This window comes from Physella acuta, unplaced genomic scaffold (assembly GCF_028476545.2).
Source record: "Physella acuta isolate Inbredline_101_S28 unplaced genomic scaffold, ASM2847654v3 ptg002394l, whole genome shotgun sequence".
Lineage (NCBI taxonomy): Eukaryota > Metazoa > Mollusca > Gastropoda > Physidae > Physella > Physella acuta.
Window position 1 is genome coordinate 1 of NW_026733883.1, and position 60,233 is coordinate 60,233.

General features: G+C 36.2%; 4 protein-coding genes across 7 annotated transcripts; 2 read left to right on the forward strand and 2 right to left on the reverse strand.

Moving 5' to 3' along the window:
• Positions 1 to 1,617: 1,617 nt before the first annotated feature.
• Positions 1,618 to 23,871, forward strand: LOC131933191 (microtubule-actin cross-linking factor 1, isoforms 6/7). Of its 4 annotated transcripts, XM_059289985.1 has the most exons (16): positions 1,618 to 1,819; positions 8,119 to 8,291; positions 14,494 to 14,653; positions 15,123 to 15,284; positions 15,679 to 15,804; positions 16,177 to 16,320; positions 16,738 to 16,926; positions 17,060 to 17,163; positions 17,407 to 17,539; positions 17,905 to 18,067; positions 18,404 to 18,513; positions 18,624 to 18,761; positions 19,053 to 19,170; positions 19,621 to 19,986; positions 20,929 to 21,051; positions 21,514 to 23,871. In XM_059289985.1, exons 2-16 carry the CDS (start codon positions 8,236 to 8,238, stop codon positions 21,861 to 21,863), a joined length of 2,442 nt encoding a protein of 813 aa, XP_059145968.1. In that variant the 5' UTR covers positions 1,618 to 1,819; positions 8,119 to 8,235; the 3' UTR covers positions 21,864 to 23,871. The 4 variants fall into 4 exon arrangements, with proteins under 4 accessions (XP_059145968.1, XP_059145967.1, XP_059145971.1 ...); XM_059289984.1 differs by lacking the exons at positions 1,618 to 1,819; positions 8,119 to 8,291 and adding an exon at positions 12,758 to 12,886; XM_059289987.1 differs by lacking the exons at positions 1,618 to 1,819; positions 8,119 to 8,291 and adding an exon at positions 12,759 to 12,886 and having other exon boundaries at positions 19,621 to 19,764.
• A 1,111-nt stretch (positions 23,872 to 24,982) lies between these two features.
• On the reverse strand, positions 24,983 to 31,549 carry LOC131933194 (deoxyuridine 5'-triphosphate nucleotidohydrolase). Its single transcript, XM_059289991.1, has 2 exons — positions 31,321 to 31,549; positions 24,983 to 25,386 (listed from the first exon to the last, which is right to left on the reverse strand). The coding sequence occupies exons 1-2, from the start codon at positions 31,506 to 31,508 to the stop codon at positions 25,047 to 25,049; spliced, it is 528 nt and encodes a 175-aa protein (XP_059145974.1). The 5' UTR covers positions 31,509 to 31,549; the 3' UTR covers positions 24,983 to 25,046.
• Positions 27,264 to 29,496, reverse strand: LOC131933192 (uncharacterized). The gene is made up of 3 exons (XM_059289989.1): positions 28,740 to 29,496; positions 28,331 to 28,658; positions 27,264 to 28,244 (listed from the first exon to the last, which is right to left on the reverse strand). The coding sequence occupies exons 1-3, from the start codon at positions 29,381 to 29,383 to the stop codon at positions 27,324 to 27,326; spliced, it is 1,893 nt and encodes a 630-aa protein (XP_059145972.1). The 5' UTR covers positions 29,384 to 29,496; the 3' UTR covers positions 27,264 to 27,323.
• A 1,397-nt stretch (positions 31,550 to 32,946) lies between the features above and the next one.
• LOC131933193 (uncharacterized) lies at positions 32,947 to 47,746 on the forward strand. The gene is made up of 16 exons (XM_059289990.1): positions 32,947 to 32,964; positions 34,023 to 34,160; positions 40,394 to 40,489; positions 41,075 to 41,183; positions 41,584 to 41,696; positions 42,004 to 42,027; positions 42,466 to 42,559; positions 42,766 to 42,827; positions 43,344 to 43,441; positions 43,605 to 43,757; positions 44,354 to 44,457; positions 44,996 to 45,067; positions 45,386 to 45,475; positions 46,028 to 46,137; positions 46,569 to 46,668; positions 47,307 to 47,746. The coding sequence occupies exons 2-16, from the start codon at positions 34,033 to 34,035 to the stop codon at positions 47,550 to 47,552; spliced, it is 1,599 nt and encodes a 532-aa protein (XP_059145973.1). The 5' UTR covers positions 32,947 to 32,964; positions 34,023 to 34,032; the 3' UTR covers positions 47,553 to 47,746.
• The last annotated feature ends 12,487 nt before the right edge of the window (positions 47,747 to 60,233 follow it).

A 60,233-nucleotide genomic window follows, 5' to 3' on the forward strand; every position in this document is an offset into this window, starting at 1 on the left:
GGTCCCTTACTCTAAGACCGGTCCCCTGACTCTTACACCGGTCCCCTGACTCTTACACCGGTCCCCTGACTCTTACACCGGTCCCCTGACTCTCACCCCAGTCCCCTGACTTACCGTGTGAGAACCATTGAAAGAATGCGACCATGTTTCCTTCCAGGACTACGCTCAGAATGCTAATCACAGAGGTGCGGGCTCGAAGCTTATGTTGACTCGTGTACGTACAAATTACTGGGTTTTTTAAAGGTAACCCAACTTTACCCAGAGATAGTCAGGCAAGTCCAATGACAGGTGATGTTAAAAATAAAGTTACCATTAGATATACCCTAACCGTTTAGTTGGTATCGCTCGTAATCATTCATCCATACATCCTTGTACGGGTGAGTATTGAAAATATAAGCATTTTGTTCTAGTTAAAAGACAGTATCGTATCGAAGTTGAATATGATCAGCAGAGGCGTAGCGACCCTTCCCGGCGCCCGGGGACATACTTCAAATTTGGCGCCCCCTCGAGAGAAAATTTTCGATTTGCACCCCCCCCCCCCCTCGAACTTTTCATTTGCACCCCCCCCCCCCTCAAACTTTCAATTTGGCGCCCCCCTAAGGTCGGCGCCCGGGGACATATGTCCCCCCCCCCCCCCCCGCCCCCCCCCCCTCGCTACGCTACTGATGATCAGGGTTATTGTGTGAGTTGTGTTTAGGATTAGGGCTAGGGGAATAATAGCTCTACTAGCAAAAATGAAGTTACGGAAAACGGCTGCTGGGCATCGTGCTGACCACACCATCCCTGAAATGAACTCCACCTCATCTGTCCCATTTGTCTTGGGTATGAACGGGAAATGATGATCACTTGTGAATTATATAGGTGGGGTATTTGGTGTTATGTCTTCATGTTTAGGTTTGGTGTTAGAAGTATTGTTACCAGTGTTTCTTCCAGACTTTTTTCTCTGGGGTGCACCTGAAATTTTTCTGGGGGGGGGGGGGGGGCGCACAGTGTTAAAAGTATATTTTATTATTTAAACTTTCTTCGGGGGGGGGGGGGGGGCTCTGCCGAAGAGATGCCTCTGTTACTACATGTTACTGACGTTACCAGCTAAAGCACTTGGCACGTAGCTGGCAAATGAGTACCGGTTAAAAACAACCACTGATAGACCTAATTAACTCGTGTATCAGCCAGTACGATCTACCTGAGGATGTGCCGCCCAGGTGAACTGAGGCTGTCAAGGTGTTGTGGGGGCCGACACTACACCGCCCTCATCACGACACTAACCGTGGCAACACAATACGTCGTCTGTCGGCTGGTCGTCTGGCCCCCCTAACGGCCAGGTTGTGAATAAAAAAAAAAACACGCTCAGGCGTAGACTCAACTACTTTGGTATCGATACGTGATATTCACTCAGACTGAACACATGTTGTGTGTCATGCGTAAAATTACCACAAATCGTGATATGAAATCGCAGATAATGCGTAGAGACCCGGTGATGACTGGCAAACGTTAGCAGAAATCAACTACTGCTGCGTCATCAGGATTTCCCGCCAGCGGATTCGCAGACGTCCTGGATCGATACCTCCCCCCTCACCACACTAACGATATTCCGTCTCATCATCAGTTTGACATCCAGGTAACCTGGCCAGGTAAATGCGACACACCTGGACGACACACCGAATTTTAAGTGCGGATTTTGTGTGTTGCTTCCTAGCGTACCTATAGTCGACTCAGAAACAACGGTGTAGTGTAGGTGTAGGAATCTTTCAACATCTTAACAGGACGTGTTTTTAGTTGAACTAATTATTAATTAAGTCTCGGATCCATCATTCACAAGGTTTGTTGGTGCTTAATTAGTTTTAATTACTAGACTTTCTAGACTCGTTATTGTGCGGTTTAAATAATAGTTACTATTAAACTACGAAAAGTACTATACATACATCATATAGATCTAGATCTAGTCAGTACAGTTACTGTTTAACTATAGATCTAATTATAGTTAGGCAATAATGACTGGTTTAATCTTTAGAATTAAAGAATCTGTTTGACAATAAAATATCTTTGTAGCTAAGCCAAGTAGGCTTAAATAAAATATACTGTAGACCTATAGGCCCTAACTGTTTTTACAATTAATATTACGCTATAATTTTTTTTTCTTAAGTCCGGTAATGGATTCTTCCAAAAAAAAGGGGTGTTGTTTGGTGTGAAATATATGGTTAGTTATTGTTGAAAAAAATGTCATAGCAAGTGTGTTGTTTTACTTCACACTTACTTAACGCACCAGTTAATTTTTGTTTTTAAATGTAGGACAATAGTATTCACGCTGGCAATACAACCAATGCAGAAATTTAAAATGTGTTTGAAGTTAATTTTTAAAATAATAATAAAGTGTCCATCATATTATTTTTATAAAACCTGCCTTGGGTGAGTTGGGTTCTAGAGTAAATTACAGTCAGCTGTTGTTATTATTGACGGTATTGTGTGCAGGTGTGGCGTCAGGTAGACACATACTCTCGTGGCGTGCTGACAGAGGATGGACCTTGAGTGCTGACGGTCGCCCGAGGAGGAAGCGATGTGTTGTTTACACTTGAGTTAACGGGGGATTTAACACAGGATGGTGGTCTTGTTAGGATAGTGGTGGTTCCGTTATAGTGGTGGTCTTGTTAGAATAAGTGGTTCCGTTGCGGTAGTGGTTCTGTTATGGTGGTGGTCTTGTTAGGATGGTGATGGTTCCGTTATGATGGTGGTCTTGTTAGAATAAGTCAGTGGTGGTCCTGTAAAAATAGTGAGGGCCCTGTTAGGATAATGGTGGGGTCGTGGTGGTCTTGTTATGATAGTGGTGCACCTATTAGGATAGTGATGGGCCCGTGATCCTGTTAGGATAATGGCGGTCCTGTTAGGGTAGTTGCGGGCCCGTGTTTGTGGTGGTCTTGTTATGATGGTGGTCCCACTGGTCAGTACTGATGATGCTGGACTAATGATCCTTGTCCCAAAAGTGCCCGTGCGGTTCTATAAATAGACTGAGGTCGGTGCTATTACCCTATAAGTCCGTGGCCTCTAAATTACAAATACTGCTGTTATCGTTGTCCCTTTCCTCCTAAGGATAAATAGGCTACTGTTATAATAACGTGGCTTTTCTTACCAATGAGCGAGTAGTGTTATTATAGCCGTCCTAATACTTTCAATGGCCTTGACTTGTTGCTATAGTGGACCCAGTAACTAACATTCAGCATTATACTTAGATCATGTTTGATAAGAGATTATAAAAACATACACACACGTGTGTTCTCAGATTATCTTAACTAGGTCAGAACACACCTAACTGTAATTCCGAACACCGTAAATCTGTTATTTTAATTGACCTGCCGTCATCTGTCGACCATGAACAAGTTGGTCCACGTTACAGATGGTGGCTAACCTCCTACTTATGTTTTTTTTTCTTTATGTTTGTGTCATGTTCACTCTGTTGGCTTAGTCATACTACACACATGTTTAGGTTCGGATTATCTTGATGTGTTTTTAACTTTTATACATAAACAATGCAGTGCAGTGGTTCTTAACCTGGGTAAGATCGAACCCCGGGGGTTCGGTGAGTGTCTCAATGGTTCGGCGCAGGTCAAGACATACACCCAACTCATGTGATTCACGATAGGATTATATCAGAACTGTAAGAAGGGTTCGGTGAATGCATATGAAAGTGATTGTGTTCGGTACCGCAAAAAGGTCAAGAAAGAACCACTGATGCATTGTTGCAATCAAAGTTTGTTTTGCCGGTATCGAAGTTATAGCTGGGGGTCGTGTTTCTTTCAGACATTTTTTGTCCGGAGTCTGTACACTATTTTAAGTGTATATTTTCTTTATAAATTATATTATTTTCTATTTCGCCATGGTGGAGGGGTGGAGTGATACCATATAAAACAGCTTCGACGCGACCTGTAGGCATTAAGACTTAAGACATGCATCATTGTTTACTGGAAGGCTAGGAGACAGTGTGACTAAGCCCACTTATACTAAGCCGACAGTACCCATACAACCAGTTTGTCGTTTGTCCGCAAAATATTAGCCACGGGTTTATTTATCACAAGAAGGTCATCATAGAAGTATAATACGTTTTATTGTTATATTATACAAAGGGGAAATAACTCTTCAAAATATAAAGTACTTTTTTTTCTTAACAAGGGAGGTAATGCGAGATATCTATGTTAAATCCTCTAAGCTTTAATTTGTCACTAGATAGGAACCAACTAATTTAAAGTCCTTTAGAAATGGAATGTTCATTTAAAGATATGATTTGGTCTGATAAACTTGATTGGTTTCAATCTGTTGGAAGTTAGCGGCATGTTAGTCTTTCACAGCACTAAGGCTAAAAAAATAAACTAGACGGTGATAAATTGTCGCCACGTCCTGATAACTTTTAATAAGGACTAATAGGTTGTTTATTATGTTGGGTTTTTTTTTTTTTTGCATTTTTTCTAAATGCTTGATAATTACCGCCATCCGCTCCTTTATCTTTACTAGGATAATCTTTCGTTTTAACCATTCCTGATTATATTCATGTCCATGTATTTACACAATAAATTAAACCGAATACACACGGGTAATTGGATTGATGAAATATAAAACCCGCATACTTTTCATTTCACTCAAAGACCTCGTACTTTTTCACACTAGGCCGTAGTTTGAGCGTGCATTTAAATAATCCATTGGGCCTGGAAGGTATCTATGTCCCCCCTTACCTCTCCCCCACCGTTCCCTTACACTACATAGTTAATACCTTCCCCCCCCCCCCCCACACACACACACACATATCATTACAGTAGAAGCAACAAAAGCTTGACACTGACTCTACGGCTCATTAGGTTACTTCTAAAGAGATAGATCTGACAGGAATGTGTTTAATAGACTGCGGTATGAACCGCCGCTACAATAGACACAAAAGACTACCCAAGCCCTCGCTACTTGGTCCCATTAGATAGAATTTCATTATGGTATTTGTAAGATTCGCTGGCTTGTGGTTTCTGTGCTATGCGATAGTTGCTATTAATTTTATTGAGTTTGTGAGATTCACTGCCTTGCGGAGTCCTTATGGGGTTTAGTTTCGTATCAATGTGGTCTTAGTCCGGGGCGTAGAAAGTAGTAGCTCGCGTTTTATTATTATTGAGCTTGCTTTAAATCGCGATTTTTTTTATTGCTTAGTAAGTTGATTTAAAAGTTGTTTTTTTTTTAATGACGATTCTAAAATTAAATGTACAGTCTCCTATGGACCATTCAGTGTCACATAGTATTATAATTTATATCTGGGTTATTTTCCCTAGCGTTATAGCGATTAGGATTAGGGTTTACATTTTCTGAGAATGTTGTTTGGTGAGCTGTGGATGTTAGAATACACGGAGATGAGATATGGAGGTTGGGCAATGGATGCTGGATACGCAGATGATTTGTGGAATTTGGGGAGTGGTCGCCTGGTACGGATGAGTACCAAAATGTATCAAATATCTATATGACCTACAAGAATCGTCAAATTGACAACGTGTACAGTATCAAATTGAGGTGTTTTTTCAGTCGGTATCTCGTAGGTTAAAACTAGTGTCAATGTTATACGTAACACTAACATAAAGTTAATACGTCAATCGATCGTATTAGTTTTTTAACCACCCACCAGTGCATTGAATAATGAACAAGTCTGAACGGTGAGCTAACACCTGAGCTATGTTTACTGGATTATCACACCGTGCGTGGTGGGCTGAGTGGAATTTCTGATGGTTTTCCCGTGGTCTCACCTAGGCATCTATTTTTAGAAATGCTTGTCTCAGAGATCGATTTCCTGAAGCATCGATCTGAAATCAAAGATGGTCACTTTAGTTCACCGGTGGTTCAATGTGTCGGTAATGGACTAGAGGGGAGGGGGGGGGGGCTACCCCCGGGCTTAAATCCGGGTGATCATGTTGGGCTTTGATTGTAGGGGATACAAATTACGGTCATGTCGTTGTACCAAAGGGGATGGGTGTGAGTTAACTAATCGGCAGGTGAAACATTATCCAGGTGTGACTAGATTACCACCCGATTTAGTTGGGGTTTCACATTACAGGCGTAGTTGTCTTTCAGAGGTGTAGCGACGGTGGGGGGGGGGGGTACATATGTCCCCGAGCGCCAAAGTAAGCTCGTTTCAGCTGCTATTTTGAATTATAAATATTTAAAAAATATATAGGGGGGGGGGCGCCAAATTGAAAGTTTGTCCCCGGGCGCCGGGAGGGGTCGCTACGCCTCTTCTTACTTTATATAACACCATAACACTTACCCCGTGTATTATAAGATGGCAATGTTGGTAGATATCGTCTGCTTCGTGTTGTAATGACGTCAGTGTGGAACATAGCAGGGACAAAATCAGTCTCCTCTCCCTTAACCTGAAGCTACATTTACTTTTGGTGATTTTGTTGTAATCGACTCTTCTGTCATACATACGTAAATATGGTATCGCCATAACGATACTTTAAACCATGTGTTTATGATTGACAATTGGTTATCCTGGTAACTAATTATAGGCTAATTATATGCGGGTATGGTAGATTTATTTGTATCGTTTATTTATGAAAACACTAAAAACTCTAAAAATGTAAAATGACATTAGTTTGAGTTTTCAGATTTTAATAACTTGAGTCGCAGATTTTTTTTGTAAAATAACACAAACAAAAACTGTAAAAGTTCTATATGAATAGTATGATGCATTGTTGGCTTTTAAAATATCGCTGTTCATTTTACTGCACTGGGAATTCCCAGTCTCTAAAAATATGTTCAGTGAGTCGCTCAAATTTTCCACATTCGCACTCTAATTGTTTGTGTTCAGTGTTGTATGGTCAACAAACCAAGCTACCGTCTCCCTGGGGAAGAAGAGGGTGGGGGGGGGGGATATATTTTAGGATTGTTTCCTTACCTTGTATAAACTTCACGCGACCTTCACCTACTACACAGATGGACCGTCACCTTGACGCCATCAAAGGTGTGTCGGGAAGGGGGGGGGGGGGGGGTATACAATCCTTTGATTACAGTTTACAAAGTGACCCAGTTGTTACAAGTTATTTTTCCATCGTTTTGAATTACGTCAGTACGCACGTAGATTATAGTGTTGTTGCCTATGGCGTTTGTTGATTTAATTTAAAACGTGATGCGTGTAAGCGAGTAATTGTCCAAACATGTAAAAAAAAAATCATTTGATTCATTTATTTTAATATTTTACTTCCATTTTTAAAATTGGACAATTTTAGCTATTTTAAAAAATATTTAAAGCATCACATTCTAATTGATAAGTTATGTAATATACAGAAAGAGGTGGGTGGAGGAATTGTTGGTGAATATGAGTTGACAATGAGTCATTCAGCTTGACCATGGGTCATTCAGTCTAACCATGGGTCATTCTGACAGGGTTTATTCCATCGTACTTGAGAATTTAATGTTTGCTGTCCATTTTTGATAAGGGGGGGGGGGGGGGGAATCGGTTGACCACATGCCAATTTATCTGACCACCGAGTACGGTCATGTATTTGTCAGTTTTAAACATTGGTCGGTCATTAAGCTGAAGCTGACCTTAGGTACACGAGATTGTATCATATACATCGGCTTCTGTTTTACACCGCGCCTTTCTTCTCCAGCGGGAAACACGCCCACAAAAAACTTCAAACAATCACAGAGCCACAGCAGCTGACGTTAATTAAAGACCTCTAGCTTTACTATACAAGACCCCACTCTATACATACTGCGAATATATTAAGTTTTAAAGGTTTTAAATTATACTGGGTTTATTACGGGTTGTAAAACTGACAACCAAATCCCTTCAAATGCTGTGGTCACTGAATATGGTTAACACGGTCATCTGTCCTTAAGACCATTAGATCCGCCTATGCACTACATTTTTAAAATTTATTTTTATTTTTAATTGAATGCCGTGTCTAACGCAGTTTCTTGGTTTCAGTACTATTTATTTCACAGTATTTCCATAGCATGTTTAAATTTACTTCAAATTTCTATTTTCTTTTTGCCTATGTACCTTCTTTAAACGTGTATGAAATAGTTATGATGACTTAAACAAAAGCTAAACCACTCCAGATGATTATCTAAGAAAATGTTTTAACTTTCTTGTAGAAGTTCAACCATCAGCTGACGGCCAAACACCCAACGTTTTTCTCAACGACCAGGCTTGGCAGGAACCTGAAGGACAGGTGCACCAAGTCAGATCCAGAGAGGGATGTGCTCAATCAGATGCTAGAGGACCTCAAGAACAAATGGAACGCTGTCCGGTCGGTGGTCTCTAAAAGGTCAGTCGGTCAGTAGTGTGTGGGGTGTGGTTAGTGGTCTCTAAAAGGTCAGTGGTGTGTGGTCAGTGGCCTCTAAAAGGTCAATGGTGTGTGGTCAGTGGCCTCTAAAAGGTCAGTGGTGTGTGGTCAGTGGCCTCTAAAGGGTCAGTGGTGTGTGGTCAGTGGCCTCTAAAGGGTCAGTTGGTCACTGGTGTGTGGTGTATGGGGGTGTGGTCAGTGGCCTCTAAAAGGTCAGTGGTGTGTGGTCAGTGGCCTCTAAAAGGTCAGTGGTGTGTGGTCAGTGTCCTCTAAAAGGTCAGTGGTGTGTGGTCAGTGGCCTCTAAAGGGTCAGTGGTCTCTAAAAGGTCAGTGGTCTCTAAAAGGTCAGTTGGTCACTGGTGTGTGGGGGTGTGGTCGGTAGTGGGCTCTAAAAGGTCAGTTGGACAATGGTGTATGGGATCTGTGGTGTATGGTCGTCTCTTAAAGGTCAGTTGGTCAGTGGTGTATATGGGTGTTGTGTGAGGGGGTATGTTGTGTTTGGGGGGGGGGGTCGTTTGGGTATCTTGTGGATAGTGTCCATATTTCTCTGTGGGTGTATGTGTGTTGGTTGTCTGGTGTGTGAGTAGTCTTTTGATTGCGATGATGTTTTTTTACATCTGTGTGTTGTATGAATTAGGTAGTGCCTATGTTACTCTATATGTGTTGCCTATACTGCATTAGTATTCAGCATATAAAGACACATTTCATGTAGCTAGACCAGATGCCCTTGTCATGTGACAGATTTGATTTAAAAATAACACTTAGTCATTAAATCTTACATCTTGCTTGTTTGGTTAGGATATCAGTGATATGTGACAATGAAACGTTTGGTATTACTGAAATGTACACGATAAAAAAAACAATGGCAGTAGATAGCATGGTGACAAGTAGGCCCAGTCAAGTTTTTTGTGTTGTTCAAGAGATGATGTTGTGTGGTTGCGTCTTTGTGTTCGATAAGATGTACACAGCAATGATGATGATGATGACATCAGAGATCCATTTTTTTAAGAGAGATCCATTTGTCGTGTCATGGTCACAGTTTACAAATATTCATAAGTCGTTTATTTTAATATATTTTCTTAATATATAAAGTACGACGTGCGTACCTAGTGTACATTATTGTGTTAACTTAAGGTTGCTCCTTAAATCTAAATACTTACACAAGGACATTGTTAAGCCTAGACATCAGGGTGACCAACACCTTGACCTGTAGTTCAGTCTAGACTCTAGACCTTACAGTGACCACACCTTGACCTATAAAGTCTAGACCTTACAGCGACAACACCTTGACCTATAAAGTCTAGACCTTACAATGACCAACACCTTGACCTATTGTTTGGCCTAGACAATCACATAGTCATCAAACGGGTGGTGGGGGTGGGGGGTAGGTAGCTTGACCAGCGCAACAAACTGATTGGACCAGGGGGGTAGATAGCATGACGTAAAAGGGGCAGGTAGTGACCGTGTACAGCAGTAGTCACTGACCACTACACACGGTGTCACTTCTGTCATGGGGGATAGCGATTTTATTTTCGTGGGATTGTCGAACAGGTAATAAACTCTATCAGTAGTTTTTCCATTTTTGTACTGTCACTGCATTTCTGACTGAATTTAAAACTTAAGTCATTCAGTTGCGAACATGTGGACATATTCTATTTCCCGTTTGCTTACGTGTGCATGTTCTTGTAATTGGAAGTCGTAAACTTTTAAAAGATAATTGAAAACAGCCGTAAAATTTAAGATAATTGTCGTCCACGATTAGAAATCATGGCGCCTAATTTAAAGATAACTGGCGTCTAGAAAAAAAGGGAGGGGGGATACGTTATTTTCTCTGGCATATTTAATTATATTAAATCATGTATCGATCGATTTGTTGATGATGGCGCCACGTAATTGATTACCCATCAGTTTGCTATTTTTAACATCACTAATTGGGTAGGCATGTAATGAATTTTTTTATTTGGTCAATAGAAGTCGTGTTTTTATTTACTTGAAAATGGGCTTAGTTTAGGCTTACTAATTGCATTCATATAAATCGTTTGAATGACGTTCGTACACTTTGCTTAATGACTTAGCGTTGAAATGCACTGTTTTAGAAATTATAAGATTTAAATCTCAAAATCCAGATTTTTAGGTGTGGTGGTTTGACTTAGAAATAATAGACGGCCAAAAGTAAAGTTTCTAGTATAATGTGTTGGCCAGATGTTCAAAGTAAAAAAAACTTAGATGTCGCCAGTCCGGTGTCTCTACAGACGACACATATAGAGAATGTGGCTGTGGTTGTGTCAAGGATATTATTGCTGGCGTCGTTATACTTCACTTCTTTACAACGTGTCGCCAAACAAATTACGTCATAATCTATGCGTTACTTGTATAGAGTATGGGAAAAAAACAATCACCACAAATCAAATCAACCAGAGCCCAACTCATGCGGTGATTAACCGGTGTTGTGTTAATTTAATACCAGCAACAGTTGGTCCAGGTGGGGGTCTTGAGTCTTGATTAACCGATAACCAAAGGGGATGGGAGAGGGGGACTGGTTTCATATTTCATCTCATTTATTTATTGTTGGGGAAAAATTGTTGGGTTTGGCTTTTCTGCTTGCATGTTTTCTTGAAAAATTCTAGGCTAAAAAATGAAATGCGACATCCAGAAAACTTATTTTATCGTCCTCTTCCCAATCTAAGCGTATCGCACGGAATTACGGAAAATAAATATATTGTTCCTGAACTCTACCCCACCCCTAATAATTTACTAGCAGCTTTACTTTATAACACCTGGACGTTTAAATTCAAGGTATTTTACTACACTTCTCCACCCCCTTTCAATTTTTCTTTCAACTTTTCACTTTAATCTGGAAGGTCTCGGAAGTTTTCGTTTCTACCCTTTCTAGTGTTTGGAAAGAAGGGGGGGGGGGGGGTAAGCTATAAAAGTTTCTACTCTACTCCCGCCTCCCACCTGACTCACCCACAGCAGGTAAAAAAAGACACTCAAGGGACAGGTGTGACGTATTGATTAGTCCACGGGGCGGGGATGTGGGGCGGTATCGTGCGGTGACCTACATTTCACTATACATAACCAGTTGTGTAACTTTCATACGATATCGTTGGACTAGCAATATTATTATTGTTGTTTTGTCAGTTTCCTCGCCTACCCAGTGCTATTCATAGAATTAGTGAATATTTATGTAGGCCGTTTATTTCTATACCCAGACATACCGACGACGCGATAGACCAGTCAGTGACACCGATAAAAACATCCTCAGCAGTGTGATATCTACTGCTGTCGACAGGGATGTGTAGGCTTACGGCTAGACTCAGACGATGCTAAGGGTTGGGTACAGGCGTGTTGCGGGTTAGACTATCGCAGGCGTGTCGTGTGTATGTGACTCTTGATGTGTTAGACCTGGTGTGTGACGTTAGGTTTATTTCAACACATGTGTTGGTTTTGTTTAGCTACACTCTGGGAATGTAGGTTACGCGTGTGGTTTATTGGATTGTATTGTGACATTTGGATTTAGCCTTGTACATGACATTTGGATTTAATTTAACTTATTCGGCATTTGGATGTGTGACATTCGGATGTAAAAGTAAAATTGCATTCCTGAGATTTGGACTTTTTTCATCGTTATATTTAAATTTAAATGTAATCGTATATAGTTTATTTTGGAATCGCCACTGCGATAAAATAGCTTAGCTTATCAGTGTGTTTTAGCTTAAATCAATACAAATTATGGTTTACTAGATTGCCGCAATACTGATCGATGTGTCAGCCTGTTGGTGATGCTGACTTGTGGGATAATCAACTCGAATCAGCTGTGTTTGGTTCGTCTAAATACCGAGTCACTAACTTACGCGCACACGGATTGTTTGTAGAAAGATAGGCCTACAAATGTGTTAGGATCGGTCTTCATAGGGGTTATTTATAGTATGATATATTGAGATCTTGTTTTAAGGTGGATTTACACGGTGTTCACATAATTTGACTTGGCAGCTGTGAGAGCTTATCATTTATGAAAATCGTTCTAAGGATGAGTTACTAATGACCTATGTTGATAAAATCGTTCTAAGGATTGAGTTACTTATGAGCTAAGCTGAGTTATAAATGGCATGTTGATGACATCATTCAAAGGATGAGTTACTTATGACCTATGTTGATAAAATCGTTCTAAGGATTGAGTTACTTATGACCCATGTTGATAAAACCAGGATTGAGTCACTTATGAACTATGTTGGAAGGATTGAGTCACTTATGAACTATGTTGGAAGGATTGAGTTACATATGACCCATGTTGATAAAATTGTCCTAAGTATTGAGTCACTTATGACCTATGTTGATAAAATCGTTCTAAGGATTGAGCTACTTATGACATGTTGATAGACTGAGCTACTTATGACCCATGTTGATAAAACCAGGATTGAGTCACTTATGAACTATGTTGGAAGGATTGAGTCCCTTGTGACCCATGTTGAAAAAGATGCTACTCTTGCATGACTGTCTCCACTCCCCATGGACCCGCACTATGACGAGGAGTTTGGGGACAGGTTTGTCCCTCTCTCCAGCTACATGACACCTGTGTGAGTTACCTTGTCACCAGCAGACACCTACCTGTCTTAATTACCTCATCCCACGCTTGTAAACAACCATAAGGGAATAAGTATATGGGTTATAGAATGTCATTGCAGAATTTTAGAAGCAGTGTGCATGCCTGAATATTCTAAAATAAACAACTCACTACAACACCCAATATGTGAAAGAAAAAAAAAAGGTTGCTTCGAGCACTAGTCTATTAACACAACTTTGTATACAATACCTTATGAATATATAGTGTAGTTTTTCTGTGGATATATGGGTAACTCATAGGACCATAAGAAAAGAAAATTTGTAAATGTTAAATTTTAGTTAAGTGGGGGGGGGGGGGGGGTGCTATACATTTCTGTAAAAGATAAACTGCCCAGTACATAGATCTACATTTCTCCATCAAGGGATCAACACTTCAATGAGACGTAGGTTAAAGGTCATGACACAATAATGCTCCCCTTACCACCTTTAACACTTTGCTAGTGAAAGTAAATAATCTCTAAAGCAAATATTCAAAGTTTTTTTAAGTAGGTGTATGGGCAACTGTTTGATTTCTCAACTGTGCAAACACAAATTGTTCAATGGTGTGACTTAGCGCTTAAGTGTTAAGATGATTTTCTTTAAGGATAGTGTATCACTTATTTGGTCAAAAATTAATTCAGGTTAGTTACAGCATTTGTGGTGTTAGATATGTGAAATTTAAAAAATAAATAAACAAACTGTTCTTGTTTTGTAAGTCTGTGTACAATATGGGTACAATTACAACAGCTAAAGTAAATTTTTCCTTGTGAAATTTATGACCTATTTGATGTGGAGAAATATATAATGCTTAAGGAGCTTGTAAAATAAATGTAAATATGTTAGGGTAAAAATAGCTGATAGGAATAGTGTGGACTTTCTGCTGATGTTGCTGTTTGATTAGGGTGAGGGACCCAGAAAAATATGCTTGCTCAAAGCGCTCTATGTTTAATGTCCCATTATCTTGCAATGCAGTAATTGTTGTTCTGTCCCCATGTAAAATAAATGTATATCTTTCCTTCTTGCAACGTCCATCCATAAAATGAGTGTAAATTTGTACTACCTACATCAAGTTCCTCTATCCCTGTGGAAGAATCATGTAAATCTGTACTACCTGTATAAATTGTCTCTATCTGTGTAAAATGAATGTAAATCTGTACTCCCTGTATAAAAAGTTCCTCTAACCCTGTGTAAACTGAATGTAAATCTGTACTCCCTGTATAGTTCCTCTATCCCTGTGTAAACTGAATGTAAATCTGTACTCCCTGTATAGTTCCTCTAACCCTGTGTAAACTGAATGTAAATCTGTACTTCCTGTATAAAAAGTTCCTCTATCCCTGTGTAAACTGAATGTAAATCTGTACTTCCTATATAAAAAGTTCCTCTATCCCTGTGTAAACTGAATGTAAATCTGTACTTCCTATATAAAAAGTTCCTCTATCCCTGTGTAAACTGAATGTAAATCTGTACTTCCTATATAAAAAGTTCCTCTATCCCTGTGTAAACTGAATGTAAATCTGTACTTCCTATATAAAAAGTTCCTCTATCCCTGTGTAAACTGAATGTAAATCTGTACTCCCTGCAGCCAGAACAAGCTGGACGAAGCTTTACTCACCTCTGGTCGAGTGTCTGACGCTCTACAGTCTCTGCTAGAATGGCTCCAGAAAGCAGAGGCTGCCTTAGACGAGGAGGCACCGATCCTGGGTGACCTTGACACTGTGCACATGCTCATTGAGCAACACAGGGTAAGCCTCATTTATTTATTCAGAAATGTTTCAACTGGGGGTTGTTTGTTTATTTTACCATATCTGTAGGAAGGTCCTCACAATGATAATAATTTTCATATCTTTTACCAGATTGTCTCTTTTCAGAATTTAATTAAGGGGTCATTTATTTATAACGTCCACACATTATTTGGATTTTGAACAACCTCCCCCCCCCCCCCTCCACGAAAGTCAATTCCCTTTTAAAAGTCCACACGCATCCGCCAAAGTCGTCAATTTTTTTGGGACCCCCCGTATGCACAGAATAAATGGATTACCCCTACTGCTAAAATGTTTCATTAGTTTTAATTAATAAATTGATTTATGGGATTATTATATCTTCTGGAGCAAATTTAAAAAATACTGCTATAAGTGGTTATAAGTTTATAAGTACTCTAGACATTAAGTTAATTTAATTTAAAAGGTTGAATTAATTTTCTGTCAAATTTAGAACATTCAACAAGAGCTGGGAGCAAGGGAAGCCACTGTGCTGACAATGAAGGCACCAGGTAATCTCCCTGCACAGCAAGCAGCAGAGCTGTCTAAAATATGGGACCGAGTCAACCACTTGTGTGATATCAGGGAAGTCAAGCTTAAAGAAGCCTTAAAACTGGTAGGTTCACTAGTTTTTCTATTAATAATATCACTTTTCTGTCCTTCTTTTAGTAGTAAATACTTTGATTAAAATGAATTGTTGAACTTTAACTAAATAGAATTGGTAAAGTTAAATAAAACTATAATCTATGTTATCCTATTATAAGATTTTTTATAGGATAATTTTTTTGTAGAGCATGACTTGTTAAAGCAAGATGTCAAAAATATTTATGATCTGAATACTTTGTTAATTGGATGTAAAGTATAGCATTTACTGTTATGATTTAAATAACTTATATAATACAAGTATTGTCCTTTAGGATGGATATATTTTGTAATAAACCATTTTTTATAAATACTTTGTTAGAAACATTTTGTTAAATATTTACCATTGTTTTTAAAAAAACTTCTAGGCTGAAGAGTTTCAAGATGTAGTGACAGTCATGCGAGAGTTTCTACCTCAAGCAGAAGCCCAGCTCAAGTTTAGGGCCTTACCTGAAGATGAGATGGTCATACGGCAACTCATTGAGAAACATGAGGTCAGTTGCTGTTTTAACATTAAAAATTTTTGTTAGATAATTTAGTTTAGGCTCTTACCTGTACATAAGTTAGTCATGCATTGAGAACATACAAGTTTTAATACTAGGTATAGAATTTTTTTTTAGATTATCTATGTTATGTCCTAACTGAAGTTGTGTGTTCAAATAAAATTAGAATATATGTTCATAAGCATTAATAGTGTGTTAAAATTTACAAATTTTATTCAATATTTTGATCTGATATGATGGCATCATGAGTTGGTGTTTTACTAAAAAAAATGTCAAGATGTGTACATTTTCTTAAATAGAAATTTCAAGATGTGTTCATTTTCTTAAATAGAAATTTCAAGATGTGTACATTTTCTTAAATAGAAATTTCAAGATGACTTGCGCAACCATCAAGAAAGTGTGGACAAGATCAAGGGCCTGGCAGAGGAGATTCTCCTGAGCTGCCACCCCAATGCTGTCAGATTTGTCAAGTACTACCTCACAATAACCCAGACCAGATGGGATCAGGTGAGAATAGTCATTTTACATCTTGTCAACATGTTAACTATAACTACATCATTATAGTAAACAAGGCAAACATGTTCCCTATAACTAAATCATTATAGTAAACAAGGCCAGACTAATTTTGTCTTAATTTTTGGCAAAACAAAATTAAATTAAACATTAGTTGTTTTTTGTTTTTTTTTTATATTCTTTCCAGGTTAAAGTTTTATGCATTTTTGAAACATAGTTAGAACCATTGCATGGCTATTTTTTTGTTGCTAGTATTGCTTTCCTCATCCTAATTTTTTCTCAAAAATCTAACCCTTGACCCAAACAGCAATATTATCAACAAATAAATCAATACTATATTTATTATCCTATCTAAGAACCAAATTTAAAAAAAATTTGTTTTATAATACATAAATCTCAATTTATTTTTAGCTCTTACAAAGGGCATCCAACAGGGGTCAAAGGTTACAGGAAGCTCTCCACAACATACAGGGTAATGCTGCCCTCCTGGAGGAGCTTCTGGCCTGGCTGACTGATGCACAGGCTCTGTTGGCCACTAAAGAACGTGACCCCATCCCAGATGACCTCAAAGTTGTGGAAACCTTGTTAAAGGAGCACCTGGTGAGTTCTTTGTTTTGACCTTTCTTTCTTTCTTAACAATACAGTAAAATACTTACTATATAGCAAGATGTTTTTTTTAGTTATGGATTTCTGTTTACAGTTCATGATACAAATTTATATAATCTATCATCAGGAGTTCCATGACGAGGTGACCAGTAAAAATAATGATGCTGAAAGGTTGTCAAAACTTGTCACATCTGAATCAAAGATGGCAGCTCAGGGCAAAGGTTATGGCAGGTAAAAATATATGATCTTTTTTTTAATAAAACAAACCATTATTTTAATTGTGTCAGCTATATGTTAATAAGTTGTTTTTTTTCATTTTTTATATTGTGAAAGGAACTTTTTAAATAAGCTTCAATATAAAAAAAAATCTGTTTTGTTTTTTAAAGAAGACTTTCAGTTTTTAAATCTTTATCACATTCATTCCCAAAACATGCTGTAGCTAAGTAGGTTGAAAAATGTAATTTGTCTCCTCAGCAACATGAAACTGAATGAGTTTGATGGCTACAACCCTCGAGTGATTGCCCTACAGAACAAGTGGAGGACAGTCTGGCATATGTCTGTGGACAGGAAGAAACGCCTGCAGGATGCACATGATAATCTGCTGGAGGTAAGGGCCAGCACTTGTGCCTTTTACTGTATTTGGTGTTAAATTATTCTCAAGGAGCCTGGGTGAATTAAGCGAACATAGGCAATACGGCTGAACACATAATTGGTTCTAGTCACTTTTGGGAATCTGATACAAGCCAGTGATAGTAAAGAGGGGTAGGCATTTTAATAGTAAACCAATCCTTTCATTTGCTTAGGTCATAGAAAATTAACTTAGATCTGCCTAGCTATTTTGTTTTTGCTATTTCATCCATTTATTTTTATTTAATTCAAGCAAATAAACAATTTTTGATGTATGATTGACAAAAAAATAACAATCCAATAATGAGCCAATTGAAATCCTAAACATTTTAATATTTTTTTTAGCTGGAGAGTTTCAAAAACTTTGACTTTGACCTGTGGAGGCAGCGTTACCTCAACTGGATTCAAGCCAAGAAATTCAGAATCACAGATTTCTTCCGACGTCAGGATAAGGACAGCGATGGTTTCTTAGACAGGGAGGAGTTTGTTGGTGGCATGCTCAAGTCCAGTGAGTAATACATCAAACTGTCTGGCTGTTGAATTAAATATTGCTGGGTAGGACACTGGAATTGTAATTGATGGTGATAAGGGATGTTGCTGTCACCTTGCTTGAAATCTACACTGATCAAATCGTTTTAAGCTTTGTTTTTAAAACTGATTTATTTCTTGTTCTGTAATTTTATATTTTATATTTAATTTTAAATATTTCTATTTTGTGCACAAACCAGGAAATCACATTATAATTAATAAAGATAGTTGTTGTTTAATTTACTTAAGATTAATGGTTTAATTTGCTTAAGGTGTTGGAAGGAATGTAACAGATTATATAAATTTTCTTTTGCAGAATTCCCTTCAAATCGTACAGAACTTAATGCAGTCTTTGACATATTTGACCGTGCCAATAGAGGAGTTATAGAATATAAAAATTTTGTTGATGCTTTGAAAACAGATAGGGTAAGAGAATCAAGAATTGATTTTACCATGTTTTTAAATCCTTTTTTTAAAATTAAAAATACTGATTTTGTTTCAGTTGATATAATTTTCATTTAAATTTTAAATTTCAGACTAGCAGGGTTAAAAACAACAATCGCAATGCAAAATCTGATGTGGAGCTGATCCATGAGGAGATTGAGAAGGAACTTTCTTCCTGCCAGTGTAGACATGCCTTCAGGGCTGAGTGGATTGAAGAGGGGAAGTACAGGGTCAGTGAAAATTTAATAACCTTTACTGGGGTAGTTATATAGAATTATTCCATTCACATTGTTTGCCTTATTAGTTGATTATTATATGCAAAATAGTTAATCTACAAATTGATTTTATTTCATTAACTTTTTTTTTCCTTGTTTTAAAAAAATGTAAAAAAAAAAATTCAATTTCTGTAACCAAGAAGTTTTACTAGCAATATTATTTTAAGATCGTTTCTTAAGTTTACTTTAGTTTACATACCTTACATCATATTGATGATAGATGAAATATTTGTTTAAAAATTCCAGTTTGGAGAGAAACAAAAAACTTGTCTGGTCAGATTCCTCAATCACACAGTGATGGTGCGTGTTGGCGGAGGGTGGGTAACTCTGGAGGAGTTTGTTGAGCTCAATGACCCTTGTAAAGGTAACTTTGTCAAAATTTAATTTTTTTAATATTTTTATTCAAAAATTAACTTCATTTGTAAGCTATTATTAAATAAAGAATGTAATTCAAAGGAAGTTAAAAAATATTTATGTATTCACTTCTTATATAATGTTTTAACGACTTATCAATCAATGTACTACATTCAAATACTCTTTCTCATTTAATAAAAGAAATACCCAATTATTTTATCTCTAATAAAAAAAATAGCTAACAGCTTAAATGTAATCTAATTTGTATTAAATTAATAAATTCAAAATATAAATTTGTAGAGCAATGAACAAATTTTGAGCCATCTCTTTCATATTTTTCTCTTTTAAATAAAGCATGCGGTTTATTTTTTTCTCTCACTCAAATGAAAAATGTCACGCTAAAAATTTGTTTCCTTACCACTGCTTTATACAATGCTACAATATTCAAATTAACCACCAGCAAAAGGACGCACTAACTTTGACCTTCGGGAAAGTCTCGTCGACGTGTCCAGACGAGGCAGCGCTGGAGGCCGGACATCGCCGTTCCCCACCGGGGCACGTCGTCGACAAAACGACACAGGTTACGCCTCGTCCAACTCATCAGGTATTGCACAAAACCTCGAGGATAGATTCTCTCAGTCCTCTCTGCTCTCGCCAACATCGTCAACATCCTCCATGTCCTTACTCTCCCCCATTGCCGTTGCCATGGCCTCGCAGCAGGCCCGCAACAGGTCATCAGCAAACAGATATAGTTACCATGGTGATTTGTCGTGGGAGGGTTCTCAGAATGCCAGTGGAGTCATCAGCCCAGATGCACAGGCCGGAGGTATAATATTGGCTGATGCATTTAATCAATGTAGCGTTATCTACGACACAGACATTAACCCAGTAGCTGAATGATCTTTTTAACTGATCAGTTAAACTTATAATCAAATTTTTGTTTGTAAAAAAATCATTCTTGGCACTTAATTAATACAGCACCACCTAACTTGTATATAATTTATAATGCATGCATATTGGGAGTATTCAATACTGATAGTAGTTTGTATTAAAAATCCTTATCTGCCTCTAACTATATACAATAATCCAAAACAAGATGTATCCAGTACCCTGTCATTTAACAAAGCAACATTTGACAAATATGCTGCTTTTCTGTATAACCATGATTGCGCTCAAGTTGTAACAAGTTTAACAAGTTGTATTCTGCACTAATCTAATTAAATTGATCAACATGATCTGGATTTAACTGAGCTGCTTCGAAATTTTCAAGGGTTCTAATATCAGTATTTTTATTAAAGAACCTCTGCCCTGTCTACATATCCGCAAAAAAAAAAAATCAGTCTCTTTTGTTTTACTCAAACTTTACCCAATTCCCCTCTCACCTTTTCAATATAAAAATTGTTAATGGAATGGAGTAAGTCCTATAACTGGCTTCATTTCTTAAATACTTGGCACATGTTGAATCCTACCTTAATTATTTTTTGTTTTTGTTTATTTTAAATTTGAACCAAATTGGTTAAATAATCTATTACACATGGCATGTATGCTTTTGCATGGCTTAACACTATATATTATAAATTTACAAACCATAATGTCTTGTTTTAAAATGAGAATTTAAAATAATTTTACTGCTGTTTTAATTTAATTTTTTTCTTAATAGTAAAATTCTAATTTGATTTTAAATATACAATTTTTATTTTTAAAGTTTTTAATTTGGGATTTTGGTGAACGACATAAAATAATGCATGACCTTTTGACTTGAAAACAGGTAGCAATGATTCATCGCTTAGAAGGAGCCGTGTCACTTCGTCCATGGTTAATTTAGCTGGTCCCATCAACTCACCTGGTAATTACATCAACTCACAACTTGGTAGAAGCACTGATACATTTGGTAAGGCTAATGACTCATCCTCACTCTACATGCTAGTTGTATTGATATTCTTTTTTTAAAACTAGGGTTAATTCTTTTTTTGTGAGACAAGCATGGTGGATCCCAAAAGTGGTTTAATATCAATCACCCCCTCCCCCCTCCTAAATATTCAAGAAAATGTAGGCCTATCATTGTATCACTTATTTGTAATTTTCGTAAAGTTATGTAAAATTGTGTTTTTGTGTAGCGGTAGACATATCTCTGATATGCAGGCCCATCCCCACTTTGTTTATATAAGCTCCCTCCCCTCAATTTAAGCATTTTAAAATTATAACACTACTGCCTCAAAGTCTTACATTTGAGTCAAATAACAGGTTTGTAAAATTTAAAAAGGTTTTATAGTAGTTTTTATTGCTTTGTTAAAATTGTAGTTTAGACATTAATCACTTACAATGTACATATCTTTTTAACTCACACCTGTAGGTTCAACTGGAAACTTGAACCGTACAAAGAGACTCAGCACATCATCCTCAAACATCACAGGCCGAAAAACTCCCACACCTATCGGCGCTGGTGGAAAACCCAGATCTCACATTTTCACCCCCCGCGCCACCACACCTACTGTTGCCTTTGGCACATCCATCAGGTCCAGACCCACGACGCCAACATTCTCCTCTCCGTCACAGCCAGTTCACCAAAGGTCAGGAGCCGCCACCCCTACAAAAGGATTAGGATCCACACCGACATCTAGCGCCCCCAGACAACGGAGATTGCCGACAACTCCTAGGACGCCAACAACCCCCAACCAGCAGTCATCTCAAGGATTTAGATAGTTTTTCATCATGTTTTTACTGTACAAAAGTTATCGCCTGTACATTTCCTGTTGAAATTGTTAATCACATTCAGCAACTGCGGAAAACCAAAGTTTATCTGCAAGTCTTTGGATGGTAAAGGCATTAAGGTCCCACAGATGGCTATGCAGCCTTGTGCAGTGTTGTTGTAATATAAGTTTTTATGGTTAGCTGACATTTCATTTTTAACTTTCAATTTTAAGATGTTATAACATGATGAAATTCATCTTCCACTTTTAAAAAGTAAAAAAATGTTATTTTAAAATTAAAACCAATATTCAAGGATACATTTTAAATTTTATATACAATTTTTTTTAATCAAATTTTTATTTTATAATTTAATGGAGGAAAAGGATTGAACAGAAGCTTTCACAATATATTTTATTCAAAATATGAGCAAAAAATGTTTAATAAGTTACACATTGTTTTAAATGAAATGAGAAATTAATATAAAGCAAAGAAAAGGTTGGCAGCCCTGTTAACTACTAAATATTTTTGGACCTGTGTTTTTGAGTTATTTACTTTGTGTTTACTTTAATGTTGAAATCAAAATGTATATTTTCCATAATAAAGATAAGTGTGAATTAACCCACACTTTCGTAAGCTCTTCCTTTCATAACCAATATGTTAAAATGTTGCCTATTTTCTTTAAAATGTGGAATGGTTTTTAAAATGCATCCCAGAGATGACAATGAAAAGCTGCTAATGGAACTCTGGAAATGGGTGCAATTAATGTCCAGTAACATGGGGTTTTTACTAATTTTATATTGAATAATTAATATAAAGATTATTTTTAAAATATCCTTTTATTTACAGTAAAAAAATTATCATTTTCACTTTACTGTATATTAGAATATTTTATTACATTCCATTTATACTAAAACATTCCTTTTTAATTATACATTCCATTGTTTTTTTTTAAAACAGAGATGCATTGTCAGTGGGGGTTTGTTTTATTTTTACTAGGATTTTTTGTGTTGTCTTTGGATATTCCATTATACTTCAGATTTAGTTTGTAAATTGGTTACAAAAAATCTGGGGAATTATTTGGACTTGAAGTTTTATTTTTATTTTATTTTTTTTACATCTCTGGTGTCTCAAATGATCTGATGATGAAATTTTACTGTAAAAAATTGTCTCATTGTTTATGGAATTGGTTAATCCTTGTTTATTTAAACAGATGATTTTTTTTTTTTTACAAAATAATTTTGTACCTTGCCTTGATTTTTAATAAAATTAAAACGTGCATTTAAATCAGCCTGGCTCAAACTGAAAACTAGGTGCTATTTATGTGGATTGTTATAAGAGAACTGCGCTGTATAGCAAATGTGAACTTGTCATCTACAATGAAATTATTTTATTCAAGGTTAACTACTGTAAAATATTTCATTACACTATAGCAACTGTTTCTACACTACAGAGACAGTGTCTATATCACAATGTAACTTTAGTAAATATGCATACGCTATATTATTATAAAGGTAATTTGTAACATTTAAAGTAAGGGCTGGGAATGCATATATACATTACATTACATAGGTGTGTGTGTAGCTGAATGTTAGTAATAACAAATTGTGTTTGTGAAGAAATATGTATATTTTTGTTTTTATTGATTCTAGAGCATCTATTCATCTAAATACATTCCTTAGCGTCATTTTATACAAGTGAACCAAACCTATTTATTTTAGCACATGAAATGTGTGGATTTTGAAACAGCTGTACCCTCTTTACTTTTATAGCATCATATCATACCCCCAATACCCAGAAATACAATATATAGATAATCACTTCTTGGTTTTAGTTCTTATGATTTAAATTGCTATAAATAATAAAACCTCCATTGTAAGAGTGCTTGTGAATGACTACATTTCACACTAAAGCTTTTTTCTTGTCAAGAAACTTAAATTCACTGAATGGTCATATGTACCCATGTATATCAGGCCTTATGTACATTGATATATCCTCAAGTAAATAATGTTCATTCTGCAAAGATTGTGTTTTGTATTTTTTACATGAATGATAATTTTTATATAGTCAAATTGTTAAGACCTACAGACAACTTTCCAAACATGAAAATCAACCTGATGATTTAGCTAACAATTTTTGAATGGGATAGAAATAAGCAAATATCAAACCTTTCAACAAGCTTAAAATGCACTGAAAATAAAAACTAATATTAGTAATATGCTTTCCTTATTAAAAGCATTTGTCACTAAATACGTAAAAGACCTAAAGAGCAACCAAAGCTTTTATAAACAAAGCAAATCAGTTACTTTGTTTACAGTGCATTTAAATGCTTGTTGCTATATAGTTTTATATTTGCTTTATTTTCTTTTCGATTCCTAATTTATGAAGTGATAGTCTAGTTAGTTATCTCCCCTTCAGTAAGTGAATATAGTAATTTGAGTTGTCCTCCCCCCCCCCCCAGCTTCAAAACCGTTTAATTGGAATTTTAATTGGTCATCAAAAATTTAATTTACAAATAGACTTGTCATCAAAGTGGAACGTATCTGGAAAGCTTGAAAAAATTGGCTGCATTAGAAGTAAATCAAAATGGAGTCAAAAGATTTGCCAGCAAACAGGCATTGTAAACTTAATAAAAGCTTGTAAAAAGTTTAAACTGTGCCACAACATAGTGAAGCCAAACAAAACACAGCTGAACTTTTCTAACAACTGACACAGATATTCAACAGTGCCATTTGTCACAAATGGTACAAATTTTGTAATCCCCAACCACTTCTTTCTTAATTTTTGTTGGAAGGGATCCCGACCAACACAATTAAGTATGTGTCAAATGGTTATGCGCCATTGACTCAGATTTCAGCCTGCTTTTCTTTTTGGATTTGCTTCACCTTTGTCCAACCAAGAACAAACTTCAAGCTAGCAGTTGTTTGATTTAGAGTTCTCTCCTAGAAGAGTGGCTGTCCCCAGCTATCGAGCCTCATCTGCCCAAGGGTTCAAACTCGAGACTTTTCGGATTAGCAACCATGAGCTTTAGCGACTTGACAACACCGACCCCTCCCCAACCACTAATAATAAAGCTTATTTTGACCAATATTACAAAGAATAACAACACTGATACCAAACAAGGAACTGTAATAGAATAATATAATGAACAAATTTATTACACAATATCAAAAGGTTTTAAAGTACATCAATCAAATTTCAATTTTTTCCAGTAGATCCGAAACCACCACTTCCTCTGTCTGTGTTGTCGAGTGTAGGAAGCTCCCGCAAGACTGGCATGTAAATCTTTTCACAAATAAGCTGCGCAACTCTGTCACCTTTCTTCACAATGAAATCTGTATCCGAAAAATTGAACAACACTACACCAACGTTCCCTCTATAATCTTGATCTATTACACCTGCGCCCACATCAATAAAGTTTTTTGCAGCTAGACCAGATCGAGGTGCGACCCTGCCGTAACAGCCTTCTGGCAGAGCAATCTGAATATCTGTCTTTACAATTTCCTTTCCACGAGCAGGGACTGTGTAGTCATAGGCACTGTGGAGAAGAAGTAAATTAATATAAAAGCACATATTGTTATGCTGATCAAACAATGTTTGGCCATGCACAGTACTAAAACAGAGACCACTGAAAAGGGATTGATGCAGGGTAGAACTTAGTTAAATTAATTGTGATGGAATCTGCAAAACACTACAGAAGTAAAATATTGAACTTAAAAAAGGTCTTAAGACATTTCAAACAATGTAATGAAATTAAATTATAAGCAGTGTCTCTATAAAAACTGTATCTTATTAGCATATATTAGATCTATACACAATTATAACTACACTATATCAACCTATTTGGGCACAATGACATTATCTTGGACTGCTGATCTACAGATCTTGAAGTGGAAGAGAATTGTTGTAGCACTAGACTGTTTGTCTAAATATCTACTACTAGTAAGCTGTTTTTTCTTAAGTTGATGACTTCCATTAACCATTTGGCCTTGTATTTAAAAATATCCACTTTATTGATCATGTTCATATAGGCTTAGGGCTTAGACTTATACCTTAATTAATTGTAGAATGTCATTCAATACTACCTCATAAACAATGTCTACTATCTAGGAAGGAGAGGGAGAGACAAAATGGGTAGTCCCCTGTCCTCTAAGTTTTCGGGTTTTACATTTTCCCTATAGATTTCTAATGTAATATTTTGATCATATTTTATATCTAGATCTAGGCTATCTATTTCAATTAATAATTTGCAATCTTCCAGGAAGTAGTGCCCCCCCCCCCCTAACCTGAAAGAAACACTGATTTAAAAGAACTATAGCCTAGATTTCTATATAGTGTGCTGTATAGGCCTATAGCTCAAGATATTAAATAAGATAAATAAGCATAATAGTAGTTATCTATAGATTGGATAGATATAGGCCTAGATATACATACCATTACATAGGTGGTAGGCCTCTAGTAGAGTATTCTCAATACTAGATCTATATAATTTACTAGGATGTAATATAGTAGTATATAGATCTAGGCCCTGTTTACTTTAGGTTTTTTATTACTGGTATTACTGATATTTCACCACACATAGATCTAGATAATCTAGATCTAATCTAGATTTATTAGATCTACCCGAGTCCAAAACACAGGTGTAACATTGCACTGTCATTTCTGGCTAATTTCAACTATGACTTACTAAGACAACACAACTAGTATAGAATCTATCTAGATCTATCTATATATAATTCTCTTCTTGGAGACCTTAGAAAACAAGCTGTAATGTAAGCGCACCTTGCAATCCCCTCTCTTCCTCTCTAGGATAGGGACTTTGAGATAAATTTCAAAATGATTTATTTAAGTAAAAAAACATATCATCACATAGAACTACATACAATTAAGACAAAACAGTTTACTTTTTCAAAATAGGACATTCCATTCAAAAGTTATGATTTTTTTACTGAATAAAAAGTTACTATAGGATTTAACGGTAATTTTTGCGGGCAAATTTTGTGTGTAATGTGTATAAATCAATGCCAAATCTTTATTACATGGAATTTTGTATTCAAATTTTCAGAGTTTCAAGATAAATGTGTTTTGAAGTACTTAAACCTAACATTTTTTTAAAATGTAAAGGGTGTGATGAAATATGTGTCTAGAGGGGATACCACCCCCTAATTCTAAAAAAAAATTTTTTTTTTTTTTTTAAAGTATATGGTGGTTCTAAATATTATATTATTATCATGTCCAAATTCTAACATCTGCTAGGTGTAATAGTATGGAACCTCACACCTTTGAGCTTAATATACAATTTAATCTAAATCCCCCACCCCAGCGCAAAGGTTCTTTTATCACACAAAAAATCCAGATTACACAAATAAAATACTAGTTAAATGGAATTGGTGTAAATAAAATACCAGACAGGTAAACACTGTTGATAAAAATTAAATTTAATATAAATAATATAATTACATAGTAATTACAAGACTAGCAAAATAACAAGTCACCTAAAACAACATCAGCTAAAATACTGTCAAACGAGACGCACACATCTTCAGCATCATCCTCTGTTTCATTTTCTTTCCAATAAGCTACTCTAAATGAATCTACAGCTGATTTTTTCTTTAACTTTAAAATAAACCTACCACTAAAAATAACATCCTCTCCATTCACATTCCACTTATGCTCAATCCTCGCCCCCTCTACCCTATCTGACAAAAAAATTGACAATTTTTTTCTTTGAAAACTACTAACATTGGCAAATACAGGGTCATTAATAACAGTGAAAAGCTCCTTCTCGATCAATAGCTGTTTAATAGCTTTAGCAATTTTGTTTCGGTTTCCCATGTCTCTTTTCTGGCTTTTTTCCATCAGCCGTCGCTGCAGCTCCCTTTCTTTCTCTATCCTCCTATCCTTTCCTAACTTTCTACAAACTGCACCCCTCTTAATACAAAATTGGATTATTTGTTGTTGAACTGCTGCAGGCTTGGATGACAGCCAGTCCAACGATTTGTTCAGCTTTACTTTAGTTTTTGCATCTAAAAAAGTTATCTCTGAATTTGGGGCCCTGCGCGACAATGAATCAACAACACCAAGGGCCCTCTCAGCCCAGATGTTGTGTACGGGGGCACTGGCTGCTGCAGCTAACATGGCCTCAGTAGGTGCAGCTAAATCACCCTCCAGGTAGCGGGAAAGCTGACGGCTGAGGACAGTTTGGGTGGCTGTGGCCATGGCTTTAGTGGCAGTACTAAAGGCCTTGAGGTTGGTGTCATCTACAATCAGCAGAGATGACAAAGTTTCATCCGCAATTAAGGGGCGTCCAAAGGCATCCTCACATCCAATCAAAAGGTATTCTGGCTCAGCAATTACTCTAGCAATGAATTTCATCGCCACCTTTTGATATTCAACCTGAAAGAAAAAATATACATTTGAACAAAGTATAACTCATTACAAGAAGTCACCAGTATTTATTTTTAAAAACTCAAAATTATTACCATGTCAAAATGATTCCGTTTTGATTCTTTGGCATAGAAGACTGACATCCAAGCCCCGGTTAGGTATTTCCCCCAAAGTCCAAGTGCCTGCAACTGGGAAATAATAATGTCATTTTTTAAGTCCTTTAGTAGTGCAGCTCTTAATGATATGTTGCTGCAATATTTTTCTAAATATAGCACCAGAAGATGCCTGTGTCTGTATACAATACCAGCCAGGCAGAACATCACGTGCAACCTATTACCAACATATCTAGGGAAAATACCACATGCCAAGGAATGCTGCCTGAGAAAAGCCTTGAATCCTGTAGGATCTCCCTTTGCTTTGTACCTAATAGGAAAGACAAGAGCTATTGAAAAGTCATACCAATGCAAAATAAAAATCAAACAACAGCGATGGAAAAAAACTTACCTCAGCTTAGATATTCCATACAGCAAGTTAGCAGCTCGACAGTCTGAACCAAATGTGTCACTGGGAATAAGGGAATTAAATTTTTGAAAAGTCTTCCTTACTTCATTGGCTATGCCATCAAGAGGGTGTAAGTGACAATTCAGTTCAAGTAAGTTTGTCTGAAGTTTTTCATTCAGCAGTAGTACTGCAGCGTGGTTGGCTGAGGCCCTATCTGTCAACGTGGATGAAACCTTTCCACACATTTGAAGTTTTGTTTCCTCCTTATCAACTTCACAAAAGGAAGAGTACGTTGTTGCCAAGTCCTCAATTGTGTTAAGTACATGACCAGCATAGTCCTCAGCTCTGCCTCCTGCCAGTTCCGTAATGTTTGCGGTGAAAACATTTTCAGGCGTTCCAAAATGAACTTCATTTATGTGTTTACCGGATATAGTTGTTGCATCAAACGCTATGGTTACAACATCCGAATCAACAATGGCCTCAGAAACTTGAAGCTCAGCCAAAACTGCCATTTCACGACACATCTGTGCAATTGTAGACACTGATGGCAGGTCAACTTGTGCATTGCAGAGATCAGTGCAGAACGCAATTACCTTTGATATCGCCTCAACAGGCACATTTAGTTCAAGGCAGCGGTAAATTACCATTCTGATTGAAGAATTGAATTGCTTTTTATTGACTTTGGTGACAATAGTTTGAGCATCATAATTTTCAACATGTGGTATGTCATGTAGCAAGGCAGCATCGTTAGAAATTAACTTCTTTTCCAGCTCAGTTACTTTCAACTGTAGAGCATTTAGCTGGCTGTGGCACTTTTTCTTTTGTTTTGAAAGTATGCTGCACTTAAGATGTGCCCTTTTTAGAGAGTTGGACAACGAAGCAATTTTGTCCTGCAGTGTCTTTACTTTGGACTGAAATTTGCCAATTCGCAGTCCTTTTCTTTCCAGCTGCTGCTTAACCCGATTTACTTGATACGTTTTTTTTATCTGGAACTTCTCTTTCTTTTCAGCACTATAGGACAGTCTTAACTTCAGGTTCTCCTTAAACAATTCTCTGTTGCACTGCTGCTTTTGGTCACAAGAAAAACATTCCTTACTTGTCCTCGTTTTTAAAGGTGAAATGGGAGGTGGCATCTTTGGCTGTACAGTGCTAAGTGGCTGCTTTACAGGGAAGTGGAAATCAGTATTCAGCAAGCATTCAATATTTGCCCAGTTCCTAGTAATATGGATCTTCAGCGAAGTAACTCTGGCATTCAAACGACTTAAAACAAGTTGTAAAGATGAAGCTTTACAATCTGGATGACCACCTAATTCCAGAAGATATGTTGCTGTCTTCTTTACATTTTTTTTGTTATTCACAAAAATGTGGTACACAAATCCATTAGTAAACTTGTTGTTCTTGTGCGAATTAACAAGAAGCTCCAAATCATGAAGGGTTTTGGAAGGCCTCTCCATTTGCATTACTGATGAAAGAAAATAAAAAGCTTTCATTCATATTATATTTTCAACTTCTACAAACCAAGATTATTTTCTATTGTTTTAATTAAGAAAACGATTTCTATTTCAGTGCTAGTCCAGCTATTACTATTGCTTAGACTTAGTACATTTTCTAAAATAACACAGTAGTAAGAAATAAAATAATGTCTTTTTAATAAAATATAATGATTAAATAATCTTAAAATATAAATATCAGATGCAGATGCTTTAAATAGGTTAAGATTGGTTAAGATTTCAACAGATACATAAAAAGTATCTCTTATTCACAGCCGAGTCGGCCATTATCGATAATAGGTAACTACCGACATTGCCGAGTGTCGGCTGAAATTTTAACACCATCGGCACTTCGTGAGGCATTATCTAATTCAAGGGATGGTTCAAATTTAAAAAACAAGACTTCAGAATAAACTTAAATGATAAATCTAGGTGTATCTTTAAAAAAAAAATGACTATCAAGCTTAGTTATTTAATAAATTAAATATTTCTACATACCTGTCCAAGAACTGTAGATTACTCAAAGATACGTCGATGGCGACGAGAAAAAGCTTGCTCAATAGAAAACTTAATTATTCCTTCATCAGTATTTATGACAAATGGAATGAATTAAAGGATTTTGAAATGAGAATCTGGCTTTATATAGTGAGCTATGTTTTGGCGGACGGAAACCAGAATCAAGTTTAGTATGGCGGCGGTCGCGCAGTTTCCGGGCCGAAATTTGACGGATATCGTAGTCCCTATCTAGGAAGTCAGGTGAGCTGTGGTTCACGCTAAATGTTAACTTTATAACCGTAGAGCCGGGTTTAGTGACGGCTATTAGGAGCAGATACTTTAGTTTGAAACGATTTTAAACTTAGGGGAGGTAGCTAAGAGGAGGCTACTTTCACGGAAGGGGGGGGTAGGGGTTGGGGGAAAGGATGGGGGGGGCGTTATCGTCCTTAACAACTTACTGATAGTGTTTTAAAGCAAATATTTTCAGTGACAGCAGTGGTACTGTCGAATTCACAAATTATGAATTAATGCAATTCAATAATGCTGCAACTGCAATACAAATTTTGAACTTTAATTTTCGACATTATAATATTCCTTGCCTGTATAAATCATAACCAGCAGCCAAGGACGAGCCTTTGGTTGGTGTTGTTGCATTACTTGTCAGCTTTGCAAAGTCAAGTGTGATTTCGCTTGGCATTTTCCCAAAGAAACGAACAGCCCCGTAACTTGTCTTGAAAAGTGAGCCGATATCGGGAGTCAACTTCAGGAATTTAGCGCCAAAATTCATGCTTTTTACATTTTCCGTGGGTTAGGGACGTCTAAACACCAAACCGTGAGGTATATTTAAAAGATGCGTGTACTATTTAATAGCTTTTTTCTTTTATCAAGGATGACAGTATCAATGTATTGATAGACTATGTTTTTTTTTTAATAATTTAATAGACTAAAATGGTCAAGTGGTGTGCTGTCAGCGTTGATACTAATACTATCATTATCATATTCTGATGTTCTTAATTAATTTTTAATATTATAAATAGATCTACTTCCGTTTAAAATAACTATATCTAGTAGATCATACTTTTTATATTATTACTTTTTCGGAAGATTATTGTCATTGGAAACAATATGGCTGCCATTAAAGTAAAATAATTTGTCATGTTATTGTTGAGGTGTATAAGCTGTGGGATTAATTATTAATACTTGGGCTGCATATTGGGTACATAAACAGAGTAATTTATTTAATAATAATATGTTTACCTTTAAATTAGGCCTAAAGATCAACTATATGTTTCAATGTTTGAGTGAGTAGGCCTAGTCACTAGTCAGACTAGTCAGTGAGTACTGAGTAGGCTAATCAAATAATTATTTTATTAATTAATTAGGCCTAATTATTAATTAATTAGCATTATACTAAACTAATAGGGTCATCTACTTATAATAATTAAAGCGTTGGGCTAAAGATAAACTCCGGAAAAACCATGCTAATGAAAATAAAAACCAAAAGTGCTCTCAAGACCTTTGCGAATGGAGTAGAGCTAGAAGAGGTCGAAGACTTTAAGTACCTTGGCAGCTATATATCAGCAAATGGCAGCATGGAGAAAAAAATGGCCACCAGAATAGCAATGGCAGCACAAGCTTTCAACAGACTCGCTAAGATCTGGAAATCATCCTCACTGCAGCAGAGAACTAAAATAAGGATCTACAAGTCTAATGTACCTTCTCCTCTATGCTGCAGAGTCATGGAAACTAAACAAGAAAGGAGAGAGCTGACTCAGAAGAAGGATTAAACAACATTGTTTCAGAAGTTCGAATGAGAAGATGGATAGATGGCTGGGTCATGTCCTACGCATGAGCAAAAGAAGACTCCCCAACAAGGCGCTGAAGTGGAACCCACCTGGAAAGAGAAAGAGAGGAAGACCACTGGGAACATGGAGGAGAGAGATGGAAGAAGAAGTGCAGGCTACTGGCAAGACCTGGCATGAACTAAAGTGGCTCGCCCAGGACAGAGTGGAATGGTGGAGATTTGTTGCTGCCCTATACTCCACAAGGAGTGATGAGGATTTAGATAAGAGAAGACTTATAATAATTAATATTAAGTTATTTGGGCTACTTATATAGTATAGTAATATTAGTGGTTCTTAACTTTTTTTGGAGGTATCGAACCCCATCAGTTTCATTTCTGCGTCTACAGAACTTTCTTAATAGCTCTGTCATCCGGAGTGAAAAAATCTGATCTTAATCATGTGAGTCAGGTGTGTGTGTGTCTTGATCTCCGCTGAACCACTGAGACTGATTAATCAAACCTTTGGCCCTTGGCGTTTGACTGAACCCAGGTTAAGAACCACTGCTCTAATACTAAAAATACAGTAGTCATTAGTCTAAGCCCTAGTGATTAACCTAAGTCTAGTTAGTTACTAAAGGACTACTAATACTACCACTAACTACTAGATACCTAAAAAAACTAGATTATTATACTTTAATACTAGATCTAATAAAAATATTACTGTTAATATACCAAGACTAATAGTAGTAATAGCACTGTAATAGTGTTAACTCAAATAAAAATGTCTTAGGTAGACAGTTAAGTACTTAAAGTAAATAGGCTAGTAAAAAGTTTGTTCATTCATTTAATACAAGCTTAACAGTTTTGTAGCTTAGCTACTAGGCTAGTCGAAGATCTAGATTCTGTTGAGGGATTTCCTCTTTTTAAAATTTATAGCTTGAATACTTTAAATTTGTTCAAATGAAAGTTGATATTAAAAGTTATAACACAATTCTCCAAAAATCAAATAACATTGAAGTTAGATTACTCAGACATTATTATGTAGCCTATAAGTCAGTATAAGTGGAGTAGCTAATCAGTACTACATCCAGCAGCAATTTAACCAATATTTATTGTATAGTGCGCAATTGCTAACCCAAAAGTCTGGAGTTTGATTCTCCAGGCTAGAGTCGCTGAGTCCAGCTAGCTCTGATGCATGTTGGGAAAGTCAAGGGGATGAGCATATAGTGCTGACCACACTATCCCTTCATATAGTGAGATCCCACAAACAAGTGAATTGTACTTCATCTGCCCCATGGGGTGCCAGGTTCAAAGAACAAAAGGATAACTAATAATTAATTCTATAACATGGCTCGACAGAATCAATCCCAGAAATAAAGTAAGGCTACAATGGTAGATAAAGAGAAATCTACACAATTGAACATTAAAAAAAAATATGATGGCCTATAAAAATACTGCAGTATATTAATTATTATTCAATATTTGTGTATACATTTGAAAATAAATTTATTCTTTCAGCCTGACTATCATGCCCAGTGAAATAAATCTTTATGAAATGTCTGGTCTAGACCATAGTGACCAAACCTATTCTGCCAGATCTACCTCTGCTAAGTCCAGTATCTACAGCACCAATGGCATGAGAGGCCATAGACCAAAGTATGTATCATAGTTTATAAATATGGTATTTTTATTAACATAACATATGCAAATTGAATTTGTGCCATGCACTTATATGAAAAGTAATGGTAAAAATATTCTTTCTAGTGTGATAAATAGTTTTAAATATTGCAGGGTCTGATTCAAAATTTAAAAGAAAATTCATTAAAACAAACACAGTCTTTTTGTTTTAAAAGTTTTTTTAATTTTCTGTTACACCAATCATCATGTTGCTTTTTATTGTCCTATGCACAAAGTACCACTATGTATTTTAAAAAGTCTTGATTTTTCATGCTCAATAATAGCCTTTCCACCTCTACATTAATTACTCTACCTTCATTTATGACTGACCAACTAAAAAATGTTATTATTTCCTGTGTATTTCAAACATTTCAGATACTTTTATTTAAAATAAACAACTTTTTTACAACCTGGCAATCAACATTAGAGCATAAATATTGGTAGAAAACCACCTCTCTTTTTTTTTTTCACTTTTAATATCCTTGCTTTTAGTGTCAATCACACTATCCCTTTAAATGTTTAGGTCACAGAAATAGGTGAACTCTACTTCACTTGCCCCAGGTTTGAAATGGAACTTTACCTTAAAAACCCAGTTCTGCTTGACTGTGAATTCTAGTTAAAAAATATGTTACTGCACATAAAAATCATTATATTATTTTTACTTGACTTATTGGGACAAGATTATAATTGTAACTAAAAATAAATAAATTATAAGCTTTTATAATAATAAGCTTTCATAAATATACTAAAATTAATAAAATATCTCTGCATCTATATATAAATATATTTCAATGTTTATGTCAAATAGCAATGTCATTAGCTTTTGGCTTGTGTTTAAAACAAAATTGGTTTGATAAAATTGGGTGAAATTGTGATTGCAAATTTCCATCCACTACAGAGAAAGCATTAAGCATAACATACAGTGGAATCAAAACCATGTGAAAATATTATTATTTGGGTTTAAGTTTTATTTTTTAAAAAGGGAAATAACTGAATCCAGCGTTTTCTCTAACAAAAGATATTGCAGTTAACTCCCTTTCATCGAAATTAACAAGAACTTTTTTTTTACGAATTTAATGAAGAGACTGCAATTTCTGTTCTGCTTACCTCATCAAATCTGTTTGTACAAATAATTTAACTCATTATTCCACCCGACGGTGTATGTTCCAGATGGGAACCTTCTTCTTATGCTTCTACTATCGATCTATCTTCAAAATGTATTTTCTTTTTGCTTTGAGGGGTAGTGGAAGCGAATGTGGGTGTGGGGTAGGCAGAGGCGTAGCGAGGGGGGGTGCGGATCGCACCGGGTGGCACCATTTAGGGGGGTGACACCAAGGCAAAAAATAGCAAAATATACAGAGAAAAATTTGAGGGGGGGGGGTTGCAAATCGAAAGTTTGAGGGGGGGGTGCAAATCGAAAATTTGATAGTTTGTCCCCGGGAAGGGTCGCTACGCCTCTGGGGGGTGACACCATTAAGGGCCGCACCGGGTGACACCCGACCTCGCTACGCCACTGGGGGTAGGTAATGTTTAAGGGAAAGAAGAAGTAATTTAAATGGTCCCTAATAATGTCGGTGTATGACACACAATGGCAATGTCCTCCCTGATAAGTCTAGAGTTTGTAGGGTCGTCCACAGAGGTGTAGCGACCCTTCTCGGCGCCCGGGGACAAACCTTTAATTTTGCGCCCCCCCCCCCCTCCCCCCATATATTTTGTATATGTATAATGCAAAACTGCATCTAAAATGAGCTTTTAATTTTTTTTCCCAACCCATTTTGGCGCCCCCTATGGTCGGCGCCCGGGGACATATGTACCCGCCCCCCCCACCCCCCCACCCCCCTCTCGCTACTCCTATGGTCGTCCATAAATGACAACATGCACCAAAGGTTACGGGGATCCCTGAGGGAGGTGTTCAATACTGTGACGTGGCATTTATTTGTATTTTTATGAAGCAAATTTATTTCTAATCAACATAATTATATACTTAATCATTATGCTCTTGTAAGTGGAGTTAAGCGTGATTTAATTTCTGGAAGGGGAGATAATTTTTAAATCCTTAGAAATAAAAAAAAATCAGCTAAACTTTATCGTATAATTTTATGGACGAGTCCTAAACGTTATTGCAAATATGCTCAAATATATTATTTTGGATTGAAGTCCACACTTACATAAACAAGTAAATTATCTAATTGTTTCAAAACAAGTAAAATGTGATTGTATTGAAGTATGGTGTAGTGTAAGATTGAAGCTTAGATTGATCAATCCCAAACCTTGCTTGTGTTATTGTTCTCATGTTAAATGTTGATTGATTTTTTTTTTAAAACAAAAATATGTATAGGCAATCGACATTATCGATCTTGGTGGTAATTAAATTGTCCAATTAGAGCGTGCAGTTGCATTGTCTTTAGCGCGGTAGTCATGTGACACGCAATGGGCATGTCATGTTTGCTTGGGAGTGGGACGTGTAGTTTTTATCTGGGTGGGACGTGGGATGTTTATTCTATATCTGGGTGGGGCGTGGGATGTTTATTCTATAACTGCTAATGCGTGTGTTCTATAGCTGGTTATGCGTGTGTTCTATAGCTGATTATGCGTGTGTTCTATAGCTGATTATGCGTGTGTTCTATAGCTGGTTATGCGTGTGTTCTATAGCTGTTATGCGTGTGTTCTATAGCTGGTTATGCGTGTGTTCTATAGCTGGTTATGCGTGTGTTCTATAGCTGGTTATGCGTGTGTTCTATAGCTGGTTATGAGTGAGTTCTATAGCTGGTTATGAGTGAGTTCTATAGCTGGTTATGAGTGAGTTCTATAGCTCATTGAGGCGCACATTCAATAGCTTGGTGGGGTGTGGAATGTTTGTTCTATATATGGGTGGGGCATGGGGTTTTATTTCTATAGCTGCTCGGACCATGTATTCTATAGCTAGCTGGGTTGTTTGTTCTATATTATACCACGATGTGGCGTGGTATGTTTATTCGATAGATGCTCGGAGCTTGTATTCTATAGCTAGTTGTGTTGAGGCGTGTATTCTATAGCTGGCAATTGAGGCGTGTATTCTATAGCTGGCAATTGAGGCGTGTATTCTATAGCTGGCAATTGAGGCGTGTATTCTATAGCTGGCAATTGAGGCGTGTATTCTATAGCTGGCAATTGAGGCGTATGGTGCGTGTCTAGTTTGGAATGTATTGCTTGTTGCAGTACATAGGATGTATCATGGTTTTGTATTGCTGCAGCTAGTAGGCCTACGTGTGTTGCAGTACATAGCATGTATTATGGCGTTCTATTGCTGCAGCTAGTATGTGTGTTACAGTACATATGATGTATCATGGGCTTGTATTGCTGCAGCTAGTGTAGCTGGTTCTGCACTTGTTGTAGTGTGTTTTTTTTTACATCGGGAAAACGTAAGAGTCAACGCAACATCTTAGCTCAAATAGTTTTTTCGTCGTACTCTTAGCTACTGTTGTAATGCTGTGTTATTTGAATTGGGTGGGTGGGGGGGGGGGGGGCACCTCACAATCGTTGAGGTATTTTTCTTTTAATTTATTTAACAACCCCTTATTTTTCCTTTAATTTTAGCTTCATTTTTTCCTTTTTACATATCTAAGGAGATTATTTCTTTCCCACATAGGAGGGGCTTTGTTTACCGAATGTCAAGATTAAATTAAACTTTTTAGCTTCCCCCCCCCCCCCCCCCCCATGCTTTAGGCGCCATTTTCCGTGTTATGAAACGAATACAACTTTGTATTAAATTTTTACCCGTTATCCCTCCTGTAGATCTCCGAGACTAAACAAATCTCCTACAGCGGGGTGCAACTGTCGTCTGCTTAAAAAAAGTTTCATCTGACTCCAAATAATTTTTGAATTATAAAATGTGAAGATTAATTATAGGGTACATTAAATAACGCACTTAAGCTATAAAATCTGTATTTGTTGGAAATACCCTCAACCCTTTCCCCAAAAGAATTAACAAAACACATTTTATATACTCTAAATTTAAAAACTTACTTGTACACAATTGTTTAAACAATGTTTACAAAAGGTATATGTTAAGTTTATAAATTTGATCGCATACTTGTAAATCATTTATACCAATGCAAATACACTTTTGATGGCAAATTTAGGAACGGTAACTCGACAAGGGAAGCAACTACCTACTCGTTTTGCTCTGACAAGTTCTATTGATTTTTTTTTTCTTTCTAATGGCATCGATCTGGCTTCTCAAAATATCTGTTCAGTACAAGATTAATGTATTGATTTTATTCAGTAGCTCGAACGGATCGAAGAGCAACCTCTGGAATTATTTCTCGTGGAGATATTTTAACACAGTGTTGTTCATTTGATGAAATTTAATTCTTCATTTTAAAAACTAAATTTTCCCTTCCGGAATAACCTTCATATTATTTTTTTATTTCTTCCATTATTTGTGTATTGTGTGGTAATGGGGAAAATAAATTAAGAATCCGGTTTTGGAAAAATAAAAATATATGACAACAGTGGTGTACCATAAACCAAAACTAAAGGACTGTATTCTATAACGCCGGTCGAACGTCTTCACTGGCCTGACATCACGTGACCAAATGTAAGTCACGTGGCAAACTTTTTAGTCGTTGTATCATGTATGACATTGTTTTCCTAAAAGCCATAGCGCTATAAGTTGTTGACTTTAAAAATAAATATGAACGAAAGCCATTAATGATATATGTATTTTATATGGGCACGATGGTGTCTTTCATTATTATTTCAATGTTCTCCCTCTATTGTTTTTATTTTTGTACAAGTAAACGTATGTGTTGGTTTTTCTCTTTAAAAATATATTTTAAAATAAAATAGTGAGTAAGCACTCTCCCCCTTGCACACACACACCTTCTAAGCACATCGAGTTTGGCACTGCATACACACACGTAATACACACACACACACACACGCGCGCAGTCACAAATACAGATCTCAAATTACATTTGATTTAAATTATTCATAAATCGTGTAGGCCTAATTGTAAACAATGCCACGTGACCATCCATTAAATCACCATCTGTTGTCCTCTAGCCTCGCTCTGAGATCAATAGAACGTTACACGCCAACCAATAATAAACAAGTATTTCCGACTAGTTTATTTTTAGGTAGGACGTCATTAATAATTCCGATGACAGGGACATTGACGTCACCAATAATGGAATTCCCGCAGTTTTCGGCCGCTTCCGGTCTTTGATTATTCCATTACGGGCTCACCCAATCAATCCTTGACTCAGTAGCTTAGAGAGACCCCCCCCCTCCTTTCCTCCAACACGTCCCCACATCCCCCCTTCTGTGGTGGTGATGTACTTGAATGAAGTGTATTGATTCGGTTGTCCTTTTCCTCTCTTGTCCTGTGCCCGCAACTAAACCCAAGTATCCACATGAAAAGGGGTCGGCGTGGTCGGCCCGGTAAACTTTATAGCTACTAAACCGTAAAGTCCTGAGTTCGAACTCCCGGGTAGATGAGGTCCGATAGCTGGGGGACAGCACTCTATCTAGGAGAGACAACTCCAAAATCAAACAACTGCGGCCTTGTAGTTTGTTCTTGATTGGACAAAGGCTGTGGAAGCAAATCAAGAATGAAAAGCAGGCTGAAATCGGAGTCAAGGGCCTAAATCGCGCATAAAATGTTGTCTTGTTATACTTTTTTGTGTTGGAGGAAATCCTGTCCAACATTACAATTTAGATGGAAGAAGAAGATCTACCTGAATCTTAACTACCCTAATTAAGGTTTACTTGCCCACAACAACGCCGATATCAATATCGATCGTCTCAAATATTAACTCACCTTGACCCATAAAAATGACACCGTCTACTTGAACTAACCCTCGCAGCGTTTCTTTCGGGCGTCTCCTCGGAGCATGTCCACTGCCCATCCCTCCCCCTGAACGAAATATAGACTACATTAAATCTAAATAGAAAATATATTTTTTTAAACTTTGTTACCCCCCCCCCCCCCCCGTCTAGGATATTTTTTTAAATTCCACATTCTCTATTATCTCTACTCCCACCCCACCACTTGATTTCTAGCCACCCCCCCCCCCCCGCCTTTTTTGGAGTGAAAATGCGAACGTTCTAGTATCGTATATCAAAACGACAAGGGCATTCGTGTATTTATACTAAACCAACGTTTTACCACCTACTGATATTGTACGCGTGACTGTGTTACACATTGATGTCGTGATTTGAATCCACAGGTCAAGTCCTACAGCTGCTGGCTATAGACAAACCTCAGGTCAGCAGTCTAAAATCTCACGGCCAAAAACAGCGGCGGTGATACTGGGAAGGACTGAGTATGTTCACCGCTCCTATTTTATTTTTACTTTTTTTCTCCTTCCATATTAGGGAGGTAGGACAGGTTCTTGAAAATATGGGGATTATTGTGTATTAAGATATATTTCTTTTAATAATTTTAGCCCACCCTTCCCCATCATCACACATGTAGATATTGTTACAGATCATGAGATTACAGTGGTTGACAGTCGTCCCCCCTCCCTACCCGTCCGCCCCCCCCCCTTTCCGAATGGCAGCTTTTGCTTTTTTTAAAACATTTTTTTTTGTCCTTAAATATTAAATTATCAAACTGAGCTGATACAACAGTAAAACATAAGTTATGCTGATTTTTTTTTAAAATAATATTCAAACTAAAGCCAAATAATGTGAAAATAACTTCAAAATATCAGTTTAAAATTTATTTATTTTTTAAAGCAAAATATTGACTACATACTTGATTAACTCACACCCCCTCCACATTGTCACAAAAATTGTGTGCTAAAATGGCATGTTCTCATGTATGGATGATCTGTTATAAGTTATTATCAGTGATTTATTTATAGCACTATCAAACAACTCTACCCTCAACATGCATGTGATTGTAGGTGCAGCAGAGTTCACCAGCTGGAACATGAGCCAACCAGAAGACACAACCTTGAGAGCCATCTGCCCTTGAAGAGAAACAAGCCTCCCCCTTGGCAGAAAATTCTAGAAGTAGGCCTATGCCATTTTCTGTGTTATCTTTTGTACCACTTCAATTAACCCTTCAAAAAATATGTTAAGTTGCCTTCAGTAAACTATTACAAAATATTACCTCTAATAAAGTAATATCCTAACTGATTTGTTAAAACTAACTGGAAGAGTTATTTTATTTTCTGGTTTTGACATTTTCTTAACTGGCAACTCACTCCAGTTATTGGATTTTTAAAAATAAAAATCTGTCCCAGCCATACACTGCTTTAGTTATTTTATTTTTAAAATCTCTTTCTCTTAAATATTTAGTAGATCTAGATCTATTTGTATAAGTGGCATGGATCAGTTAACATTTAATTTCATTTGCGGAATTACATTTTTTATGTGTACATATATGTAGACGTTTTTTTTTCTATTTCAGTCCCCTCTAGTTCCTTTTAAGACTGGCCCTGGTTATATCCTATCAAGGAGCAAAACAAAATGCCACATCACCATCAAAGATGAATTCTTTGACCCAGTACATGAAGAAAACACGTAAGAAATTTTATCAGGTCTGAGTTTATGAAACAGAATAGGCCATTACAAGATTAACAACAGCACAATCTTTCGTGTCATTAAGTAGTATAAAATAATAAAAATGAAATGCACATTTCTATTGCCAGTTTTCATAGATTCTTTTATTTAACTGTATCATAATAAAAAAAAATTAATAATATTTTAAAAAATTTAATTTAACTACGGTAAGCCATTATTGATTTCCATGACTTCATCTATATTATATTTTGAAAAAGAGTTTAAAATAGCTTATATTTTATTTTTATAATTATTTTTATTCTAACAGGTATACATCACAAGGAGATGAAAGGTAAAATTTAATATTATTTCTTTAAATATATTTTAATTGTATGTCTGTTATAGTTATATACATATATTTTACAAAAATATAGTTCTATATGTGTAAGACATAATGGCTTGGTAGAGTGATATTCCATCACTCTTTGGTATACGAGTATAGGAGATAGGTAGGGTGATCTGTGTAATTTTTGAGTCTCTATGTAGACGACATAGATAACACATTCATGTGCTAGTCTCCCTACCCAAGCGTAGAACTGTACCACAATCATGTGTTATTATATTGTTGGAGGAATTTAATTGTCTGCTCTCTTTGTATATGGATGGTACTAAAATATGTATCAGTACCCCCAAAAAATAAGTCTTTTGTTGATAAGGAAACAGTGTTATTCTGTTAGTCGCGATGAAAACATGCTCACTTCTAACTGCCTTGCTGTTACTACTCTTCCAGAGACAACTTGATCAACCAACTCCAGCAACAAATTTCAGACCTGACTCTCTACCTGGAGGAGGAGAGGTTAAACCACAAACAGACAAAACAAAACGTAAATATGACTTAATATTTTTAAGATTATTTTCTTAGGATTTTTAATGTTTTAAACAACTGCTCTTTGAATTTTTATTCTCCAATAATTGTATTTGTTGTGAATATAATCTTACAATCTAAAATATTCATATTTGGTTGATAATGTAATATTGTGTTTAATTCAAAAAGTTGTATTTTATTTAGTGTAACTTTTAAACTTCTCAGGCTGAAGAGTTCTACAGGGATAAGGTAGAGCAGCTGAACTCCCAGCACCAAGAACATATCAAGTAAGAAGAATTTAAATGGTTTCTGTATTGGTTGGTCATGTGTCTTTAAATTACTTCTCTGTGTAAGCTGGTGTTTATAATTTTATAAACTTACTCTTAGGTAATACCTTGCTTTTGGAATTTTGTGTGTTAAATAATAATATAGGGGTCTTAGTTTTAATTTATATGACACTCATGTAATTCTTTGTGATCATGTTAATCTTTTACTGAGCTAGTGGAGCTATGTAAAATTCAAAGAAATATTTATTTATTTTAGAAATATATGTATAGATCTGTCAGTACCAGGAGTATTAAACTTGAGAGTTATCCCTTGGTCCTTCTAACTACTCACCCAAAGACTATTTATATTTTGTTTAAAGCTATTAGACAACATTTTTGGCCTTTAGAACTGGAAGTCACTGGCTGCTGCCACCCATACTGCCACTCATTCCCCCCACCCATTCCAACACTTGTCCCACATACACTTGAACAACAGTTGTTTATCATGTGATTTTTCGTTATGGTCTACATCAATAGAGACCTAGAAGCAGATCACCAGGAAGAAATGAACAAACAAAAACAAGTTTTGGAACAAGAGCATAAAGAAGTACAAAATATATTGGAGAAACAAATTAGTAAGTAGAATGTTCATAAAAAATTATCAGAAAATTAAAATGGCCAAATAAATTGAATTCCCACAAAGTGCATTGGATTCTTAAAATATTTTTATCAGGTAAAATGGCCAAAGAAATTGAATTGCTACAAAATACATTATATTTTTAAAACTTTTGTAATCAGGTAAAATGGCCAAAGAAATTGAATTCCTACAAAGTGCATTTGATTCCTACAAAAGTTCACTCCACTCTGAAACCAGTGAGAAGCTAAAAGAGAAGGAGGATGAAATGAGACTGAAATTTGCTGCGGAGAAACAGCAAGCCATGCATGAGATGAGTGAGTGGTTTGTATGCGCATGTAGTTTTCCATCTTACTACTTAATGTAATTTTCACATGTATCATGAAGTTAAGGAAGTTTCCCATCTCTAGTATCCTGTATGCCTTGTCCAGCCTTTTTTGTACTCATCATCTTACACTAACATGCAAATAAAGAGAGATGCCCAAAACTGAGTCTGATGGAGAGGTGTGGCGGTAGTCCTTTTTTACTCATGGACCACAAAGAATAAGTGAAAGTGAGGTGATCTAACACCAACAATTGAGAAAATTTAAACTTAACACTTGGTGAAATGTGTTATCAACTGTTAAAGTGTGATTTCTTATTTTGATATTGTTTTAAATTTGATTTGCTTGTTAAATTTTATTTGAAATATCAGATCTTTTGTGTGGTGTGTTGAAGCTTTTTTTTTAAATACTACTGTAACCCTAACTTACATGTTGATCCTTATCCTAACCCTTATGCAAACACAGCACACAAAAAACTCTGGATACAATATTGTGCAGATCTGCTGATGTTTTAGCTAGATACAAATTTTCACCTTACTAAATAATTTATATCAACATGTATATATTTATTTATTTTTCTATTTATTTAGGAACAAAACTAATTCATGAAAAAAATCAAGAAAGGGCCAAGGTTGAAAAAGAGCATAAACAAGCAATTGATGCCTTGAGGAAAGAAAACAAAAGAGAATTAGATGTGAGTTATAAACTATACCACTTGTAATTTTGCAACTTTTTGGAAATCTTGATTCTCAACTTAGTAAAAAAAAAGTAAAGACAGGTTATTTCCCTTTTTTAGAGGGGAAAGATAACTGTGTTGCAGGTCTCTATATTTTTATTTACTTTGTTGGGTACTTTTTTAAAATGGTCATAGAATGCTCACTCTCAAAAGCATAATACTATTTTTTAAATGAGCAAGAAGTTGAAAAACATTTAAAACAAGAAGTTAATATAAATATGGAAATATGAAAAAAGTAAATTAGAGATTCCTCTTTAGCCCTAACAATCCATTGGGCAGTAGAGTTCATGTTTCTTAACCTCAGCAAAAGGATAATATGGTCAGTACTCTCCCCAGCCGTCTTTACTTTCCCCAATGTAAGTCAAGTACCTATCATAGCTGGAAGGTCCTACAGTTCGAACCAAGATTCAAACTTGAGACCTCTTGGCTAGTATCCAGATGCTCCACCATTTGACCACGCCATCCCACAATTTGTAATGTATTTATTTATTTGTAGAGCTTGTTGAGAAGGTTCTCAAATGCCGCTGCTGATATAGAAAAGCTGAAGAGAGTCACTGTTGAGCTGGAGGTAAGGAAAGAATTTAACATTCTTCAAAATTTATGAGGCTGTTTTTTTTGTTTGGTTTGGACTACACTATACTGGTCTAACAGATAGATTAAAATTGTTTCCACATTTTCTAATGGGTCATCCATAAACGACGTGTCGCTTTTTTTGACGATTTTTACCTCCCCCGTTTATGGACGACCCCTTAGTTTAGTGAAAGCCATGTAAGTAGTTTATTTACTGTTACATGTACATCACAATCTAAATATCTAACAGCAGTAGGGTTGTTTATTTGTACACTGATTGTTAAAAAGTTGCATTGTTTAAAAAACTGAAAACCAGGAAACAAAACAAGAGTTGGAGAGTGTGAAGGAGAGCTACAACACAACATGTTTACAACTGGCCAGCACAACAAGACTGCTGACAGACTCAGTGAGTTTTGGCTTTATCAATCTTACTGGTGGGGGTGGGGCCATCTGTAAGCTTTTTATTTGGATTTAAATATTGAGTCACTCAGTGTGAAATCTTGATTGTTTGCCTCCCTCCCCCACAACATCAGTTTAGCGTGAAGGGAATCAAGTAAATATACCTCAGTGGTTAGGAAATTTAAAGTTGTACACTTTGAATTTTCCATTGTTAAAAAAAATGTGAAATTGTGCACTTAAAATATCCCAATATGAAACAGAAATGTAAAATTGTGCACTTTGAATGTCCTAATATAAAGCAGAAATATCAAAAAAAATTTGATCTTTTAAGTGTAAAAGTGTGCACTTTTAATGTCTTTTTATTTTAAAAAATTATTTGTGAACATGTCCCCATGTAAAACATATATAAAATTGTTCACTTTGAATTTCCCCACAATAAAACAACAATGTAAAATTGTGCATTCTGAATGTCCCCATGTATCAAATAATTCACTTTGAATGTCCCAATGTAAAACAACAATGTAAAATTGTGTGCTCTGAATGTCCCCATGTACAACAGAAAGTGAGGCTGATGGAGTATGAAGAAAGGTTCCAGGAGAAGGTGGCGCTGGTTGACGACAAGTACAGGCACAAGCTGCAGGATCTGATGACACAAAACACAGAACTCAAGTACTGTACACATTCTTTCTTTTTATCTCCAGATTTTTTTACTAACTGTGCCAAACTTATATGGTTTTAAATGTATATTTCATTCTCTGGTTTTAAATTTCTGTGCCATACACCCTCAAACTTAACTGTTTTTTTTTAACATCTTGCATCCACATACTCTCATACTGGTCTGCTAAGAATTTTGCACTCTTTCATGATAAGCTACCATTGTTGAGCTTTTAGTAATTAAATTTTAAACTACAATTTATATCTTTTTAAAATACATTTTTTTTTTTCAAAAATGTGTACATTTTATTATTTTAGCAATTAATTTTTTAATTAAAATTTATACCTTTTAGAATATATTTATTTTAATTCTTTAGAAAACGTATGAATTTAATTATTCCTAATGTTTGTCATATTAATTAAAATAATTAATGAATTGTTTGTAGGAGATTGTTTGTTCAGAAATGCGGCGAGCTGTTTGATGAAAAAACTCACACAGACCACCAGACCCAGCTTCAGGTGAAGACAGCCAAAGAGACCATGCAGGTTAGTGAGCATGTTCTCTGTCAAGGACAGATACTTTGTGAGGCAGAGGAAGTAGAGCTGTTTACATGGCCATTGCTACACAAAAAGAGAATGTGGTGTCTGGTACTTGTATGATGGCCAGAAATGTTTATCACAGGTTTTTTTTTACTGGTAGCATTACGTTGACACCACCTGATATAACAGAAATGCAAATTCCTAATCCAACATTGTAATCATCACATAAAGCCAGTCCCCACATCTAAAAAGACATCACACATGTTTCTGTTTTTTAAAAAATAAAGTATTTGTTCTGAACTTATAAAATTAAAATAAATATATATCAATAAATTGATTATTGTCTTTAAATAAATTAGTATTTTACATTTGGGGGAAAAAAGAACAATTCTCTCTACATACATATGTATTTTACAGTTCTGCACATAGTGCAGATGCTCTCATCTAACAGAACAGACAAACAACAACACAAAAATACAAACTTGTAAACAAATTTTAGCAGTAAATAGATAAAACACAAGCATTTTATATTTAAGCTATTTTTACTATGTCCCTAAACTTTTAGAGAATGATACTTGCAGAATAAACCCTCACTCCCTATACATTATTTTCCTAGCATCCTTTGCTGTTTTTATTTCTAATAGACGCTGATCAAATCCAAAACCCGTGCTAATGTAAGTGTTGTGTTGGGAGCACCACAGCAGATACACCACAGGGGCAAGCACAGACCAGTCAGTGCACCAGCAACAAGGGAGGAAACACAAGCTGCCCACAACACTGCTGGCAATGTTGAACTGCAGCCTGAGGGGGAGTTTGTCTCCCCTGATATACATTTGAATTTAAACTCCAAAACAGAAGAGCTGAGAGCTGAACTTTTCTCTTCTAGGTAGAGGAAGACATGTCCAAATATTTTGCCAAAACTTTCCTTTAAAAAAAATGTAAATATTTTACAAATGATTTTAAAAAATATGTTTTTAAATATTTAAAAAATCACAACCATTTTAATCCAAAAAAAAAAGTGCCAAGAAATTTCCTTGTACAGAGGTTTAAAAAATTTTTTTTTAAAATTACAAACTTTTTAAAGTAAAAAACCAGAAAAAAAGTGTTTTTTTTTTTTTTTGCATAATTTTAATAGTAAATACATAATTTTATTAATTTATATTTAGTTGCTAAGGTATAATGAAAAGACTTCTAAAGCAACTAAAACTTAACTAGACCAAAAACAAGAAAACAAACTTAATAATATAATAAGCTTGTAAAAGTTATTTTATTTTCAGTCTATAGATTGATAAATAAAATGTAAGCATTTGAGAAATATTGTTGCTTGATTATATGAAATAAAATGAATAGTCATGCTGCTTAAGTATTTTATTTTTAAGTTAGGCACTGTTTAACTAGTTAAAGTAAGAAATAACAGATGTTGGTGAAGTAGAGTTATGTTTCTGTGACCTTGGGGTGTGAAGTGATTGTGGACCTAAGCCCTACCCTGACTCAGTTAGGCTACTCAATCAGAGCTGGGTGGACTCAGGGAACAAAACTTAGAGGTCAGCGGTCACATGACCTAATGCTTGACCTCACCATCCCATCTAAATCATATATTTTCTGAGTTAATTTAAGGAGACGCCGTGTCCTAAATATAGAGCACTAGAATGCTAACCTGAAAGTCTCGAGTTCAAATCCGGGTTCAATCAGAGTCCACCAAGCTCTGATGGGTACCTAACTCACTCACAAAGGCAGCTGGGCATAGTGCTGACCACATTATACCCTTGTATGCTGAGGTCATTGAAACAGGTGAACTCTACTTCATCTGCCCCATGTGTCTTGGACACTAACAGGAAAAGATGATGTTAATTTAGTTATAATCAGAAAAACAGCCCGTCACTGTTTTTTATTCCAAAAAAATAGTTTAAGTATTAATTTTACTTGAAGAGTCAGGGCATATTAATTCCGGTCACATAAAAAACTCTATATTGCGGTAAAGAATTTTCCACAATAGATTTATTCTTGTTTATAATATTTATATTGTAGATGTAATGGCTTGTTAAATGAGAGTATTCTGTGATATGTTTATGTACAATTAAAAATGATTTCATGCTTATGCATTGTGTCAGGATTTTAACTTTGTAAAAGTTTTGAAGTTGTATGATTAGTGTCTATATTAGGTGTTTATTTAATGCCGTTAATATTGGACTGTTGAAAAAAAAAGCATGGTTTAAAATATCAACACACATAACACATCACAACATACAACAAAAACAGAATTAAAATATCAAAAGCCCAACACAACATGAGATTAAAAAAATACAAAGAAAACAAAATCAACAGAGCAGAATAAAAACTACCAAAACAGAAAAAACAAAATGAAAAGTACCACACAAATCTACAAATGCACAACGCAACAAAAACAGAATAAAGAAACATGAACAAGACAGCAAAATACAACTCTACGCACAAGGCAACTGAGACTGTCGAGATGAAACTAGATCAGAGTTTCTTTCAGGCATCTCCCCCCCCCCCTCAAAGCACGTCTACTGTCCGAAAGAGAGGGGGTAAACGGTATATGAGTAATGAAGCATTAATTTACTTTGCGTCCTCGGCCACTAATTTTGGTACCTGGTCTTTGTCCCTTATTCATCTACTGTCATTAGAACCGGGAATTGTCATTTGACATGTGTCATATGATTTTATCTTGTTACTAGACATTTGTAAAACAGCTACTGACATTGGAACCTGGCATCAGAGGCGTAGCGACCCCTCCCGGCGACCGGGGACAAACTTTAAATTTGCCCCCCCCCCCCCCCCATATATTTTTTATATTTGTAATTCAAAATAACAGCTAAAATGACCTTATTTTGGCGCCCCTAGGGTCGGCGCCCGGGGACATATGTACCCCCCCCCCCCCGTCGCTACGCCTTTGCCTGGCATCAACTGTTCTCTGACATATTCCAACCAATAATTGCCTTCTGATACTTGTGTGAAATCACAGTTCATTTATTATCTAATTAACAACTAAACATCCATTAACCCCCCACCCACATCTTGTAAAAACTTAAAATTATAAAACATGAAAACACCCATATAAGGACATGCGCACAAAGAACGTCCTCACTATTGCAAAAAATCCGAGGAGCGTTCAAGCACGTCACGTCAGCGAAAAATTTCCGGGGCTTCGGCCTTCTGGGTTTTATTTTTGTGCACCCAAAAATCGATATAATTTAACAAATAAAAATCAATTCTTCCTGAGGGGGGGGGGGGGGGGTTAATACATTCGTTCACCATCGGACGACAAAGCTACATCTGTTACACGCTTGATGTCTGGTTATAGCGTGTCGACAGTTTAAATCTTGCTTTAAAATCAAAATGGACACATTTTACACAGAATGATGAGTCCTGTCTACGCGACCCTTTCCGGCGCCGGGCGCTAACAAATGTGCACCCCCCCCCCCCCAAATTTTAATATTTATATTGGTGAAGAAGCGCCCCATCCCATACCGTGAGGGCATCAGTTTACATTTCATGGAGTCTACCAGAGTTTCTTACTGGCAACTCTTCGAAATTTTTTTAACGCCCCCTCCCCCCCCCCCCCCCGAACGAAATGAAATGTACATAATTTATATAGAAAATATATACTTTTAACAGTGTCCGCCCCCCCCCGAAGAAAGTTTACCGCCACCCCGAAGATTTCAGGTGCCCCCCCCCCCCCCCCCGGAGAAAAAAGTATGGAAGAAACACTGGATTCTACACTGCTTCTTAACAGCTAAATACGATGGGGAATAGCAGTGTTTCTTTCAGACTTTTTTCTCCGGGGGTGAGCGGGAGGGGGTAGCGCTCTTGAAACTTTCAGGTGGTGGGGTCTTTCGTGCTAAATTTTTCGAAGGGGGGGGGGGCGGACACTGGTAAAAGTTCATTTGTTTTAAATTTTCTATATAAATTATATTTCGTTCGGGGGAGTAGGGAAGGAATAGTTGTGCTAAATTCGGATATTTATATACTAGCTGCATCCCGTGCTCCGCCACGGTAAATCTTTTTTAAATGTACCAACTTGGGAACAGGACAAAACTAAACACAATACAAACGAACGCAAAAAAAAAACACAAACGAAAAAACAAACACAACACTCATAACATAAACACAATTTAAAACCGAAAGATAGAATAATAATTAGTAAACAGTATAAATAATAGGCAGTATTTAAAATATCCGTGTTTTACCTACAATATTTCACTTTATCCATTCACGCATTTTTTCCCAGTACTTTAAATTTTAAAAATTTACAATAGAGTTTCATAACTAAAACCATTGCGCACCGAATGAACGTGATGACGCGTCTATAATAGTGCTTAATAGTTGATTAAAAATTATAAGTGGTAAACATTACATTCAGTGAATAAAATAAATAAAAAATAGCCTTTTATCAATCAATGCTAATTATAATATTCCAACAATAATGTACTTTTACACGTCTGCATAATTTGCATTCACATTTTGCTAATTATATTATTCCAACAATTATTCCGTCTTGCAGATTTTGCATTCACATTTTTAGCGTGAGTTCAATTTATTTTTAAAATACCTCCCTTGGCAAAATTACTAAACAGTTTAATTAGATTTTTCTAACCTACAGCTATTATGTTATTAAAATGTATCCACTTTCTCTAGGAATATTAACGAAAACGATATTTGACATTGATCCTTTTAATATGTTTTAGCAATGTGCATGTATTTAATATTCTCTTTACGTTATGCAAAATTGTACAAACAGTGGAAATTATAAAATAGCTCTATGTCGTTATATAAACAAACCCTACTCTAACACTTATAATAAGACACTGAGGTGCACTGAAAAGCACAGCATGGTGCGAAGTTTACTTTTATAGTCCCAAAATCTATAGCGATGACGGACAGACACAGCCCGCTTATATTATAGACTAGCTGCATCCCGTGCTCCGCCACGGTAAATCTTTTTTAACTGTACCAACTTGGGAACAGAACATAACGAAACACAACACAAACGAACGCAAAAAAAAAAAACACAAACGAAAAAACAAACACAACACTCATAACATAAACACAATTTAAATGCAATCATAAAGGCATATTGCTCACAGTCTAGCCCGTAGCGCCAAATCGCGCCCTTTCCGGTGATTTGCAACCCCCTCAAACTTTCGATTTGCACCCCTTCCACCCACCCGCCCTAAAACTTTCGATTTCCACCCCCCCCCCTCGCAAATTTTTTCCAACCCACTTTGGCGCCCCTTAAGGTCGGCACCCGGGGACATATGCCCCCCCCCCCCCTCGCTACGCCTCTCCTATAAAACCCGAAAGATAGAATAATAATTAGAAAACAGTATAAATAATAGGCCGTATTTAAAATACCGTGTTTTACCTACACTATTTCACTTTATCCATTCACGCATTTTTTTTCCAGTACTTTAAATTTTAAAAATTTACAAAAGAGTTTCATAACTAAAACCATTGCGCACCTAATGAACGTGATGACGCGTCTATAATTAAAAATTATAAGTAATAAACAGTAGGGCCTACATTCAATGAATAAAATAAATAAAAGATTGCCTTTTATCAATCCATGCTAATTATAATTTTCTAACAATAATTTCCTCTTACACATCCGAATAATTTGCATTCACATTTTGCTAATTATATTATTGCAACACAAATTCCTTCTATGACGAACGTATATTTGCATTCACATTTTTTATTAGCGTGAGTTTAATGTATTTTTAAATTACCTCCTTTGTCAAAATTAGAAAAGAGTTAAATTAATTTGATTTTTCTACCGTACTGTTATTATGTTATTAAAATGTATCCACTTTTTCTAGGAATATAAACGAAAACTATATTTGACATTGATCCTTTTAATATGTTTTAACAATGTGCGTGTATTTAATATTCTCTTTACGTTATGCAAAATTGTACAAACAGTGGAAATTATAAAATAGCTCTATGCCGCTATATAAACAAACCCTACTCTAATACTTATAATAAGACACTGTGATGCACTGAAAAGCACAGCATGGTGCGAATGTTTACTTTTATGGTTCCGAAAGCTATAGCGATGACGGAAGGAAGGAAGGAAGGACTGACACACTACTTGCCCGCTTATATTATAGACTAGCTGCATCCCGTGCTCCGCCACGGTAAATCTTTTTTAAATGTACCAACTTGGGAACAGAACAAAACTAAACACAACACAAACGAACGAAAAAAAAAAAACAACGAAAAAACAAACACAACACTCATAACATAAACACAATTTAAATGCAATCATAAAGGCATATTGCTCACAGTCTAGCCCGTAGCGCCAAATCGCGCCCTTTCCGGTGATTTGCACCCCCTCAAACTTTCGATTTGCACCCCTTCCCCCCCCCCCCCCCCCCGCCCTAAAACTTTCGATTTTCACCACACACCCCCCCCCTCGCAAATTTTTTCCAACCCACTTTGGCGCACCCGGGGACATATGCCCCCCCCCCTCGCTACGCCTCTCCTATAAAACCCGAAAGAGAGAATAATAATTAGAAAACAGTATAAATAATAGGCAGTATTTAAAATATCCGTGTTTTACCTACAATATTTCACTTTATCCATTCACGCATTTTTTTTCCCAGTACTTTAAATTTTAAAAATTTACAATTGAGTTTCATAACTAAAACCATTGCGCACCTAATGAACGTGATGACGCGTCTATAATAGTGCTGAATAGTTGATTAAAAATTATAAGCAATAAAAAGTAGGGCCTACATTCAGTGAATAAAATAAATAAAAGATTGCCTTTTATCAATCCATGCTAATTATAATTTTCTAACAATAATTTCCTCTTACACATCCGAATAATTTGCATTCACATTTTGCTAATTATGTTATTGCAACACTAATTCCTTCTATGACGAACGTATATTTGCATTCACATTTTTTATTAGCGTGAGTTTAATGTATTTTTAAATTACCTCCTTTGTCAAAATTAGAAAAGAGTTAAATTAATTTGATTTTTCTTCCCTGCTGTTATTATGTTATTAAAATGTATCCACTTTTTCTGGGAGCCTAAACGAAAATGATATTTGACATTAATCTTTTTAATACGTTTTAGCAGTTTGCGTGTATTTAATATTTTCTTGACGTTATGCGAAAGAGTAAAAACCGTGGCAATTATAAAATAGCTCTATGCCGCTATATAAACAAACCCTACTCTAATACTTATAATAAGACACTGCGGTGCACTGAAAAGCACAGCATGGTGCGAATGTTTACTTTTATGGTTCCAAAAGCTATAGCGATGACAGAAGGAAGGAAGGAAGGAAGGACTGACACACTACCAGCAGCGTTATATTATAGACTAGCTGTATCCCGTGCTCCGCCACGGTAAATCATTTTTAAATATACCAACTTGGGAACAGAACAAAACTAAACACATCACAAACGAACGAACGCAAAAAAAAACAACGAAAAAACAAACATAACACTCATAACATAAACACATTTAAATGCAATCATAAATGCATATTGCTCACAGTCTAGCCCGTAGACCACTTTTGATTTGAAATTCCCCCCTCACAAACTGTTGATTTGTACCCCCCTCAAACTTTCGATTTGCACCCTCCCACCGCCCTCAAACTTTCGATTTCCTCCACCCCCCCCCCCCCGCAAATTTTTTCCAACCCACTTTGGCGCCCCCTTAGGTCGGCTACCGGGGACATATGTTCCCCCCCCCCCTCTCTACGCCTCTCATATAAAACCCCCAGCAATATTTAAAATATCAATTCACGCATTATTTCCCCAGTACTTTAAATTTTAAAAATTTACAATAGAGTTTCATAACTAAAACCATTGCGCACCGAATGAACGTGATGACGCGTCTATAATAGTGCTTAATAGTTGATTAAAAATTATAAGTAGTAAACATTACATTCAGTGAATAAAATAAATAAAAGATAGCCTTTTATCAATCAATGCTAATTACAATATTCCAACAATAATGTACTCTTACACGTCTGCATAATTTGCATTCACATTTTGCTAATTATATTATTCCAACAATTATTCCGTCTTGCAGATTTTGCATTCACATTTTTAGCGTGAGTTCAATTTATTTTTAAAATACCTCCCTTGGCAAAATTACTAAACAGTTTAATTAGATTTTTCTAACCTACAGTTATTATGTTATTAAAATGTATCCACCTTTTCTAGGAATATTAACGAAAACGATATTTGACATTGATCCTTTTAATATGTTTTAGCAATGTGCGTGTATTTAATATTCTCTTTACGTTATGCAAAATTGTACAAACAGTGGAAATTATAAAATAGCTCTATAACGTTATATAAACAAACCCTACTCTAATACTCATAATAAGACAATGCGATGCACTGCAAAGCACTACATTGGTGCGATGTTTACTTTTATGGTTCCAAAATCTATAGCGATGACGGAAGGAAGGAAGGAAGGACTGACACACTACTTGCCCGCTTATATTATAGACTAGCTGCATCCCGTGCTCCGCCACGGTAAATCTTTTTTAAATGTACCAACTTGGGAAAAGAACAAAACTAAACACAACACAAACGAAAAAAAAAACAACGAAAAAACAAACACAACACTCATAACATTAACACAATTTAAATGCAATCATAAAGGCACATTGCTCACAGTCTAGCCCGTAGCGCCAAATCGCGCCCTTTCCGGTGATTTGCAACCCCCTCAAACTTTCGATTTGCACCCCTTCCACCCACCCGCCCTAAAACTTTCGATTTCCACCCCCCCCCTCGCAAATTTTTTCCAACCCACTTTGGCGCCCCTTAAGGTCGGCACCCGGGGACATATGCCCCCCCCCCCTCGCTACGCCTCTCCTATAAAACCCGAAAGATAGAATAATAATTAGAAAACAGTATAAATAATAGGCCGTATTTAAAATACCGTGTTTTACCTACACTATTTCACTTTATCCATTCACGCATTTTTTTTCCAGTACTTTAAATTTTAAAAATTTACAAAAGAGTTTCATAACTAAAACCATTGCGCACCTAATGAACGTGATGACGCGTCTATAATTAAAAATTATAAGTAATAAACAGTAGGGCCTACATTCAATGAATAAAATAAATAAAAGATTGCCTTTTATCAATCCATGCTAATTATAATTTTCTAACAATAATTTCCTCTTACACATCCGAATAATTTGCATTCACATTTTGCTAATTATATTATTGCAACACAAATTCCTTCTATGACGAACGTATATTTGCATTCACATTTTTTATTAGCGTGAGTTTAATGTATTTTTAAATTACCTCCTTTGTCAAAATTAGAAAAGAGTTAAATTAATTTGATTTTTCTACCGTACTGTTATTATGTTATTAAAATGTATCCACTTTTTCTAGGAATATAAACGAAAACTATATTTGACATTGATCCTTTTAATATGTTTTAACAATGTGCGTGTATTTAATATTCTCTTTACGTTATGCAAAATTGTACAAACAGTGGAAATTATAAAATAGCTCTATGCCGCTATATAAACAAACCCTACTCTAATACTTATAATAAGACACTGCGATGCACTGAAAAGCACAGCATGGTGCGAATGTTTACTTTTATGGTTCCGAAAGCTATAGCGATGACGGAAGGAAGGAAGGAAGGACTGACACACTACTTGCCCGCTTATATTATAGACTAGCTGTATCCCGTGCTCCGCCACGGTAAATCATTTTTAAATATACCAACTTGGGAACAGAACAAAACTAAACACATCACAAACGAACGAACGCAAAAAAAACAACGAAAAAACAAACATAACACTCATAACATAAACACATTTAAATGCAATCATAAATGCATATTGCTCACAGTCTAGCCCGTAGACCACTTTTGATTTGAAATTCCCCCCTCACAAACTGTTGATTTGTACCCCCCTCAAACTTTCGATTTGCACCCTCCCACCGCCCTCAAACTTTCGATTTCCTCCACCCCCCCCCCCCCCCCCGCAAATTTTTTCCAACCCACTTTGGCGCCCCCTTAGGTCGGCTACCGGGGACATATGTTTCCCCCCCCCCCCCTCTCTACGCCTCTCATATAAAACCCCCAGCAATATTTAAAATATCAATTCACGCACTATTTCCCCAGTACTTTAAATTTTAAAAATTTACAATAGAGTTTCATAACTAAAACCATTGCGCACCGAATGAACGTGATGACGCGTCTATAATAGTGCTTAATAGTTGATTAAAAATTATAAGTAGTAAACATTACATTCAGTGAATAAAATAAATAAAAGATAGCCTTTTATCAATCAATGCTAATTACAATATTCCAACAATAATGTACTCTTACACGTCTGCATAATTTGCATTCACATTTTGCTAATTATATTATTCCAACAATTATTCCGTCTTGCAGATTTTGCATTCACATTTTTAGCGTGAGTTCAATTTATTTTTAAAATACCTCCCTTGGCAAAATTACTAAACAGTTTAATTAGATTTTTCTAACCTACAGTTATTATGTTATTAAAATGTATCCACCTTTTCTAGGAATATTAACGAAAACGATATTTGACATTGATCCTTTTAATATGTTTTAGCAATGTGCGTGTATTTAATATTCTCTTTACGTTATGCAAAATTGTACAAACAGTGGAAATTATAAAATAGCTCTATAACGTTATATAAACAAACCCTACTCTAATACTCATAATAAGACAATGCGATGCACTGCAAAGCACTACATTGGTGCGATGTTTACTTTTATGGTTCCAAAATCTATAGCGATGACGGAAGGAAGGAAGGAAGGACTGACACACTACCAGCAGCGTTATATTATAGATGCTAAAGTAAGGGGTGGAGGGGAGGGGGCGGGTCCCCTTGTGAGGATAATCTGAATCATGCTGGGGGTCGGGAGGGTTAAGAGAGTGTGACAGACATTGCATCCATTTTACTTTTTTTTTTTTAACAAAGTAATAAAAAACAGGTTTACTTTGGTTACTTTAATTCTAAGTTATTTTTTTTTCAGTGACGGTATTTGTTAAAATAACGTGACATCATATTATATGGATAGGGACAGCTTCCCATCCCCCCCCCCCCCCCCAAGTTAAAACGATTTTTTGCTGACTGAAACTCTCAGCTTACAATTTGAACTCTACATCTGCCAACATGTGTTGCATTTGCTAGTCAAAAAAGAAATGTTGCTGTATTTGCAAAATGCCGATAATCACGGAGACACATCGGAAAAAGAATTACTGCTACGTCATGGTTGTTACATAAGCGTAATGAGGTCATAGATTATCTAGCTCAAAATATCGACTACTGAAAGAAAAGAAACAATTTTTTCATTTTATTGTTTTTAAATGTTTATTTTATAAAAATGTAATTTTTACGCCATCTTATTGTTGTTAAAGATATTTGCAAAATGCTGACAATCACGGAAACCCATTGGAAAAAGAATTACTGCTACGTCATGGTTGTTACATAAGCGTAATGAGGTCATAGATTATCTAGCTCAAAATATCAACTACTGAAAGAAAAGAAACAATTTTTTATTTTATTGTTTTTAAATGTTTATTTTATAGCAATGTAATTTTTACGCCATCTTATTGTTGTTAAGGATTTTCTTGAGTATTTTCTTTAGCAACAAGCCGCTGAAATATATTCATGTTTTTTTTTTTTTTTACTGTAGACCTACTTAGAATCGAATAAGTTAAAGCTTAAAATAAAATCTCCCGTGCATCGGGTTGTCGAATGTGTTTACAATGGGTCGAAGTTTTTCTTCAATGACGTTCGCGAGAGCTGTTGTATTCGGCTTTGTCAAATAATCGAAGCGGATTATGCTATGGAGAATGTTATAATTTTAAGCGCCACAACGGTTACATTTACCGCACTTCCCAAAATAACCACAAATATCATAGGTAATATTAGGGGTCTTAAAATAACCTAAGCATGACTGTTGTTTTTGTTTTGTTAAATTGAGCAACATTTCATACTTTTTTAAAAACTTCCAATATATTTATCAATGTAACAGACTGTTAAAATAATCCATATACGAGGTAGCGCTTTTTTGAGGGGGAAGATTTTTTTACCCCCCCCCCCCCTCCACCTTCATCGTCAACAATCGTCCCCCCCCCTTCTAAAATAACGCCACATCTGTCTACAACCCCCCCCCCCCCCTCACAATTGCAGATTTTGTTTTTTAAAAACATCGATTTATTTCTAAAATATTTACTAAGCTTGGTTAACCCCGAGTATATTAATCATTCTATATAATAATTTACACAAATCAACCTTTAAAAAAACTCGAAATGAAGGCTCAAGTTCAGTTTCTAATATTACCACGCAACGCGACGTCACAAAACTCCCCCCCCCCCCCCCCCGTGATAGAGTTTGATGAGGTTATGACGACACCTATCCTTTTACATCACGTAACAGTCAGTATTTCCTTCAGGTTTTCTCTTTAGCAAAATGTATGGGGGGGGGGGGGCATAGTCGAACAAAATGTAAAAATCATCAATTTTTTCATTCGCATTGTACTTTTTCAAAAGGTAAGCCATATGGAATCAACGATTACAAAACATTAACCTTTGATTTTGGTTTTGATTAGTTACGAGTTACGATTGAGTAAAAGGAATGTATTCAAGTAATATATAATGTACAAAAGCAATGTTACACATAGAAGCACTCCCAACTATAGGCCTAATCTATTTTTTCTAAATAACAAATTCATAACCAGTGGTTTTTTTTCTCCGGGCGTGGGGGAGGGGGGGGGGGGGGTAGTTGACTTAAATTTACGGGGGGCGGGGACACTGGAAAAAGTATTAATTTGGATTTAACGTTTTCTTCTATCTCTTTCGGGGTGGGGGGGGGGGGTGCGCCGGTGGACTTGCTTCGGGTGGGAGGTTTTAGGTGTGTGTGTCCCAGCCCCGCCCCCCGCCCCCCCCCCCCCGCGATGCCTGAAAGAAACTCTGTTCCTGGCCATCTTTACGTTACTTAATACGTAGGTCCCTTCAGGCATGTATTCGTATCTGGCTAGGGCGATTATTAGGTTTAAGTTGAAGTAATTGTTATAATCGATAATAGTTTGACAAAAATGTGGGTGGCTAAACTACGTAAAAATATAATGAAGTTTGACCAATAAAATTTGGGCGACCACACGGATAAATACGGTATTTATCCCTCGCCATTGCTGATGTTCGCATTACACCTTCGCATCAACAAAAAGTATTTTCGGTTTTAAATGCCGGAAAACAAATGAATTGTTGCCTGTTTGTATTGAATTGGTTAGTGCAGAGTAGACGAAATGAAAAGCGCGTGGTTGATACGTATTATTTTAAAAACGTTGATAAGTGAATACACCTGAAAGAATGATCCAGTCTGTTAATCTTCTTAGTTTTCCCGTTTGTGGACAAGGCACACGGGACAGATTGAGTAGAGTGCATCTGTTTCAGTGATCTCAGAATACAAGGGGATAATGAGGTCAGCACTGTGCCCAGCCGCCTTTATTTCACTAACGCGAGTTAGGTACCCACCGGATTTGAACTCGAGACTTTCGGGTTAGCAGTCTAGCTCTTTAC

Coding starts and splice junctions, on each gene's coding strand:
- LOC131933191 (XM_059289984.1), top strand. CDS start 12,819: ATGGACCCGCACTATGACGAGGAGTTTGGGGACAGGTTTGTCCCTCTC. Junction 14,654..15,122: donor TGCTCATTGAGCAACACAGG/GTAAGCCTCATT, acceptor TGTCAAATTTAG/AACATTCAACAAGAGCTGGG. Junction 18,762..19,052: donor TTGAAGAGGGGAAGTACAGG/GTCAGTGAAAAT, acceptor TAAAAATTCCAG/TTTGGAGAGAAACAAAAAAC.
- LOC131933192 (XM_059289989.1), bottom strand. CDS start 29,383: ATGGTAATTTACCGCTGCCTTGAACTAAATGTGCCTGTTGAGGCGATA. Junction 28,659..28,739: donor TATGGAATATCTAAGCTGAG/GTAAGTTTTTTT, acceptor CTTTCCTATTAG/GTACAAAGCAAAGGGAGATC. Junction 28,245..28,330: donor AACGGAATCATTTTGACATG/GTAATAATTTTG, acceptor TTTTTCTTTCAG/GTTGAATATCAAAAGGTGGC.
- LOC131933194 (XM_059289991.1), bottom strand. CDS start 31,508: ATGAATTTTGGCGCTAAATTCCTGAAGTTGACTCCCGATATCGGCTCA. Junction 25,387..31,320: donor GCTGGTTATGATTTATACAG/GCAAGGAATATT, acceptor TCTTCTCCACAG/TGCCTATGACTACACAGTCC.
- LOC131933193 (XM_059289990.1), top strand. CDS start 34,033: ATGCCCAGTGAAATAAATCTTTATGAAATGTCTGGTCTAGACCATAGT. Junction 42,028..42,465: donor ACATCACAAGGAGATGAAAG/GTAAAATTTAAT, acceptor CTACTCTTCCAG/AGACAACTTGATCAACCAAC. Junction 42,828..43,343: donor CAGCACCAAGAACATATCAA/GTAAGAAGAATT, acceptor CTACATCAATAG/AGACCTAGAAGCAGATCACC.